Raw genomic sequence first — 70,509 nt, 5'->3', positions numbered from 1 at the left:
TGGTACTGTGTGGACGGATGGTAGGGTGATCTGTGCGCTTATGGAAGGATGTGGGAGGTGGTTTTCTGTTCTTTGCGATGAGTGAGACTGCTACCAGTGTTCATCCTCGGGTGAGCTGAGGTTAATAGCTAGTTGGGAGATTGCTGAGTTACCTGGGAAGCCTTTGTTTGACTTGAGAAGAAACTGCCAGACTGGTTCCTAAAGCGGACGTGCCACCTTGAGTCCCTTCTCGCATGATGGCAGAGCTTCACTTTCAGTAGATATACATGAGATAGGATGGTGGCTCAGACCTGGGAAAGAGTGATCTGAGACCTCTCTTGTATTAATTACTTTCCTTGTGGCTAGGAGAGTTTATTGTGGCTCACAGTTTAAGGGTGCACAGTCGATCACGGTGAGGAAGTCATGGTGTCAAGAGGATGTGGTGGCCGGTCACATCACATCCACAGTCAGGAAGCAGAGAGAGATGAGTGCTGGTGCTCAGCTCGCTTTCTCCCTTTATGTAGGTGGGGATGATGCCACCCAGTCAGGACAGGTCTTCCCTTCTCAGTTCAGTCTCTAGAAATTCCTAGAGATGTATCTCCTAGGTGATTGCAAATCCTGTCAAGTTGATGGTAGGAATCATACTCCCTGAAGTGTGTGTATGTGTGTGTGTGTGTGTGTGTGTGTGTGTGTGTGTTGTGTATGGGGGCATCTATGTGAAGAGACAAGCTTGAGAGATGTTTAATGGAGAAAGGAAGACATATCCTGAATACAAGCCACACCATTCCCAGGGCTGGGGCCAAGAAAGGTGTCTACTTGAAAGTGAGCTCTACCGAGAACCAGCCCCCAGGGAGCCCAGAGCTCAGATCCCCACTTCTTGGTGGTCTACATGAAACCTGAAGCCAATGGTTTATTTATTTATGTACTTTATATAGATGGACTGTTTCTGTATGTACATTTGCACACCAGAAAAGGCCAGTAGATCTCATGGGACTACAGTTATAGATGGTTGTGAGCCACCATGTGGGTGCGGGGAATTGAACTCAGGATCTCTGGAAGAGCAGCCAGTGCTCTTAATCACTGAGCCATCTCTCCTGCCCCAAGCCAATGGTTTATTAAAGGAATCCCTTCCTGTATCCCTTTAACTCCCCGGTCTTTCTATCTGGTCTCAGTACCACAAAAAGGCTCACAAACACACACTTGACAAGTTTGATGAAATGGACTAATTTCTCAACAGACACAATCATGCGCACACACACACACACACACACACACACACTAAAATGTAATAACAAAAGATAAATAAATAAAATTAAAATGGACTTGTCCAGTTCTTGTGAGGGAAATGGCAGTTTATGTGTCTCAATATTTAAAAAATAGAGGGTTCAAAAAACAGAGCAGTACCATCCATAAACCCAGAGAAGCTAAGTAACAAGGAGGGTTCCGGGGCAAATAGACATGCTGGTGGACAGGGGAGGGGGCTGGTTGCAGGAGGGATAGGAACAGGAGGGATCAGGTGCAGGAGGATGGAGGGGGAGAATTCTGGGAAAGACAACTGGATTGGGGGGTGCATCTCTGGGATGAGCTAGAAACCTAGTGCAATGGAAACTCCTGGGAATCTGTGAGGGTGACCCTAGCTAAGACTCCTAGCAATGGGGGATATGGAGCCTGAACCAGCCATCTCCAGTGGAGGGATTGGGACACCAGCCCTGCCACACAGCTTTCCATCTACAATTTGTCCTGCCTACAAGATGCGCTGGGTTAAAGATGCACAGAAATTGTGGGAGTGGCCAACCAATGACTCATCTAGCTTGAGACCCATGCCACGAGAGGGGGTCCACCCCTGACATTGCCTGGAGTGCTAGGACCCAGAGGCTGGATAGCCCAGAGACCTAGATAGAACCAAACACAACTGGAAAAAAAAGTTTATGAAATGACTCCTAACGATATTCTGCTATACTCATAGATTGGTGCCTGGCCCAACTGTCATCAGAGAGGCTTCATCTAGCAACTGATGGAAACAGAAGCAGAGACCCACAGCCAAACATTAGGCCGAGCTCGGGAATCCTGCTGAAGAGAGGGAGAAAGGATTGTAGGAGCCAGAGGGGTCAAGGACACCCCAAGAAAACACCAAGAATCAACTTACCTGGGCTCATAGGGGCTCACAGAGACTGAACCGACAACCAGGGAGCCTGCAATGGACTGACTTAGGCCCTCTGCACACGTGTTACAGTTGATTAGCTTGGTCTTCTTGTGGGACTCCTAACAGTGGGAGCAGGGGCTGTCTCTGACTCTGTTGCCTGCTTTGGGGACCCTTTCCTCCTACCTGGTTGCCTTGTCCAGCCTTAATAGGAGAGGAGGTGCCTAGTCTCACCGCAGCTTGATATACAATGGATATACAAAGGGCAGGGGAGGCCTGCCATTTTCTGAAGAGAAAGGAGGAGTGGATGGGGAGAGGGAAGAGGTTTGGGGGGCGGGGACTGCAGCCTGATGTAAAAACAACAATAAATAAGTAAATACAAAAAAAAAAACCAAACTGAAACAAACAAAACAATACAGTTATCACCGGAAGATTTGATGGACACAGGTAACAAGTCCCACTCAGTCACCATGAGGGGGCTAGGCGTCAGCCATGAGCAGGGCATGGGACAGCCTTGAAAGCCAAAGCAAGTTTCAACAAAACTGAAATAAATCGTGTCATCCTGACCACATCCTCTGATGCATCCACCCGGAAACGTCAAAAGCATGAAATAACTCACTCTTCAAAGAAGACATTAGGACAGAAATTACAGACTGAGCAATGGTAAGGAGACCGCAGGGAAACCACGCACTCAGCGAAACGGTCCTGAGAAGAGAAGGGGGTGTGGATGCTGACCGGAGCAGAGCAGAGTGGCGAGGGCAGGAAGTGATGGGTCCGGAGTCTGGGAAGATAGGAAAACCGTAAGATGAACCCAGAGAAGAGCTGAACAGTTGTCAAATGGAAATGGGGGGTGGGGGGAAGGTTTTGGGGTTTTGTTTGTGTTTGTTTGGTTTATGTTTTCTTTTACAGTCAAATTTTTAGAAAAGATTTGGTGAAATTGGTGAATCTCTAGAATGGATCCCTGGGCAAAAAGAGAAGGTCCAAATAAAGGAACTTAACGAGATAGCGCGTGAGTTGGGATGCAGCTCAGTGGTACAGTGCTTGCCTAGCATGCACAGGCCACGAGTTCAAGCCCTAGCACTGAAGAAAATATAACCAGAGCCTGGAGAGACGGCTCAGCCGTTAGGAGTGCTTGCTGCTGGTGTGTTCATCTAAGTTGTTCTCTTACCAACAAAGACTGGGGAGTTAGATGTTAGGGTGAAAACCTGGTAGACCAAAGAAGCAGTGGAGGAGCAGACAGCTGACGTTCTCTCCACACTTCCCAGACCAGAAGCCCACGAATCTCCAAGTCCCTCCCTCCTCCTTCCTGTGCCTCTCTATCTGTAATCTCCCTATCCTCTATGACTAATCCTTGTCAACTAGTTGCTGGCTCTGCCCCCTGACTCACAGTTGACTTTATTAACACAGTCTCTGGGTATCACAGTGCGATCAAATATCCCGAAACATTTCCTCCTTCTTGTCTACATAAAAAGGAAAGGTTTTAACTCTAACTCAGAGACTGCTGGCTGCCTGGACAGTCACCCAAGGTTCCTCTGTGATGTCGGGGCATCCCTCTTCAGCCTACAGGCCTAGAATATCTGACAGACTTTCCTGTGAAGCAGGAATTTTGAAGGACTGTCCTGCCTTGTCTTTGCAAAGTTTGGCAGTTGCTTTCCTTTATGCCCTGCTTGTCCAATTTGGACAGCATACTGTCAGCTGTCAAGGCAAGGACAGTTTCTTTGCACAGTGACTAACTTTGCTACATTGAAAGCAAACTCCATATGGGGTTCTTTGATGCCCATCATTTTCTCTGAAGTAGATTGGTGCTGCCAGGAGCAGACATGTCTCACTGTCATGAAAATCCTTAGGTTATTAAAACATCTTAAATACCATACTCTGTAGGTCTCTGAAGTATTTGAAGAGACCACCTATCTATCTAAAATACATGAGGCTAAGTAGAGTTTTTTTCTGTCTACATCTAAACTCTAAATAAAAGTTTGATTATTACCTTAATTAGCTTAAACAGTTTGTAATAGTAGCTTACTAGAACTTTACACTACAACTTTAAATGAGTTGCATAGGTACCTTATAGTATGTTGTAACAAAACAACCTTAAATTTGTTTCAATATATAAAAATTCATAACAATGTAAAATATTTGAGACTAGTAGTTGATTTTTAGTCTAAAAGTAGATTCAATAATCTACTCTTTTATCCTCATTCCTATATCCCCGCTTTTCTCTTTTCAGAAAGAAATCCCTAAATCTAACCTCCTTTGCTTAGTTTCCTCCCTGACCGTGACCAATAACAACGTGCAACTAACCCTTCCAAACAATGACAAACATCCATAACCCACCAAATCATCAAAGATCACCCACCCCACCCCTTGGGAATGTGGATGTTGTGTTCTTAAAATTACTTCCTGTTGTCTGGGGATGATGGCATCTTTAGGGGACCCTGAGAAAGTTGGGATATGATCAAGTCCTGGGAAATCTAGCTGTATCATTTGTTGTCCAGTCACTGTGTGAGGAGAAAGTGCAGAGCTTATCTGAAGTTCTGATTGGAGTAGTCTACAAGGCTGGACCATCCTAGCTACCTGTGTTGAAGCTGATCTTTGGGTGTGTTTCTCAGCTTAGTGGTGTTATCACAATCCAGGTGGATTCATCATTGCAGGGCCCCAACATCTTCTTGGAGACCTCAAAGGTCACTACCAGGAATGGTCACAGTTCACTATAGAAAACTTCAACATTTTAAAAGTCATATGCAGCAGATGTCTGAGATGTTAAAGAACCACAATCTGTTAAATTGTACACAAACTTAGTTCCTAGTTACCTACTTCAGACTCAAGCCTGAAATCACATATAGGAGGCTGGATGAAGATTATTTCTAGAATTAGTTAATACTCTACATGATCATTGATACCATGACAGAAAGTATATGTATGTGTGTGTGTATTCTTTTTTTTTTTTTTTTTTGAGACAGGGTTTCTCTGTTTAGCTTTGCACCTTTCCTGGAACTCGCTTTGGAGACCAGGCTGGCCTCGAACTCACCGAAATCCGCCTGCCTCTGCCTCCCGAGTGCTGGGATTAAAGGCGTGCGCCATCACCGCCCGGCTGTGTGTGTGTGTATTCTTATAAATTTTGAAATAATATTTATACCTTAAGAATTTTAAAGAATCAAATAGAAACCAAAGGATGATAAGATTAATGACAATAGAATTGTCCCATACTTTTTTCTTTCTTCTGTCCCATACCAGGTGGGTCTTTTGACATGAGACAGAGATTTTGAATTTCCCTTTAACAAATATACATGGGTTTGGAGAAGGAGAGAGAACCACTGTTGGGGAATATTATTTTAAGGTGTGTTATTTTAACTCTATGAAGCTGTGTTACTGTGCCTGTCTAAAACAACTGATGGACTAATAAAGAGCTGAATGGCCAATAGGGAGGCAGGAGAAAGGATCAGTGGGGCTGGTGGGCAGAGAGAATAGATAGAAGGAGAAATCTGGGAAAGGGAGATCTAGGAGCGAGAGAAGAAGGAAGATGTCATGGGCCAGCCACCCAGCTCTACAGTCAGCAATGGAGTAAGAAAGAAAGATATACAGAAATAGAGAAAGGTAAAAGCCCAGAGGCAAAAGATAGATGGGTTAATTTAGATTAAGAAAAGCTGCCGCTGAGCGGTGGTGGCACATGCCTTTAATCCCAGCACTTGGGAGGCAGAGGCAGGAGGATCTCTGTGAGTTCGAGGCCAGCCTGGTCTACAAAGTGAGTTCCAGGAAAGGCGCAAAAAACTACACAGAGAAAACCTGTCTCAAAAAAAAAGAAGAAGAAAAAAAAAAAGAAAAGAAAAGCTGCCAAGAAACAAGCCAAGCTAAGGCCGGGCATTCATAATTAAATCCTTATGTGATTTATTTGGGAGCTGGATGGCAGGCCCCCCACAAAAGAATAAAAGAAAATCCAACAACAAACCACACTCCAATGCCAAAGCCAGCTTTATATTTTTAATTGAATTGAGACTACAAAAAGGACCATTTACCTTATATGTTCGTAGAGAGCAGCAGAAACAAATATTTGGGAAGATTTATGAAAATCCAACCTGTTGGAGGTGTGCTATACCATTAGGCCAATTTACTCCTTTTCTTGGGACATTTTCTCTGAATTATTTGTCCTTCTTCTTTAGATGTCTCATTTTTCCAATGGCCTTTGGATTCCTTAGTTGGATAGTTTTATTCTCCTGAAAAGTAAAAAACAAAATCCTGTCCCAACCCTAACTCTTTGGAGTTCCTTTTTTGGCAGGTTATATCCTTGTTAAGGCAAAATGTTTTTGGCAACAGAAAAAAATATTATCTTTTAATAATAAAAATTTAATATTTTTTTATACCTGATCAAATGAAAGGCATTTGTTAGTCTTATAAGTTAGTTTAGATTGAATGGTCATGTTGTCTGATGAAGGATTATCACCTCTCCTTATTCAGGAGGTCTTTCCTGTTTGATACCATCAATTTTGATAGTATCCATAGCTTTTCTTCTCCCATGGAAACAAAAGCAAAACCTCTTCCCCAATGTAACACATATCCTGGTTTCCATTCTGAGGTCAGCACATTTTAAAGTATATAGGCTGATTTAACTCAGTTTTTTCTACTATCCAGTGTCTCTCTACAGCTGTCATTCTTTTCTCATTAGCATTTAGAAAATTTAAAGTTAATAAAGCATTGTGTAATCTATCTCTCGGGTGCTGTGATTCTTTTGTCCCATATCAGAAGAGCCCTCTGGTGTGGAACAGAGAAAACCCAATATTTTTATTTAAAACAGGTTGATTATAAATGCAATCTCTTTCTAAAGAAAAAAGGGGATATGATATAGATATGATAAGATGAAAGGGTAGATTAATGAACCTACTTTTAAAGAGCAACAACTTGTTTGAAATGTTTTACATTGTTATAGATTTTAGTTCATTGATACAAATTTAAAGTTAATTTTGTTATACTGTGTGTATATCTCTACTCTTGTTTAAGGTATTATGTTTGTACAGCTCATTTAATACTGTAGTGGATAATTAAGAAATAGATTAATAATTAGTCATCTATGATAATCATACTAGTAGCCATCTAAGTTTAGTTTTCTAGGTCTGTATAGATATATTTCAGACAGATAGGCAGTCTTCAAACACTTCAAAGACCTACAGAATATGGCATTCTCTCTCAGCCTCAGCTGATAATTTTCTTGGACTATTTAAGTTCTTATCACCTTGGTAAGGTTTGAAATAGATTACTTAGTTCTTGTGTTGTTAATCCAATTGTGGCCATAGCCAGTTAATGTCTCCCAGCAATTTTTGAAAATCATTAAGAATTTATAATTGATCTCTCCTGATTTGTACTTTCTGTGGTTGGATTTTCTGTAAACCTATCTTATATTCTAGGCAATTAACAGAATCTCCTCTTTGTATTTTCCAGGAGCAATTTGTAATCCCCAACAAGGCAAGGTTCTCTTTATTTTATCAAACATTTTTTTCCTAAGGTATCTGCATCTGAATCAGCCAGTAAGATATCATCCATATAATGGTAAATTATAGATTGAAGAAACTGTTTACAAATTATCTCTAATGGCTGTTGTACAAAATATTGACACAAGTGGGGCTGTTTAACCAAGACCCTCCACTGGTATCTGCTAACAGGTTGAGAATTGTTATAAGCAGGCACTGTGAAGGCAAGTTTTCCTCTATCCTGTTCTTATAAAGGTATAGTAAAAAGGCAATCTTTTAAATCAATCACTGTAATAGACCATCCCTCAGGTAATAAGGAAGGCAAGGGAATTCCAGGCTGTAAAGAGCCCATTGGCTGGATCTCTTTATTTACAGCTATCAGATTTGTTACCATTCTCCATTTTCCAGATTTCTATTTAATGACAAATATAGGAGAATTCCAAGCACTGGTCGATTCTTCAATATGTTGAGCATTTAGCTGCTCCTGTACCAGCTGTTCTTGTACCTGCAATTTTTCTTATGTGAAAAGCCATTGTTCCACATACACAGGTTAGTCAGTTAAACATTATAAAGGTAGGACTGTTGGTACCTTTAAAAGACCAACTTTGTCGTCTGTTTATGTACACACTGAGCAGTTTGTGACTATTCTTGATAATATCTTTTAATATTTCTCTCAGAAGCATTCTTTATTTTATGGTTTGTTTCTGAGATTGGAGGAGTGTTAATCTGTGTTTTTCATTGTTGTAACAAATCATGTCCCCATAAATTCATTGATATGTTAGCCACATATGGCTTTAATTTTCCTCTCTGTTTTTCTGGCCCTATACATTTGACCCATCTTGTACTTTGTTCTACCTGAGATAAAGTTCCAATCCATAGAAGCTGAATATTTACCTCCTGAAGAGGCCAACCTGGATGCCAAGATTTTTGGTGAAATTATTGGTACATCTGTGCCTGTGTCAATCACAATGCCATTTATTCATATTTTTAGCTTTGGTCTTTGATCATTTATAGAAGTTTGCAAAAATATTTGTTTTATGGTCTCTCCTGAATTTTTTATGTTATCTACTGAAGCTGTTCTGTCCTTGATCATATCCAGAGTAGTATGGTTTTTAACAACAGGCATTAAATCTTTTAATTGCTCTGTGGATGAGTTTCCACAATGCTGACAGGTAATGATTTAACTAAATTTGATATTTGGGCCTGCAGGAGGTCCCCTAAGGTGTTCCCCGATGGCAAATGGTTACCTTACCTGTCCCTTGTTGATCTGTATTCATTAGTTCATTGCTAATCTTTGCCACACTTTCTGCATATTCCAGATGGCTGGGGCCTTCTATTTGGATTAACTCTAGAAAAAACATTGTTTCTAGGAATGCCTTGCCTACAATCCCTTTTCAGATGACCTTGCTTACCAAAATGAAAACATCTGACATTTTGATTTTTCTTAAAATTTTTAGAAATCACTTCTCCTATCCAAGTAGTATCATAAGTGTGAGATCCAATATCAGCTGTATTTCTAATCCATTCATCTATTGGTGCTAATCTTGCCTTTAAAGGCCTAATTACCCTCCTGCATTTTGAATTAACATTTTCAAAGATTCAATTAATATTTGTCTGACTTGTGGATCTGATACTTTCCTATTTACAGCTGAAGTCAATCTTTGAAAAAAAAAGTCAATAAATGCTTCTTTTGGGCCTTGTATAATTTTAGTAAATGATTCAGACCTCTTTCCTGGTTCTTCAACCTTGTCCCAAGCATTAAAGGTTGCTAAACAACATAGAGGCAAGATTTGATCATCAAATTCAAACTGTCTTTGCAATTCAGCATATTGACCTTTGTAGCTTGAGTTTTCCTGCCTGGCCCACAGTCAGGACAAATCTCTCTCACCCGCCAGTCCCACAGCCACTCAGACCCAACCAAGTAAACACAGAGAATTATATTGGTTACAAACTGTATGGCCGTGGCAGGCTTCTTGCTAACTGTTCTTACAGCTTAAATTAATCCATTTCCATTAATCTATGCCTTGCCACATGGCTCGTGGCTTACCGACATCTTCACATGCTGGTTGTCATGGTGGCGGCTGGCAGTGTCTCTCTGACTCAGCCTTCCACTTCCCAGCTTTATTCTTCTCCTTGTCCCGCCTACACTTCCTGCCTAGCCAATGGCCAATCAGTGTTTTATTTATTGACTAATTAGCAACACATTTGCCATACAGAACATCCCACAGCAGACCTTCATCAAGAAACTGGTCTTGGGTAATATCAATACCTCTAGCCCTATTTCATTGTACTATGGCCCTACCTTCCTCTTTGCACCATATTTTCCATTGTAACTGAGGACTAGCTTCCAATATTGCTGTAGCTAAATCTTTCCAGTCTTGAGGGGTAATTCTGTTCTGAGTTGCCCATGAATTTAACATCTGATTCACATAGGATGAATGCATACCCTATGAAATGACCACTTCCTTAAATCTCCTCAAATCTAACAGTTCTACAGGATTCCAGTTAACTTCTGCATAACCTTGGGGATGCATATCATCTGGTGTTCATTCTTGTATGGTAATCAGACAAACTAGGGTTGGTTTTCTAATAACTGTGGGCTGCCTGTCTTGAGTTTTATTATATAGTGGTGCAGTAAGTTCTGGTCTAAATTCCTCTGTCTATGTCTGAGTATTTTTCTTATTTTTATTAGTAGGTCTTGTTAAGGCTTTATCAGTCAATTTTTCATATTTGGCACAGTTATCAAACCACTTTTTTAAGGATAAAATATAAATTACCAAACTGATAGTAATTGTAATTGACATTATGTCAATCCCATCTAAGTCAGTTATCCATTCATTTATTTTTTCCATTTTCAAGCCCTCCATAGTTATATTATACAGAATCCTAACTTCCTGCATTGTGATGTTTCCCATTCTTAACATGGGAAAGATTTTTCTTTGGACTTCCCAGGTGTCTTACCAAACCTGCTGACTTTCCTTTCAGTTTGTCCATGGCAGTGGTGGCTGTGATAGCAAAGATGGGTGATATGGGGGGGGGTCGTGGGGTGTGGCAGGGTGCCCAAGTGACTGGGGGCATGAGCAGCAGGTGCCTAGGGCATGTGGAGGAGCGACCAGCTGACCTTCTCTCCTCGTGTCCCTGACCAAAAGCCTGAGAATCTCCAAGTCCCTCCCTCCTCCTTCCTGTGCCTCTCTAGCTGTATCCTGGGTCCTCCATATCCTCTATGACTAATTCTTGTCAACTAGTCACTGGCTCTGCCTCCTGATCCAAGGTTAATTTTATTAACACAGTCTTGGGGGTGTTACAGTGCCATCAAATATCCCGCAACAGCTGCTCTTTCAGAGGACCTGGGTTCTGTTCCCATGAAACTCCAGTTCCAGGGTATTCAATGCCCTCTTCTGACCTCCTCGGGCACCAGGCATGCAAGTGCAGCATAGACATAAATGCAGGCAAAATACTCTTACACGGAAGATAAAATATATAATCTAAAAAAATTCTAAAAGGAAATAAAAATAACTACAATGAAAATCCCTTGGGACTAGGGGTATGGCTCACTTGGTAGAGTGTATATCTACCATGCATGAAGTTCTCTTCCCAGCATCTTATAAAACTGGGAGTGGGGGCATATGCTTGTCATCCTTGCACTTAGGACTCAGAGATAGGAGGATCAAAGTCACCCTTGGCTACATTGTGAGTGCCATGCCAGACTTGGATATGAGACTGAGAGAAAGGGGAAGGGGTAGGTTCTAAAGACATGAAACTGAGAGATAAAAGAGCTGGTGGTGCCTGTTGGGACCAGAGTCACATCAGTTTTGTGGCTTCTAAGAGACCCGAAGACACATCTGTGAAGGTTTCCAGGGAAGTTTAGCTGGAGAAGACCCACCCTCCCATCCCATGGGCAGCACCATCCCGTAGGCAGCACGATCCCATGGGCTGGGGTCCTGGGCTGAATAAAAAGAAAGTGAGCTGAGGACCAGCATCCATCCTTCTCCTGTCACCACACCTTCCCCACCATGATGGAACCCTCAAACTGTGAGCCAAATAAACACAAGTTGGCACCAGGGACTGGGGTATTGCTTTGATAAGCCTGGCCATGTTTTTATTTGGAGGAATTTGGACTTTGGTACTTTGGGTTAGGAAAGCAGTGGGAAGCTTTAAGCACTGCTTAATGGGCCATACTAGTAGGAACATGGACGACAGTGGTGCTGAGAATGATTTGGACTGTGGAGCTCAAGATGTTTCCAAGGAGAAGAATGTTAGTGTGTGGACTAGAAACCGGTCTGATGATATTTTGGTGAAGAATGTGGCTGCTTTTTGCCCTTGTCTGAAAAATCAGCCCTGAGAATAAAGTGAAGAGTTTTGGATTAATTCCGTTGGCAGAGGAAATCTCATAACAGCCTAGTATAGACTCTGTCATGTGATTATTAGTGGTAACTCTGAAGATTTATAATGAAAAGGAGCAAACTGAGTAAATAAAAATATAAAATGTACAGATTGAGTAAAGGGGCACCAGGACGTGGAAGAGAATTAAATCCTATGTTCAAGGAGATAAACAGATTAAGAAATGGAATAAAGGGAGTGGTGACCTCAGGGCAAAAATCCCACCCAGCTAAGTTTCCTACTTGTGAAAAGGAATTAAGGAAAAGCTTAGAGCCAGGAGTGGTGGTCCATGCCTTTAATCCCAGCACTGGGGTGGGGGTGGGGGCAAAAGCTGGCAGATCTCTGAGTTGAGGCCAGCCTGTTTTACTGAGCAAGTTCAAGAACAGCCAAGTTTAGGCAGTGAAAGAAAACAGAAAACTGGTAAAGATGTAATTAAATAAGGGGGTTAAGTTCTAGCCCCAGAAAGCTGCAGAACCTGACAACTTTGGCCATGTGGTTCTGGAGTTAAGGATGGAAGAAAGGGGCTGTGGAATTTGTCTCTGTGCATAAGGAAAGCTGCATGTATCACCAGGCCCAGTTTATGCAGTGTTTGGGGTTGTTTATGCAGTGTTTGGGGTTCGAACCTAGGGCTTCATGCATGCTAGCCAAGCACTCTACCAGCTGAGCTACATTCCCAGGCCTCCATTCCTGCACCTCCTGAGCTTCCAATGTCTCTTGTCTATCTATAGAAGAGACCCCATCAAGTTATCTTCTACGCTGGGGGAGTGGCTGATGCTGCAGCTGGGGAATGCCACAAGTTTGGCCCAGCTCTCTCTCTCTCTCTGTCTCCTCTTTTCAATTTTTAAAATTTCATTCATTTGTTTGAAAAAATGACAGGGTCTCACTGTGTAGACTAGGCTTCTGTGATCCTCCTGCTTCTGCCTCCCAATGCTGGGATTCAGGGGTGTGCATCTATGCCAAATTTCTTCCCTCTTCTTCACTCCCTGGGCACAGAGAGGGAAGTCTCAGAGAGAGCCAATGACACATCCAAAGTCACATAGCAGGTCATACATGGCAGTGTTCAATAAGCCAAGTGTCTAGCCTGTGCATTCTGGCCCCCAACTCCCTTCTGCTTGCTGCCCTGAGCCTCCCTGGGAACCTCAGCGGCTCAAGCAAACCCCAGGGTCACGTGCACCTCTGCCCGCTCCGTTATTCTCAGGGGGTTCAGGGAGGAGATACAGCTTGGGAAAAGGCCACTTGTGAGAATCTGCCCCTGCAGGACCGGGCCAGTGAGCAGATGACAGGGCACTTGGAGCCCCCTGTGGAGATGCAGGCAGCCCCAAGAGGAGGAGCTAAGGGGGAGATGGAGAAATAAGTGTGGGCTTTGGAAGCAGACCGGAGCGCTCACTTCCCTACCTAGGTGCTGCGCAGCCTCAGATGAAGTGTCTGGGCATCTTTGAACCACCTTGTTCTCTTGTAAAGTTGTGTGGTCTCTCAGCAGCTGCAGATCCCAGCAGTTAGTGGGTGATATATTCCGGTGTCTTACCCTGGCTATGTCCAGAGGGGCTCAGTATGTAGTAGGGTCCTTCTATTTCCAACATATCACAGCTAGACCATCTTAGAGGATCCTGGTGACTGGTTAAAGGAAGGGTGGTTGGTCCTCTGTGTACCCCAAACCCTGACTTGCCAGGATCGTATAGCTGCCTCCTACAGAACCAGGAATTGAGACCCATAAAAGGTAAAGCCCATCATGTCCTCAATACAGATCTTGCTGACATCCTGAGCTGCCCCTACCAGCATGAAGACCTGTGTCCACCTAGATTTGGCACTATGCAAGTCCTGGACAGAGGCCAGGGGAGCAATATCAGGACCAAGGTCTGCTACCGGTGTGCTGTGTGAACTCAGTAAGTTACTACCTACCTCTGGTCCTTCCTGTTCCCTTCATACGCCGACTCATCCCTAATCTTGGCTTTCAGAGAAGCTGAAGTCAGAGTCCAGGTTGCACCTAAGTGGGTACTTTTGTTGGCACATGCCAAAGCTGTGCCCCAGGCTCTCTGGACCAGATCCATAAACCAGGCTCATAAACTCCTGATGAGACAGCAGGCCTCTCTCAAATAAAAAGCGTTTTCCAAACAGGGTTGGGAAAGGCCAGCTCTGGGCAGCCTGAGGCCGGCCATGTAGAGGGCACTGGGGCAGAGGGTGCCTGGCAGCCTTCTGGGCCAAACACATGGGGAACCCAGCTCCCTGAGTCACTGGCTGCTTCTCCTCACCTCCTGGCTGTAGTAAAACTGGGCCCCAGTCTGTGTGGCCTTGGCTTTATGTCTTCTCCTTCGAGGTCTTGTTCCCAGGAAAAGTGGATGTCTGGCTGGCCACACGCATGGGCAGCCAGCAAGTGCAGCTGGAGAGCATGGGCAAATGGCTGTGCAGTGTGGGAGGGGAGTCTCTGTCCCGGAGGTGGCCCCCAGCACATCTCCCATGGAAACTCTGGTTTGTTGACCCTAACCCTGACCACACTTGCCCAGAGGGAGCCTGAAGGCATGGACAGGGACAGCCTAGCAATCAGCCAGGAGGCTTCCAAAGGACCAGGCCTGAGTCCTGTCCATCAGACCAGCTATCTCAAGGGCAATGCGGCTTTGTTACCTCAGAGAGGAGGCTCCTAGGGCTGGACACTCAGCCTGCAATCTCACAGAGGTTCTGCCTCTACCATCAGGCTCCCACCCGCATCCCACCCCACCTGTGAGAATGGCACACAGGAGGCCTGCACTACTCTGTAGGTGGCTGGCACTAGGGACAGCTGCTTGGGTGTCTGGGAGAAGGGAGCCACACATGCGCTGGAGGAAGTAAGACAGGAAGCAATAATTCTTCTGAACCAGATGCTGCCCTGCCCCGCCAGGCCGGCAACCCCAGCTCCAGGGCTAGAGGCCAAGATCAGGTGGAGTGATTCAGGCCTGGGTTGGGCTGTGGGTGCTCAGACCCAGCCCCAGTCTGACTGGCCTCATTCTGGAGAGTGGCGCTGAGGCCGGGGTGTGGCTGGGGGGAGAGTGGGGAAAGTTGTCCCTTGGTCTCATGGAGTCAGAGCTAGACAGACTTCAGAGCTTTAGCTACCCAATGCTTCCTTTCACAGAGTCAAAGAAAGAGAAGGGTGAGGAGAGAGAGCCAGAGGACCCCAGCAATCTGTGCGGTATCACTAATGGGACCCAAGGCTCCCCGTATTCTGCCCAGCTACCTCTTGGAGAGATCCAGTTTGTGCTGAGGAAGCCCCCTCCAGTCTGGGGATACATAGACTCCTTATACCCCTGGTTAGTCAGCTTTCCATTGATGTGATAAACTACCGTTGAGAAAGCAACTTATACGATGACAGGTTTATCTTGGCTCAGGGCTCTGGAGGTTCCACCCCTGGTCACCCTGACCAGGCTGACATCACAGGCAGGGAACACGTGACCAAGCTAGCTGCTCTCTCCAGGCTGGCTGGGAAGCAAAGAGAGAGGATGGCGCCAGGACAAGCGTCCCCATTCAAAGGCACACAGCCATGGCTTACTTCCTCCAGCGGGGCTCCACCTCCTGAAGCTTCCACTGCCTCCCAACAGCCCATTAAGCCGAGTCCATCGATTGATTAATCAATCAACTATGTAAGAGTCTCAGTGATCTATCACTCCAACCGCCCCGCCTCTGAATCCACGCACGCACACAGGAGCAAGGGTCTCAGTGGCCCATCACCCTAGAGGCCAAGCCTCTGAATCCACGCAGGCACGCACGCATGAATCCCCACACGCACGCACGCACGCACGCACGCACGCACGCAGGCACGCACACACGCCGGAGCTTTTAGAGAATGCTTAAGATCCAAGGCACTGAGCCTATGATCCTCTCCCCCGCAGGTGGGCAGGGCTGGTCCTGCTGGGGAAACCGCCCTCTTCCTCTTCTGATGGCAGTCCTCCTTCATCCTTCTCTTCCTCTCACCATCCTCCGGGGTCTACGAGGCTGAGGATGCTTCACACGGTACCTTCTGAAGGAGACTCATGGAGACGTGGCTGGGAGGAGCCCAGGCCTCATAGCTTGGACGCTAGCTGCAAGCTCAGAATCACATTGCTGGCCCCTGCTTAAAGTCCTGCGCACTTTAGCGGGGCAGTGGTGACTCACGCCTTTAATCCCAGCCCTCGGGAGGCAGAGCCAGGCGGATGGATCTCTGTGAGTTCGAGGCCAGCCTGCTCTACAGAGCAAGTTCCAGGACAGCCAGGGTCAGTGAAACCCTGTCTCAAAAGGCAAAACAAACAAACAAAGCCTTGTACACTTTGAATCCCTCCCCACAATGCACCATGTAGGGTGCTCTGAATGGTTGAGCAGGTTGCTTACTGCATACAGGTATTCGAGGTAGAGTTGGGGGTAACCTTCCTGTCTGAACTGCTCTTGCCTCCTGAGCTCAGAGGGTTCACTTGACACCTCCCCCTTAAGGAGATTTCTTTAAAACTCAGGGGAGCTGAGAAGCCAGTATTCCATGCCGTTCCATCTAGTGCGCTGTTTTCCTCAACTTGGGGGACAGAGGCTGGCCCCACGGGGCCTGGGGGAAGCCTTATCTGCAGAACCCGGTGTCTGGGGCTCAGTGGGGCTATCAGAAGAGCTGGGGAAGATGGAGGCTTTGGTGGGGGTGCAGTGAGTGGGGGTGCATGCCCAGCTCAGGTGAAGGCAGGATCTGCTTTGAACCTGTGGTTGCTCCTGCTGAAGAGGACTCAGGAGACTTGGAGCCACGTGGGGCACAGAGGACAGACACATTGGCTGTGTGATGCCAGACAGGATGGCCTGTTTGGGAGCCAGGCTCAGGCCAAGGGAGAAGTCTATGTATGCCCAGTAACTGAGTGGCAAGGATCTTGGCAGATGTGGAGGTTAAGGACAAGTCCAGAGAGCACTGGACCCAGAGCCATGGACCCGTGGGTTCTCATCTGCCCCTTTTCTAATGAACCCATGCCACTAACCCCCTTCTAGATGCCAAATGTCTCCCATCTGGTAGCCTGGGTGTCACTTGAGGACTATAGTTTACTGAAGGGGGAGGCATTATAGACACCCAACCTTGAGTACCCTGAGGGAGGACGGGAGAAAAGGGGCATGCCTGACCTAGGTCATAAACCCTCCCTTGCTCAGGTCACCACCCCAGTGCTACCTCCCACAGAAAGGCCCCGCCCTGAGCAGGATCTGGCACCCCTCTCTCTGCATGCCTGTGGTGAGTGATCTTAGAGCTGTACGTCTGCCACAGATCACCAGACCCTGCTCTTGGGCACTCAGCCCTCCTCCTGGGGTCAGGAGAGTCAGGCGGATCCCAGCACCCTCACCTAGATGACCTCTTCCCCTCCTCCGAAGGGGAAGTGCTGTCCTCCCAAAGGTCTGGCAGCCTGACCCTTGAGGGAGAGAAGGAAAGTCTCTAAACCCAGCAAGGCAAAGGGCAAGGGAGGCTGGTCTGTGACCCTGAGGCCATCGAGGCTTCCCATCTACCTGTGAGATGCAGGCAGGAGAATTGTCATGTCTGAGGAGACATCGCTACAGAGTCCCTGTCCCAGCGCAGTGCACCTCAGGTCTGGCTGTATGTGGAGGGGGGGAGGGCGCTGCAGGTTGGCCACCCATGCCTTATTCCAGGACAAGAATGTGAACAGGACACAGGAAACACAGCTGGGGAGCCCAGGAAGTGGCAGGAGCAGGGGGTTGGAGGGTGACGACTGTCCCATGTCACCCATATGAGCCAGTGGAGGCATCCTGTGTCTTCTGCTCATGTGCACCTACCTATGGGGTGCCAGAGACCCAGTGAACCTGGGCAGATGCCTAAGGCCGATCAGGCCCCTCTCTGCCTCCAGAAGGTAGGAGCTGGGAGCTGAAGACATCCCGCTGTTACAGCCACCTGCCTCTCACGGTCTCTGCATGGTGGCCTAGCTTGGACAGCAGAGTGGGGAGGTGTCCTTGCTGTGAGCTGGGGACCCAGCTCCAGCTTCACACAGATGAGTTTGGGCAGTCCCCAGCTGCCTATTCCAGAAAGTGAGCAGAGGGAGGCGGGAGGCAGGGGAGGAGGAACAGGACAGGAAATGTTGACAGATCTAGGGTGTGGGCCATCGCCCATCTGATAAATGTTGCTGGAGACTTAATGAGATTTTCTTTGTTTTCTCTGGAGTCAGGCATTGCGCCAGGGGAGGTGGTTCTGCAGCTGCCTGCTGTGTGACCCAGAGCCAGTCACCACCTGTCTCTGGGCCTCACTCTTTCTGTCATGACTTCCCAGCTGCGGTCTGCCTCTGCCTGCCTTCCTTATGCTTTCTTCTTTGTTCATCTCCGAGCGTCCCTTATTTCCGCCTTAGCTTGCCTGTCTGTCCGTCCACCTGTCCCCTGTCCTTCCCTCTCCCCACCCACTACCACTAGGATGTGGGGCCAGGAGAGGTGGGGTTATGTTGAGAGTTCTGCTCCCCAAGAGCCACTGCCCAGGGCACTAGGGACCCTGGGGACACTGTCTACCAAGGGTGGTGGCTGCTGCCCAGTGGTTGACTGAAGGCTCAGGACACCTATAAGACTGAAAACTGTGAGGAGGAAGACTGAATCCCTGAATGTCCAATTGAAGCAAGCTTTGTTTTGGGGTGCATTCAGGACTGGCCCATCCAGCTGCTTCTCCCTAAGTTGGGGTTTTAGAGATCAGTCCTTGCTGGCCTCTTGAGGGTCTTTTTACAGGAGAGATAAGGTGTTCCCAGGGGCGGAGACTTGGCTGTTACACGGTTAGAAGGACACAGGGAAAGGGAAAGACAGACAGCATGTGAATGGGATCGTGAGTTTAGTGTAGGTTGAAAAACCTGTGTTTGGGGTTTTTTTGGTTTTTTGAGACAAGGTTTCTCTGTGTAACAGCCCTGGCTGTCCTGGAACTCACTCTGTAGACCAGGCTGGCCTCGAACTCACAGAGATCCGCCTGCCTCTGCCTCCCGAGTGCTGGGATTAAAAGCGTGAGCCACCACCCCACAAGAAAACATCTTTTGCAGTTTACATTAGATATAAGAAACGGGAACATATTCTTAACTGCAAATAGAAACCTTAACTTGCAAGGACTTACACAGGACAAACAAGGACTTATTCTTAACTGTCTTGACCTCAAACAGAACCCTTAACCTGCAAGGTATATTGTTTTGGTCTCACAAGACCTGGAGTTTAAGACTTTCTTCACATGAGCCAGCCTGTCTGAGCTGGCCCTGTGTCTGTCCATCGTCCATCCATCCATCTGTGGAATGTAAATCCTGCTAGAATGACAAGTGAATAGGGCTGAAGTCAAGTTTTCCATAACAGAGACGATGGGTGTGGCTTTAAGAACAGAACACTTCCTGAGAGCCAGGGCCAGCATGCATGTGTGTTCATGGCCAGCTCCCTGGTAGGTGCTGGAAGGGCCTGGTATAAGGCGCTGGTACTTGGATGAGTTATGCAGCTGGTGTTCCTAATAGGCCCATGGACAGATGGGTCCAAAGCACCCCCAGAAGGCTGAGGCAGCCAAGGGCTCAGGCTCTGTCCCCTGCTGGTTCTGCCTGCCCCACTACCAGCCTTCATTCTTCACCCTCTACCTTGGTGCCCTCCTCTCCTCAGGTATGGGAGAAAGAGAATGTGCTGTGTGGCCTTGGATTAACTGCTCACCCTCTCTGGGCACAGCTGTTGCCTGAACACCCTGACATAAGGCCCCTGGGGGTTGGTGCCTGAGTCTTCCTGTTGTAACCAGAAAGACTGGACTCCAGACAAAGCCAATGACATGGGGGATGGTGTGGGTAGAAACAGGAACTATCACTAAGATGCTGTCATGGGAGATGAGGGGTCAAACAGCCTTAGAGGCAGCCATGCCTTCTAACATAAATGTAAGCCCGTTATGCTTCCCTGCCCTGTGTGTGTGTGTGTACACGCGTGCGCGCGCGTGCGTGCACATATATACATACAAACCAAAAACATTTGTTTTAATGTTCTGGTAGAGAGCTGGGGAGATACTCAGTTGACACAGTGGTCACCATACAAGCATGAGGACCTGAGTTCAGGTCTCCAGCACCAGCCACTAGATTGAACATAGAGGCCAGGCAGTGGTGGCACACACCTTTAATCCTAGCACTTGGAAGGCAGACACAGTGGCACACGTCCTGTAATCTGAGCACTGGGAAGCTGACACAGCCCATACTTTGAGCATGATGGCTAATTGATGTTGCATGAATCCTAAATGGTCTTATAATAAAAACCCAGAGCCAGATGTTGGGGTAAATGCTGAAAGATCAGAGAGACAAAGGAACAAGCCACTAGAGAAACTTCTCAGCACTACCCAATCCTCAGGCCGAATGGAAGGCGAGATCCTGTCTCCACGAATCCTCTGACTGAGAGCCTTGGAGTCCTCAGCTGAAAAGGGGCTAGTGTGGTGATGTATTGTGTACCCTAATAAAATTTGCCTAAAGATCAGAGAACAGAACAAGCCACTAGATTAAACATAGAGACCAGGCAGTGGTGGCACACACCTTTAATCTTAGCACTTGGGAGGCAGAGATCTGTCTGGATCTCTGTGAGTTCAAAGCCATCCTGGACTACATGAGATTGACTCAGTCTAGGAGAGAAACAGAGCCAGGCAGTGGTGGCACACACCTTTAATTCCAGTATTTGGGAGTCACACACCTTTAATCCCAGCACGTGAGATCTCATGCCTTTGGTTGGGAAGCACACATGCCTTTAATCCCAGGAAGTGATGACCAGGCAGAGAAAGGTATATAAGGTGTGAGGAGATAGGAACTAGAGGCTTTTTCAGGTAAGAGGTGGTGGCTGTGGCTTGTTTCCTTGTCTCTCTGATCTTTCAGCATTTAACCCAATATCTGGCACTGAGATTTTTATTAAAAGACCATTTAGAATTCATGTTACAGGCTAGTTCCTGTCTTCTCATGCCTTATATGCCTTTCTCTGCCCAGCCATATCACTTCCTTCCTAGTGCTGGGATTAAAGGGGTGTGTGCTTCCCAAACAAAGGCATGAGATCTCAAGTGCTGGGATTAAAGACATGTGATTCCCAAGCACTGGGATTAAAGGTGTGTGCCACCACTGCCTGGCTCTGTTTCTCTCCTAGACTCACGTAGTCCAGGGTGGCTTTGAACTCACAGAGATCCAGATGGATCTCTGCCTCCTGAGTGCTAGGATTAAAGGTGTGTGCCACTACTGCATGATTTCTATGTTTAATCTAGTGGCTGGCTCTGTCCTCTGATCCTCAGGCAAGCTTTCTGTGATGCACAATACATCACCCACCGTAAATTGGCATATCAGTGACTCCAGGTTCAGTGAGAGACTCTGTCTCAAAAAATAAGTCAGGGAGTGATGGGGAAGTCAGCTGACACCAACCCCTGCCCTTCACAGGCGCACACACATGCGCATACTGAAAAGACTTTGCACCCCAATAAGCCTCTTCGCCGACGCAGCAATCCAAATCAGACCAAATTAGAAAAAGCCCAGGTTTAATGGGTAAAGCATTCCAGGGTAATCTTCTAGCACCCCAGAGAGGAGTCAAGAAAGAGAGACTGGAAAAATCACGTGTCTGTTTGGAGGGCGCAGTTTCAATACCCTGTGGGAGTGGTCTTGAGCATCTCTGGGGAAGGAGGGTTTTCTAGAAACAGTAAGTGAAAGACTTGGGCTGGTGAGGGTCCAAGGAGAGAGAGGAGAATGGCCCAGAAGGTCTGAGAGGCGGTGGATGGAGCTTACCGCAGTTGCCTGCAACAGGGTGATCTTGAGAGCCTGCCACGGGAGTTCAGCCGCTGCTGCTAGGACTCGGAAGCGTGGCTGCTGTCCGTGGATGGTGGGGTCCAGTTGTTTGGACAAGAATGTGACAGCCCAGTTCGAAGGCCCCACACACACACAAATGTTCCAGTATTCGTACCCAAGGTCCCCATGCGACACACACACACACACACACACACACACACACACACACCCTGAAGTCAGGCCATCACCAGCTCCCCTTCCTCAACTCTTGGTCTGGATTAAGGCAGGTGCCCAAGAAATGGTTGCTGAATAGAATGTGGGTGGCTCTGGGAAAGGGGAGGAGCCCTCTGTGCAGTGGGGGCTTGGGAGTCACTGTCTTGCTTACGTTGACTTGGGGGAGAGCAATGGGGTACAGGTGAGAACAGTGGGCTGTGCCTGCTCTGGGTTACATCGTGGTGTATATCGTGGTGGCTTTCAGGCCATGCCTGCTCTGGGTTATCATGTTTTACAAAGCAGCGGTTTGTCATGAGTTACTCCATGTTGAGTGCAGGTGCCAAGACAGAAGGACTCCGCCTTGTTTATCTAAGCAAACAGCTGCCAGCATACCTGGAGCCACAAACTGATAAAGGGTTTATCTATGCCAATAAACAATGCCTGTGAGCACACCAAATCACGAAGAAATGCCAGTCACAAGGGCTTATCCATGTACCAGGTGTCACCCCACACTAGGACTACCAAGGAATACCACGAGACTGCCATGTGACCTTGCATGCCAGCCCCTCACTCAGTCACCTCTCAGGAAAAGCATCATCTAAGCAGAGAACCTGCCTGATGATCTCTGTCCCTTGGCAGCTTCAGCTCAGGTGGGATGGATCCTTGAAGGTGACATGTAGGACATGGGGTCCTCTTCAGACTGACAGCTGAAGCTGCCACCTAGTTGGTGCTGACAGCCTTGTGCCCAGGCTGTTATATTTCTCATCTGGAGGAGCTCAGCTGTCTGAACCCTGAAGCTCCTTGAACCCTGCCCTGGTCATTTTGTAGCCTGGATACCATGACATGAGACATGGAATCTGAGAGTATTCGATGTTAGTAATTATGGTGGGGATGGAATAAAAGACACTGTGATCGCTCACGGTTATGATTACCAAGTGCATCAGTTGCTCTCCTTGTGGCTACAACCAAATACTTAACAAGAAGCCACTTAAGAAAGGGAGTCTCAGCCCGGCAGTGGTGGCACACTCCTTTAGTCCCAGCACTCAGGAGGCAGAGACAGGCAGGTCTCTGTGACTTCGAGACCAGCCTGGGCTACAGAGTGAGTTCAAGAACAGCCAAGGATCCACAGAGAAACCCTGTCTCAGAAAACCAAAATACAAAACCAAACCAAACAACAACAAATAGAGAGAGAGGAGAGAGAGAGAGAGAGAGTGAGAGAGAGAGAGAGAGAGAGAGAGAGAGAGAGAGAGAGAGAGAGAGAGAGAGAGAGAGAGAGGAAAGGGAGGTGTTATTTTGGCTCACACTCTGAGGATACAATCCATCATGGCGGGGCAGGCATGTCAGCTGAAAGGTGAGGCTGCTGACCCATTGCATCTGAGCGAGGAAGCTGAGGATTAGGGTACTGACTCAGCTCACGGTCTCCTTTTTTGTTCAGTCTGGGACTCCAGCTCAGGGAACAGTGACAGCTACATTCTGAGTGAATCTTCTGCGTTTAACTAACCTGATCTAGCTGTCCCCTTCCTCCCAGACAGGCTGATAATATTAATCAGCACGACGACGAGCCGAATCAGGAGTAGCCGATGCCATTGGCAAAGCTTGTGGATTTGTTCTGACACTGTAGACAGGAGACTGTCACAGTGTACGAATGACGAGAGCCCAGCCCCCAATGGGAAGTCTCTAGCAGGCAGAGCCACCCCTGTAGAACCTAGGTTATGGGGTGTCAGGAATGGACCCAAGGCTTCATGCGTCCTAGGCAAGTGCTCTGCCAACTGAGCCACACGACCAGTTCCTTTGCTGTGTGGTTCATGGCAAGTCACACAGCCCTCCTGTGTCCATGTGGCCCATGAGGCGGGTGGGGCAAGTTTCATGGAAAGGTCAGATGAGACACGAAACCTTGTGTTGGAGGGATGCCCAGCAGAGGCACTGTGCCTCCTCAAATGATGTCGTGGCTCTGAGAGTCTGTGGAAGGTTCTGGATCTGAGCTAAGGTTTAAGTGGGATGTCCCTGGAGCCTAGGTCTCTGGCCTAGCAGTTTCGAGGAAGATGGTATAGAATCCCTACATACTCTCTTTACCCAAAAGTTTGCTTAAAACAAAGAATTCTCCTAAAAGAGTTTAAGAGAGGCAGAGCATGTTTGTCTACAGATATGGTCCCCCAGATAAGCCTGGGGGTCCAGCCAGATGCAACTGTACGACTCCCATGAGCCACATGGTTCAGGATTCTTCCTTTGAGTCATTTATTAGACTCCACCCAGAGTCAGTCCTCTGGGTCAAGAAGAGCTGGGCTTCTTGACCCAGCTCTTCTTGACCCAGTTTTACTTTGTGAATATCATGATTCATGAAATCCATGCTACTTTCTCTTTTTCCAGGTCTACTCGGGAACTCATAGCTAAATCTACCATACAGATAAATTCCATAACAGGTCCCCCATCCCTCTCTTTTCTTTGACTTAATATCTTCACTTGGGGAGAGAAAAAAAAGCCCTAGGACAGTGGTTCTCAACCTGTAGGTCTCAACTCCTTTGGGGGTGTGTGTGTTACATATTTACAGTACGATTCATAACAGTAGCAAAATTGCAGTTATGATGTAGCAATTTAATAATTGTATGGTTGGGGGGAGTCACCACAACATAAGGAACTGTATTAAGGGTCGCAGCATTAGGAAGGCGTTCTCAAATTGTTTTTCCTAGGATGTGAGTGTGACCCCACCACGGTAATGGATGCTAAGTCTTCTGAGATGTGTGAAGGGGCTAAGAAGTGGAGGTGAGGGAGTGCTGGGGACCAGAAGGCAAGAAACTAGTGGAAATCCCAGGTCAGGGAGAAGGTCCCCAGCAGGAGCAGCGGGAAGGCCCAGATAGATTAGATGAGGTTCCCAGTCAGGAGGTTCATTGAGGGGGTTGGTCTTAAGGGCCTTGAATGCCAAGTCAAGCTTGCATTTCTCGGTTCCTGAGCATCAGTCATAAGCCCACCACTGTTTAATGTATGTCTCTAAACTTGTGCATTGTTGAAGATTTTAAAAATTAAAAGACTGAGAAATTTAGAGGATTAGAAACCATGGAGAAGTCCAGTCACGTGTCCAGAATCCTGGCTTGGCCAAGTCCGGGTTGGAACACAAGGATCAGGCCCCAAAATTTCCTTGCTTCCCACTCAGCCACTTCCTCCATCCTGAGGAATTTTGGATTTTTTTTTTTTTATGTTTGTTCATTTTGTTGCAATAGGGTCTTACGTAGCCCAGGCTAGCCTCCAACTCCCTATGTAGCTGAGGATGACCTCGAACTCCTGTTCCTATTAGCTCTACCACCTGGGTGCTGAGATTACAGATCTGATCACCATACCCTGTATAACTGGTACTGGGGATCGAATTTGGGCTCAGGCATGCTAGGCGAGCATTCTACCAACTGACTCACATCCGAGGCAATACAGAAGGGTTTCAGGAGAGGAGTGACGTGATCGGATTGCAGCAACCCGGGCCTGGGACACCAGGAGCTGTGGAGGTCTCCAAAAAGAGACAGCGGTATCCGGGTCAGGGTGGTGGTGAAGGGAGTGTGAAGGGGAACCTGTGACCAAGAGAAACTGGGAGGCAGAGAAGAAGAGCTGGAGGGTGACCACTTAGAGTCTGAGGTGGAGAAAAACAGAGACTGAAGATGTGGCCGAGGTGTCCCTTAAACACCATTTTTAGAGATGTGGAGGCCAAGCGTGGCCTGGACAGGGCTGATTGATCTGAGGTCACTGAGTCGGCTACCTGTGGGGTGGCACTCTTGAACCTAAGCCCCTGAGGGCAGCATCCTCGTGCCTGCTCAGCTGGTGCCCAAGCCTGACCCAGCCCCAGCAAAGGTATCATTTAGCACTGCTCATACAGTCGCATGGACCTCAGGTGTCCCTCAGCAGAGAGCTGGGCCTGAGCTTTGGGCTCTGTGGGAACAGGGCTGACAGAGTCACGTGGCTTTTGGCCCTCACCCCTTCCTGCCATTACAACCACTGGCCCCAGGGTCCCCTGTGCTCAGGGAATTGGTGGGTACTCAGCTTTCTCATGACGGAAGAGTCAGAGCGTCTGGGGACACTCCCCAGTCACTAGCAAGCTTTGGGTGGCAGTGGTGCTGAGAGGTTGGAGGATATCTAGAAGACCCCAATAAGAGTTGAGAGCACTCCCCTGCTTGCTGTAACTGTGGGTTCTAGGGTGGCACCTGGAAATAACAAGTTCCCTCTAGATATCTGCCGAATGAGTGAGTGAGTGAGTGAGTGAGGAATGAATGAATGAATGAAAACACTGGGTCTCGCTTCCACGTCCTGTGGTTTCTCCCATGTCACCTTGGGTAAGTCATTGCTCCCTTCAAGCTTTGGCTAATCCAACTGGAAAATGAGCCCAGAGACCATGACCCTCTGATGGTGACAGAGGACCCTTCCAGAGCAAAGGTGGAGTCCAGGAAGCAGGTGGGACCAGCCCTGGCATGCCTGCGGGTCCTGGGAAGGGAGGTGAGAACAGGAAAGGGAGGGGGTCTGGAGCTAGGGGCTCTACAGATGCCCCTACCCGCAGAAGCACCGTCAGAGGCGTGACCCTCAGGCTGGAAGAGCCACATCTGGGGTTGGCAGTCACCAGGCAGCCTGGACTGGCCATTCCTATATCTTGCTGGTTGCCAGAGCTCCCCTGGCCCAGGTGCCTAACCTCACAGACATCCAGTCACCTCCCCAAACAGACCCAATCCTACCCTTACCCAGACCCCACACCACAGTGCATCGCATGGGTTTTTTTCCTCAGGGGATAGCAACTTGTGATCAGCCCCCGCAGGCTGTGTCCCTGGACACAGTAGCCACCCAGCCCTGCCATCTCCCTCCTGGCAATTCTTCTCCTTTGAGTAGCCTGCCTGACCCCTGAAAGGTGTCCTGGGTGAGAATTCTGATCTAGTTCCACATACGGGGAGCTGGTGGCCTAGAGGGGGCAGGAATCATAGTCTCTGAACTCAGCAGCACTCTGGAACTTACTAAGATCGTGTGTGTGTGTGTGTGTGTGTGTGTGTGTGGTGTGTGTGTGTGTGTGTGTGTGTATTGTGTGTATGTGTGTGTGCATGTGTGTATGTGTGTGCATGTGTGTATGTGTGTGCATGTGTGTATGTGTGTGCATGTGTGTATGTGTGTGCATGTGTATGTCTGTGTTGTTGTTTTTCCGACTTACTCCCAAGTCATTTGTACAGCCAAGCCTGCCCTGATCACCATTCTCTGTATAATGCTCCCCACCCCTTTTGTCTTCATTCTTGCTTGCTGCCTGGCTGTCACTGTGTGTACAGCTTGTTGCTGTCTGTGCCCCAGGAGGGCAAGGTCTTATTGGTTGGCTTCCTGCTGTACCACGGCACAAAGAAGAATGTTCAGCCTCCACAAAGCTAGTGAAGAAATGGGACGTGGATGTCATAGTCCAGACCTAGACACCTGCCCAGCTGCCGTATCCCTGGCTTGTTCACAGGGCACGCTGGAAACATCTCTCAGTCCCACAGTTCCTGGGCAGCTGTCCCCGGCATGACGTTGTCTTTTCAGCTGCCCAGTGAGGGCAGGAACTCTGAGCTGAATATTCCATCTGTGGAGGGGGTGGTGAGGTCACCCAGCTTCCACCCCCGCTGCTCCCGGGTCTGACCCATCAAACCTGGAGTCTCAAGTTCAAAGAGACCACAGCCTGGATGTGCAGGACGTGACTTTGTGGGGTGTGGGTAGGGCAGGGGCCTGGGCAGGTCATGATGTCTTCCAGGAAATGTTCTCAGGTCGAAGAAAAGGAAGAGGGTGGGAGGGTTCAGAATCCACAGCGGGGCCTGGAGAACAGCCACGTGGGTTTCCTTCAACGAGAGAACAGTGACAGTGCGTGCTATTTCCTAAATCAGTGCACATGGCTGTTCAGATTGCTCAGGAGGCCTATTTGAGCAAAAGGGGAAGTGCACAGAAGGACCTAATGCTCCCCCGGCAGGGACTCGTGGATGCTCAGGAGCCCAGGTAGAGGTGAGGCGGCCTGTGTGCAGAAAGCCGGCCTTGTGAGTTCGTCTCAGCTCAGGCCTCAGTTCCTACCTCTGTACCCCCACCCAATCCTCTTCAGCCCTCCTTGCCTCCCTTCTTTTCCCTCAACCCCAAGAGTGACCCCTTGGAGAAGCCAGGTCCTGCTGCCCCGCCCTCCCCACACTGGCCAAGAGCACAGCCAGGCCATGATCTGTCTGAACTCGGGTCTTCGGGCTTGGTCGGAATTGTCTCCTGGAACTGTTGGGAAGGTTGGATGAGCAAATGTACAGAAGAGTCCTACAAACTGCCTGGTATAGGCAGGCTGGGTCTGGGACGACTGGTGTGGCGGACCTCATCGTCATCAGCCCTGGGACTGTCCCATCGGGTCACCTCCATCGTCTTCTTATACACCACACCTCCCTCCTCACTTTCCTCTTTCTCTTCCATCTGTCCGCTCATCCCCTTGTTCATCTATCCACCGGTCTATCCCTCCACCCCTCCATCCGTCCAGTCTTGCTCAGTGGAAGCCTGTGCACTTTGGGAGAGCTCACGCTGTATGTTTCTACCGCTAGATAGGTTTAGACAAAATGACTGGGGTCCTGGTTCTTCTGGTTTGGGGAAAAGATGGTGGAAAGGCCCACGCCTGCAGGGCTGCTTTGCTGGTTTCTGTAGCCAGGGGGTAAACTGAGGCTTAGCCTTGATGCCTATAGGTAAAATGAACTTTTGTTTTTCAAGACAAGGTTTCTCTGTTTAGGCCTGGCTGTTCTGGAACTCACTCTGCAGACCAGGCTGGCCTCAAATTCAGAGATCCGCCTGCCTCTGCCTCCCGGGTTCTGGGATCAAAGGTGTGTGCCACCACTGCTTGGTACAGAATGAACTTTTAAGGCCAGAAATATCATACTCAGTTATGCTGATGGAAAGGAAGATTATTCCCGAAAGAGGAACCAAATAAAAGTTTATGCCATTTTTCTTCGTTTGTTTCCTGCTTCCTAGCCAGACTGGAGGTTCCTGGGAGCAAGCACCTCCATGGGGCCGTCAGGTAGCCCTCCTGCAGGGAATGTGTCTCTCCTACTTGTCTTTGCTGTCCCCTGCCTGTGGAAAGGATTCTCGGCTGTGTGTTCGCCGCTTGGGAGGCATGTCCTGTGGCCCAGAGAAGTCTCTCATCATGAAGGGGACATGTCATCCACCCTCTCCAGTCAGCAGTCCAGTGGCCTCTTCATGTTTACGACAGAATAGCCAATTCCTAGACCTACACCCAGCCTTCTCCCTCCATTGAACCAAGATGCCATCCCTTTGGTGACTCGGACCCCGAACACTGTGGCCATCCTTACATGCTTCCTCCTACGCCACTTCCAGTTAATCTGAGGACGTCATCAGCTGCCCTGGTGCCAGAATTCAGAGGGCACAAGTCAGTGGGGGAGCACCCTTGACCAGCCACAGGGAAGGGGACTTGAACAGGGCCTCAAAGTGTTGGCCACCATCCCTGGCTTTGCTTCCATGCCTTTCATTCCCACAGTGGCCCCGTGAGGAGGGTCTGAATTGTCCCCGCGTGACTGTGGTGAATGGGGGGTTTTCTCAGCTGCCTTACCCAACCTTCCCATAAGCAAAGCTAGGGCCAGAGACGGTGTCACGTGACTATGGTCTACACAAACCTGCTTGCACACTGTCCCAAATATTGTTTTCTTAAATTACTTCTTTACTTCTTCTTTAAAGTTGAAGACACCCTGAGGGGAAATATGAAGAAAATAAGTTATAGAACATGTTTGTTAATTTTGACATATGTTCTTCTGATCATGTATGTGTATCCATGTGTATGAGAGAGAGAGAGAGACAGACAGACAGACAGACACAAACACAGACACAGCGATGATTGAAATGAAATGGTTTTGGAATTTGACTTCCTTCCTTCCTTCCTTCCTTCCTTCCTTCCTTCCTTCCTTCCTTCCTTCCTTTCTCCTTCCTTCCTTTCTTGCTGAAATGCCAACCTCAAATTCACTCTTCAGCTCAGGATGACCTTGAACTCCCAATCTTCCTGCCGCTGCTGCAGGCATTCACTGCCACGACACCCAGTTTTATGTGGTACTCGGGATCAAACCCAGGGCCGCGTGCAGACTAAGTAAGCACTCTACCAAGCAGGCAACATCTCCATCCTCTGATTTGTTTCTTCATGAAGTACTGTCAGTGTTTAATAAAATTCACTGTTTTCACAGGAAGGGAGGAAGGGAGGAAGGAAGGAAGGAAGGAAGGAAGGAAGGAAGGAAGGAAGGAAGGAAGGGAAAGCATATAGAAAAGCTCTTTTCTGAACTCAGGAGGCAGGTTCTGAACCTGTGGAGTGACGGTTCCTGGGATACTCTGTGCTCACACTGGTGCCTGCTGGGCTCCTATGTGCTCGGCACCCTAGGAGGTGCAGGAGAGACCAGGCTCCTTGCTCCTAGGACTTGATGGTCTGGGAAATAGACCCCTCCCTGAGGCAAGAGGGAGGCAGGCTCTTCATCCTCCGGGCAGAGGTGATGGTGCCTTGGCCCTGGGATGCCAGTGGACAGAGAAGTAGGATTTCGAACCTGTCTTGAAGACAAGAGACCTGAACAGCCACCTGCACATCTTTTAGACCAGGCTAACTCTCTCCCACTGCCTTCACTCTCACCCCATAGGTCCTTCTGTTATAGCAGCTGTTACACACGTGGATAAACAGAGTCGTGCAGAGCTTAAGTGACCTTATCCCCCCAGCGGCTCTGAGTGTCAGGGCTGGGATTTGAACCACACAATGTCCATCCACTGCGCTGACCCTGAAGACTGGATTGCCACACACAGGAGACAGGATCTACAAATTGCTTAGCTGGTGCCTGGCATGGAGCCCTCAGAAGGGCTGTCAGAGTATGGGTTCAGGCACGAGAGCCCATGAGTGGGATGACTAGACCCTCTGAGTTTCCTGTTGGCACCTGAGCCTGGCTGTTCCCAGGGCCCCTTCCCACCTCACAGAGAGCTTCAGACACCTCCCTCCCAGCCTCCTAGATTGACAGCCCATGACTTAGGTGACTGGGCGTGGAGCCAGGAGGTGGGGACCAGGCTCAGGCAGGCTCCCCAGGTTGCAGGGTGAAATTAAAAGGGAGGAGAGAGCACCAACCCATTAGAACGCACGTTCCTACCCGGCAGCCAGGTGTCCCCAAGAAGAGCTGGGGAGCCGAGGAGGCAGCCGGGGCTTGTGGCTACTGGGCACCCGAGCTAGCCCGACCAGAAGGCTGGGAGCTCGGCACATGATGGCCCCACAGAGAGCTGTGCAACTATCTCTGAAGAAGCCCACTCATGCTGTGTGTGTGGTAGGTGTGGAGACGCTGGTGGATGTCTACAGGTAAGAGCTGGGGCACTTTCCTGTGCTTAGGTGGGGGAATCCCTGGACCAAAGAGTATGCAGGAGGGTGTAGGCAGGATGATGTTTGGATACCAGAGAAGGTGGAGTTGGCTTCAGAGCTTGGGAGGGAAGGGAACAGGATCTGCCCAGGTGCTCTGGGGTCAGAACATTGGGTCCAGTGTCTGGATGAGATTACTCTGAGTCCTGGGACCAAGCTCTGTCTGATTTCTACATGCCAGTCTTCAAGTAGAGCGGCAGAAGGAGCTGGGGTTCAATCCGGAGAAGAGGGTTGGACCCCCCTTCCTCTCTTCATGTCTTGCCAGTTTTCCGCCTCTCTGCGGTTAGGGGTGTGCATGTGACATCTTGACCCTTGGAGGGCAGCCAGGGACAACCAGAGTGACTGGGATTAAGAGGGAGTGGCCAAAGGATAACTCAATGACTTAATTTAAGAAGGATCCTGGAGCAAAGCCTGGGACTTGGGCTGGCAAGAGATGATGGTGGTAATGGTAATGGTAATGATGGTGTGGTGATGGTAGGGACGGTGATGATGATGACTGTCGCAGTAGCCTTGATGGTGGCTGTGATAGTGATGGCAATAGAGACCTGTGAACAGGACAGCCGTGACATCAGTTTCCCCCACTGACCCAAGTCTTCCTGTCCTGGCTGTTTAGACAGGGATGCAGGGACCCAGGAAAGCTTCAATTCTTTACCTGGCTGCTAGGGAAGTTGGCTGTGGTGACGTCTAGGGCCTCTGGAGCTCTAGGTGGGTCATCTTTCATAGGGAGCTGAGGGCTGGGGGTTCCCAGGCATCATCTGAACTCAGATCACCCTTGGGGCTCCTGTACTTGCCCAGCCGGGTGGGTAAATACTGTATTTTATGTCTACCTGAATTCCACTGCCCCCTCTCAAGCAGTGGTGGAGGACCCCAGTGACTGAGACGGGGAGGAATAGACAGAAGCCCTAGAGGCCAGACCTTGACTACTTACTTCTGGGGACCAGAGGTCGGGCTGGTCTCATCAGACCTATATGGCTAGTGGGATCATTACCACTCCTGTTGTTTAGCATAGGAGTCTAGATTTAATGAATAAAGGGTCCACTGAGTGGAGCAGGGAGCAGGGAGGAGGGGAAGGAAAGAGAGAGACAGAGATAGAGACAGAGGGATGGACCTTTTTGGTACTTCCCGAGGCCTTACACATGCTGGTCAAGTGCTCTACCCTGGGGCTGGCCCCCACTAATTTTTTTAGCGATGGCATTGGACATCCATATCCTGCAGCCTGCAGCTTAGCTGGAGCTCAGCTGAGACTAGACTTCCTGTACTGCATCTGGCAGGCCTGATTTGACACTGATGCCAGGGAAGAAGAGCCCATGAGTCCCACCTGCCTGATCCCAGGCCCCTGCTCTCACCTGGAGACAAGGTTGTTTCTAGAAGGTTCTTTCAAACCTCAGCCTTGTGTTGTTATTCTACTAAAGCACTTGGCGGGGAGCCAGGTCTGCTTTCCCTCACCAGTTTATCTCTGGCTCCTCTCTGCTGTGTGCGCTGAACCCTGATTGGATGTGCTGGACCCCCTCTGAAGCTCAGCGTGGAGTTTATGTATGCAGCTAGTGCATCCTGGTCCTGTTGGTCCCTGGCTGTGTGACCTTGGGCATGCCACTGCACTTCTGTGAGCCTGCCTCTGCCTCTGCGAGTCAATGGGAATGCAACAGTACCATGGGTTGGGTAAATGAGATGTGTGTATGCAGAACCCTTTCCATGGTAGTTGGCCCGTAGGCTATGCCAGCTGTGGGCACCCCCATGTCTTTTCTTCTCACTGCTCCTCAGAAGTGGGACGGGACAAGGACAAGGTGGGGTGTGTGGTGGGAACACCAAGCCCTTAGCATCCTTCAGTGTTGCGGGCGCAGAGGAAGCTGCCTTGGCTGTGGTGTCTCTTGGCTGGCTCTAGGAGGGACTGAAGTGTCACTCTGCACCCAGAGCGGTGACCAGCATCACAGCTACCCAGAGTTTACGGGGTGGGGGGCACAGGAGTCTGCTCTGTGACACCGAGGAAGGCTCTCCTGCCCAGAAAGCAGTGGCAGTGGGGAAAGGTGCCTTGGATGGGCAAGCCAGCGGGGCTTCCGGGAGCCCGAGGCTCCCCTAGGGGCTGGCTGGGAGCCAGGCCACACTTGACAATGAGAGACGAACTTGGGGCTCCCCCACCCTTTTGCTTGGTGACTAGCTCCTCTGAGTCCAACCACGGGGCTGAGAACTGGTCTTGCTTGCCGATAAGCCTGCGGAAGGCCCCCCAAGTGGTTGGGGTGCCAGTCATCTGAGCTGCCCAGAGTTTGAGCTTCCAGGTGATGGTGCTTAGGGTGACCATCAGAGGAAGTGATGAATTCCCCAGGGGCTGCATGGCCTGGCTATTTGGAATAATGTTTGTGTGTGGGGTTAACTGTGTGCCATGGAGTAACCAGCCTCAGCAGATGCTGTAGACCAACCCCCATTGGGCTAGCTCAGCACCCTTACCCCAATATCCTCATGGGGTATCTCAGCACCTTGATGCCTATGCCCCAGCAGGCTGTGACTCCCATCCACGACAGGCTACTTCAGCACCCTGATCCCCTCACTCCAGTGGGCTACCGCAACACTCTTGCCTCTTTCAGCAAAGCAAAATAGGGTCTTCAGGTCCTATAGCTCTGGGGTTTGGGATGTGTGGAGCACTGTGAGCCTCTCAGATGAGCCACAGGGAGGAAGGACCATGCCTGAGCATCTTCTGGGCTTCCTGAATTCCAAAACCAACCATGTCCTGCAGCGTGTCTGTCTGACTGTTTCCACCACCATGTAGACAAGTGCTCCTAACATTCCCGGGAGCCTGGGGAAGCTGGGCTGAGCTGCCAGGGAAGTAATTATAGGATTGATGGGATCCTAATTCGAAGGACTGACAGGTTGTAGGTGCCACTGGGACCACTGTCCTTGTACCTACAGAAGGGAGAGTGCCCTTAGTTGGAGGTCACGTTCAAATGCTTACGTTTTTTGAGTTCCTGGACTATATGAGGCCACTGAGAGGAGGCCCTGTTTGGGGTTCATGGTCATCTGAGGGCTATCAGATGTGGGACAGTGAGTGGACAGTGGGCATCTTCACAGCATAGAGTGTTGGCATTAGGCAGGATGAGGGAACACACACTTGTCATTATACCACTTAGGAGGCTGAGGCAGGAGGATTGCAAGTCCAAGGCCAGCCTGGGCAACCCTGTCTCAAAACCTAAAAAGAGACCTGGGGGTGTAGCTCAGGGGTAGAGTGCTTGCCTAGTGTGCAGGAGCTCCTGGGTTTAATCCTCAGTACTGTCAAAATGGAAATCCGATATTGGTATTGGCCTCAGAGGTCTCTTCCCTCAGTTCCACAGACACAACTCCTCAGTACTAGTTGCCACTTACCATGCTGAGCTGGCGGGGGATCCCTCCGACACCCTCAGGCCTCTTTTCTCTGTCACTTGGGTTCTGATGTGTGAATTATTCCTTGGGTCCTGTCCTCCTGGGTTCTCAGCAACTTCACATTCAAGCCCTGGTTCTGCTCTCTCGTCCCTGGACCCGAATCCCTCTGCTCACTTGGGGCCAGGGCGGGGAAGCGTTGTGGCCAGCAGGGTCCAGCGCTTGCTGTCCTGAGCAGGGGACCTGGAGAGGGATGTCTGCCTAGGTACAGATGCCTCCCACCATCAGGATGCATCCTTTTGACGGGGGTGCCCTCCTTCACTGTTCCCTCTACCTGAGTTCCTGCTCCCCAGGGAGGTGTGGCCTGGGGGCCTGTCAATCTGGATGAGGACCCTAGACACTTGGCAAGGGCAGGGATGGAACCCAGCTACAAGTGGGAAAGGCCAGGAGGATTCCAAAGCACCCAGGGCTGGCACTGAGAAAGTTGAGACTTGTGAACATGGGCTAACCTGGCCTCATAGAGAAGACAGATCTGTGTTTGGGCCTCCAAGTGCACCCTGGGCCCCAGAGCAGGATCCCGGTCACTCTGTGTTAGCGTTCAAGGCCACTTGAAACACTACTAGCAAGTGCTTCAAACCTGCCCTTGGGGCCGTACATCTGTCCAAACTCCTGGCTGAGGTCTTGGGCATAGTGCTATTTAGGTGGGACAGAAGATAGGTCACAACTCTGCAGGGGACTCGGCAGAGGGGCGGCAGGCATGCTGTGAGCCAGACTGGCCACCAAGGCTCTGGACATGGATGAGTGTGGGCCCAACCTTTGGACTTAGTGAGGAAAGAGGCCTAGATCTTCCCCTCCTACACCCCACCAATACTCACCTGGTTGCACTGTGTAGAAGGAAGAAGCGCTCAGAGGTGGCCAATTTGGTGGCTTCTCAGAGTAGAATAGCTAAGGGATCATACTGGTCCTTGCAGGCTGTGTGATCTTGGGCCAGTCCCTCGGCCCTTCTGAGCTTGCTTTCTCACAAGCTGGCTAAGTGGGGGTGACATCACGTATTGTGTGTCTGTACAGATGGCATCTGTATTCTCCCATTTCACTAATGAGGAATTTCATCACCCACAGGCCTCAGATCTACTTTGGCTAGAGGAACATGACTCACTGCACTGATTTTAAACCAGGGCCCTTTCTCATGGAGGTTTTTGGTCCCAGGCTCTAGTCTTGCTCTGCTTTGAAGACTAGGGAGTGACAGCTGCCACCTGTATCCATTGTGGGGAGGCCTGCCTGTCTGGCCATCCTCCTGGGCTTGCTCGGCAGCCTGTCCTGAGCAATAATAGGGCGTTGTAAGGTGCCCATGAGCCACTGATCACTATCTTTGGAAAGGAGAGGTCACAGACACTCCCAATATGGTGTAGACCTTAAGGAAATGTGTATATATGGTACTGGACCAGCCAACGCCCTCATGACCCCTGCCAGCTGCAGCCAGCTAAAAGAGACAGAAGGAGAAAGTCAAGGCCGGCTGGTGTCTGAGTGACACCTCCCTGCTGAGTGCTCCCCTCCACATGGTTGAAGAGGCCCCTGCTATCTCCCATGCCCCCCTACCCCATCACTCAGCACACGCTCACACCTGCTTTGCTGGGCTCTGCTGAGGGGAACTCACTGAGAGACAGCATTCCAGATGTTTTGTTCTTGCTTTTAAATCTCTCTCTCTCTCTCTCTCTCTCTCTCTCTCTCTCTCTCTCTCTCTCTCTCTCAGTGTGTGTGTGTGTGTGTGTGTGTGTGTGTGTGTGTGTGTGTGTGTGTTGCCGCTGTATGTGCATGTGTGTGTGGAGGTCAGAGGATAATCTGGGTGTATTTCCTCAAGAGCCATCCACCCTGGATTTTTTTAGACAGGGTCCTGTAGCTTGCTTATTAGAATAGACTCTCTGGAAAATGATCTCTAGGGATGGATCCTCCTCTTGAGTCTTCCTGGGTGCATGAGCCACCACACCCAGGTTTTTATTTTATTTTAATTCTTATGAGTGTTTTGTCTGGGTAGATATGAGTGTGTGTGTGTGTGTGTGTGTGTGTGTGTGTGTGTGTGTGTGTGTGTGTATGTGTACACCACATGCATGCAGTGCCCAAGGAGGTCAGAAGAGGGCATCAGATCCCCTGAAAACTGGAGTTACAGGTAGTTGTGAGCTGTCTAGTGGGTGCTAGGAATTGAACCTGGGTCCTCTGAGAGAACAGTAAGCATTCTTAACCACTGAGCCATCACTCCAGCCCACAGCCAGGTTTTTAGGGGTTGTTGTTGTTGTTGTTTTAATGTGGGTTTTGGGCATTGAATTCAGGTCCTTATACTTACAAGGATTTACCAATGGAGCTATTTCCCCAGTCCCTGGTTTTGTTTATTTATTTTAAGATGGTTCTTGCTACATAATCCAGGCTGGCCTTGAACTCCTAATCCTCCTGCCTCTGCCTCCTGTGTGCTGGCATCTTAGATGTCAGTCATTGCTATAGATGCTGGTTTTTGTGGTGGTCCAATCGGTCTGTCTCCTTGGCCTGTTGAGAGAGAAGGGTCACAGCAGCATTCTCATCCATGGGTCCCTTCTCTCTTCCCGTGTGGTGTCCACCCCTCATGCCTCTCAGCCCTCATGTCTCTCTTCCCGTGTGGTGTCCACCCCTCATGCCTCTCAGCCCTCGTGTCTCTCCTCCTGTGTGGTGCCCACCCCTCATACCTCTCAGGCCCTGTTCATAGCAGCATTGGTCATGGCTGCTGGGAGTGCTTCCCACAATACTCCTGTTAATTCTCACAGAAAGCTTGCAAGGCAGAGATCACTATAATCTCCATTTTGCAAAGAAACCAAGACACAGAGAGATTGAGAGACTTTCTGAAGTCATAGAGCTTGCGACTGCTGGGACTGGGATTTGAACCCGCCTGATTCCAGATTCTGTAATCTCTACCTCAGGGGAGCCTGATCTCTGGAAATTAGCTATGCTGCAGGGTCTGTGTGAGAGATGGGGTGAGGACAGGGCAGTGGGCATGCTCTGGGCCAAAATCTCATCTCTGCACAGTATAGCCCTACGTGACTACTCGGGGCTTCCTCTCTCTGCTCTGTACAGCCAGGTTTTACCCCTGTTCTGCAGATGGCTGGCTAGGGATGGAGACAGAGAGCAGAGCAGGGACCATGTGCCTCTTCTGGGTGCCATTCTTCACCGTGTCCTGTGTTGCCCACGCTAAACAATACAACAAGGGTACTCAGGTTGAGCCGAGACCAGTTCTAACAGAAGCACCGCTGACTCTCAGGGCAGAGACTTTGGGGGCCAGGCCAGTCTGTGTCTGACCTGCTATCAGTCCTCAGCTCCCAGGCAGCCACCTGGACCTGTGGCCCCCCTGTTTCAGTCTATGAGACAGCAAGCACCTCCTGCTCCTGCTGGGCCACTGCCCAGCCCGGGCCTCTCACAAGCCCTGCCTACCCAGCTCCTGCCCCAGTTGCTAGTAATGCTCCAGTTGCTGGTGATGCCCAAGTTGGTGTGTGGGGGTGGCACAGAGGTCTTGTTCCTCTTCCTCCTCCAGAGGTGGCAAGCTTCCTAGCTGCAGAGCTACATATGGCCTGAACGGTGGAATGTCTGCAGAATAGCAGGAAATGTAACTGAAGAGAAAGGTGTGGGAGCTGCCTGTCCTGGGAAGCGCTAAGGCTGTGTTCTGTTGGGATGGGGGTTGGCCAAGATGAGCTCCGGGCCCCTGTGACCCCAGAGGACACATAAAGTGTGTGCTCACTGTTCTCAGAACCAGAAAGTCACAGACACCATGTTCTGGCCTGCACTAACCTTGAGAGGGTCAGGTGGATAGGTGGGGACAGAGACAGGGATGGTGGCTTTCCTGCTTGACACTCCAGGCTTGCTCACAAGGAAACCGTCTATGAGGAGTTTGTCCTTCCTACAACCTCCCATGTGACCTCCTCCCTCCCCTCAGCAGGACATGCCCCGGCCACATGCTCCTTATAGTATCAGCCCACGCAGGAGATGGGAGATAACTGCAGCTCCTTGCTGTGCGATCCGGAGAGTTACCTCAGCTCTCTGAGAAGATGTCTTCATCTGTTAAACAGAGACAGAACCGCCCGCCCAAGAGGGTTGGGGTGCAGCGGAGATGAGGTCAGGAGTATCACAAACTAAGTGAAATGAGATGTGTGGAGCTCCCCCACTCCCGCAGTCCAGACAGGTGCCCCCGGCAGGCAGGCAGGTACACCTTGACTGAGTGAGGGGCAGTCTGAGGAGGGCAGGGTTCAGCTCCATCTCACACTCCTTCACACCCTCTTGGTCCTCTAAGGACTCGCTAGACTCTGGCGGCCTCCACCGCTGCTGGTCTGGCTGGCCCTCCTCCAGACAGAAGACCCTACAGGACGACTCAGGCTGGCACCCCTGCTCTCCAGCATACAGGCAGACCTGGAGGGACCCCAGCCTTGCAGGCTGTAGAGGAAGAGGGGGGCCGTGGTGCTGGGCCAGTGCAGGTGGCACGGGCCGAGAAGGGTGACAGTCCCAGTCACCAAACACAGCACACTTTTTTTACAGCATTTCCAGAATCCTCGCCAGACCGGGAGGTGGCTCTGTAGACGTGCCCACTTTATGGAGAAAACCCAAGGCTGAGTGGGCTGTTTTCTGAATTGAAGTTCCCTCTGCCCAAATAGCCCTCGCTTGTGTCAAGTTGACAGAAAACTGACCAGTACAGCCCCCTTTGGTTCCTCTCTATTGATTTTGAAAATGGTTTCACTTTGCAAGCCCAGCTGGCCTGGAGGTGGCTATGTAGACCAGGCTGGCCTTGAACTCACAGAGATCTGCCTGCCTCTGTCTCTCTAGTGCTGGGATTAGGGGAATGCACTACCATACCAGTCTTGTCCCTTCATTTTAGAGAGAAGATTTTCTTTGACTGTGAGTCTGGGGACGTGCCAGAATGTCACACTGTCAGGAGCTTCCCAGCAAGATACCTCCTCACGGAGAGGGGCATGGGGAGGCATCGGGTGGCATGGCAATGTATGCCGGAAGCAGATCCAACTGTGGATTTCCTGGACTTACCCCAGCTCCCACACATGCCTGTCACTTAATTCATGGCCCACCCACAGACCTGTAGTGCCAGTCCGGTGCCTGAGGCTCTAGGGGTAGGGCCAGGATGCCAGGGGAATGAGAACCCAAGGACACACAGCACCCTCCCGGCAAAAGCCGTCTCTCTCGGGCACCACAAGAAATAGCCATGACTCCACTGCCACCCTGGGACCTTGCTGAGCACCTGCTTCTGACAGGGATAGGGTGAGGATGGCCAGAGCCTTGAAGGCAGCAGGATTGGGCGGGACAGGCCCCTCCATGCCCCCAGGGAAGGGCCCGGCAGGCCTGTTCTGACTATAGCTGCCTCTCAAGGGAAGCCACAACTGGTCCCTACCTGTGAGGGTGGTGAGACAGGGATGTGGCACCTTAATACCTGTGACAAAGCACCATGATCAAGGCAACTTACACAAGAAAGCATTTCATCCGGGACTCATGGGTTCAGAGGGTTGGAGTCCACGGCTGTTAGGGCAGGGAGCATGGCCAAGCAGGCTGGCTTGGTGCTGGAACAGTAGCTGAGAGCTCACATCTGCTCCACTGGCAGGAGACAGAGGGAGAGAGCACCAACAAGCAATGGTCCGCATCTTTGAAACCTCCAAGCTCCACCAAGGCCATGCCTCCTAATCCCTCCACCAACTGGGGATCAAGCATTCAAATACACAGCCCTGTGGGGGCATTATCATTCAAACCACCACATCTTCCTACATTGACTTTGCAAAGTTGCTGACCCAAGGGGAGACACTGGGTACACACACACACACACACACACACACACACACACACACACGCACACGCACGCGCACGCGCACGCACACACATGCACACATGTGTATACACACACACACACATGCACACGCGCGCGCACACACATGCACACGCACACGCACACGCACACACACCCCTCAAGCCACCATCAAGTTGCCCATCAGATTCAATGACAGCAGCATTATTGGTGAAATAATGATCAGTCTGGGACAGACACTACTGCCTTGTCCAATTATGGTATGAGCTGCCGCCACAGCCCGCTACAGTGAGGAGAAATGGGTTCTGTGGACTTTACTAGGCACTCGCCGATGAGGAGTAACATACAGTATTAGGATCATAGGAGATACCTTGTTTATGTTAAAAGGTTTTACAGTGTTCGCATGTATGTGCCCCCAGGAAGCTGTTAAACTTTTGCTGCTGGGATGGGGCAGCAAAGGACGCGTTAGCAAAAGAGGCTGGGTGGAGGGAGAGAAAGCAGAGCCTGGGAGCTTGCAGCCAGTTGGGGACAAGTTTCCAGCAAGAGGGGGAAAAGTGCTGGGTCCGGGGATGGAGTAACTCTGGTGTCCCGGGTAGGGGAGGAAGGCTGAGGGCTAGGTGGAGATGTGTCCCAGGAACCATGGGAGTAGTGGGGCAAGGGCTGTCTTAGAGAGGGTGCCCAACAGCCTGGTGACAGTGCCGGGAGCCGTGATGGTCAAATGGTGACATTTGCAGTGTCCATGAGTTGGGTGTGAGGGAGAAGGGAAGGTGGGGGTGTAGAGGACACCCCTGGTCCAAGTCAGGGACAGGCTTGGGTGCAGCTAAGAGACAGATGTGATAGGGTGTAGGTGATGTGCAGAGAGAGAGAGAGAGAGAGAGAGAGAGAGAACGCTCAACAGTCAGGCAGTGTCAAAGGTCATATTCAAGGTCAGCAGCCACAGACCCAGACAATCCATTGTGTCTAGCACAGCTCAGAAACTGAGTGGTGAGCTGGCCTTGGCAGCTGCTGGAACTAAGCCAGACAGATGACAGAGGGAAATCTGAGAGGGTCAGGTGCAGAAGGCCCAGAGGGTTCAGCCCTGGAGATTCAGATGTGGTCCCGTGGGTGCTGACAGGGCAGTTCACAGCCATTTGGTCCTTAGTAATGACAGTGTGTGGGACCTACCCCAGAGAGATGCCTGATGGCAATGGAGGCAGCTGCATTGGAAGCTTGGGGTGGGGCCAAGGAGATGTCAGGAGCTGGTGCCACTGACAATAAAACCTGGGGACCACAGCATGCTGGGAGCTGGGAGCTGGTACCCTCCAGGGGCAGGGGCAGAGTGACAGCCAGCAGGGAGGGAGGGGGCCTTGCACATGCTGACGTCTGAACAATTAACTTCAAGAGCTGGAGGATCAGGAATTCAAGGTCATCCTTGGTTATATAGTGAGTTCAAGGCCACAAGTTCTGGGACCGTGAGGAGCAAGGAACAGCTGGAGCCTCAAGCCATGTGGGTAGAATGGTGGTAGCCATGGGGATAAGGCTTTAGGAGGGCATGGCCACTGTGGGGCAAGTCAGTCCCTGGTGCTCAGTGGGACACTAAATCAAAATGATCACGGCACCTGGAAGAAGTAGAGGGAGTGGGAGGTGTGAGGTTTCCATGGCAACAGGAGCGCAGAGTGAAGGATGCTCTGAGGGTGGGCCAGGGGAGGCCTGTGGTGCTCCAGGGACCCCTCCCCTCTGCTTCTGCCTCATCAGTAGAGTGGGGCTGTGGTGGGCCACAGGGTGGGACTGAAGGAACTGTGGCCATTGTTGGTTTTATGTGGCACAACAAACCCCACTGTGAGAGTTTATTAGGAAAGGGAGGGACAGGAGAGGGTGTGCTCAGGCCTGTTGGAGAGACATGTGCGGAGAGGGAGGAAGGAGGAGAAGGGGGAAGAAAAAGGGGGGAGGAGTCTGTGACCCGCTTTTTATGGATTGTCCCTGCACATGCACATATGGGCTCACATAGCTACGCCACGCATGCACATAGATTGCGCGATCACGCTGTGCACTAATTACATGACCACACAGCACACGGATTATGTAGGACATAAGTCCCCGTGCTTGTCTATTGAACAGTGAATGTGCTCTCATGTAGCAACAGCCATCATCACTATTGTCAATGAAGACAGTTACTTGATGGGGACAGGGTGCCTATGAAGGGGGCTGGGGAAGGACTTTTTTCAGAGGTGTGCTTGGATGGATTCTTAGGGGCCCAGGGAAGAGTAGAGGCAGGAGGATGTGAGAAAAGACCTCCCACCTTGTCTATGTAGTCAGGGGATCTCTGTAAGTGGTCATGAGTGGTCAGTGACCTCATCAGCTGTGAGATGCTGTGGTAGAGAGCTCTGAGCACTAATGGGCAGGGGAGAGAGCCACGCATGTGTGGCCCCCTCTTCTGATGTCTCCTCAGGGCAGCGGCTCCTCAGGGAGGAGGACTCTGTGAGGCCTGAGACCAGGCTAGAGCCTGACACAGAGGTAGGCAGCTTATATCCATCAGTCAAAGGACAATACATCTCCCCAGGACCCATTCTGAAGCTGTGGCTACAGAAGGATCCCAAGCAGGTGGTCCAGAAGCTGAGGGGCTGAGCAGATTGATGGTTCCCTGTCTCTCCAGAGCCAAGAGCTCTGGAGCTTCAGTTGGGTACCAGGCGTCAGGTGGACAGGGAGAAGCTGCTGTATGGTGGGGTCCACGTCAGTGGGTACTGTTGCCACACTCCGGTGCAGATGTGCCGGAGGGAGCCCTGAGGTTGGCAGAAAGTGGGAATCCATTTTTTCCTTTCCACGTGACTGCTGAGTGTCCCTACACTCTCTGAGGATCCAGCAGCAAGCTAGGCAAACTGGCTGCCCTCCGGAACTAAGCTAGCAGGACAGCAGGACAGCAGGACAGCAGGACAGCGATGCGCACTGTTGATAAAGCAGGAAAGGACAGGTGTGCAGGAGGATGATGCAGCCTTAGCTGGAGGGATGAGGCGGGTGTCTTAGTTTCTCTTCCCGTTGCTGTGGTAAAATAACACAATGAAACAGCTAACGGAGGAGGGGCTTATTCTGGTCCAGGGTTCAGGGTGCAGCCCATCACAGTGGGCAGTCAAGGCAGCAGGAGCCAGAAGCAGCTGTCCAGAGTCGGAAGGGAGCCATGAGAGAAGCTGTACTTCTGCTCAGCCCTCTCTCTGCCCTTGTACAGTCTGGGATCATCTGCCCAGGGAATGGCCCCACCCATAATTAAAATGGGTATTCCCACACCAATTAACAAATTATGTTTTAAAGAAATCTATGTGTGTGCACGTACACAAGTGGAGGTCAGAGAGAGTTGGTTCTTTCATTCTGCCATTAGGGCCTGGGGGATCGAACTCAGATTATCAGGCTTGGCAGCAAGCCCCTTACCTGCTGAACCATCTTACCACCCCATTTACATCGATTAATACAATCAAGACAATCCCTCATAGGCAGGTTCTAAGGCCCAGACCCCCAGATAGTTCCAGGTGCTGTCAATTAACCCTAACCATCTCAGGAGGGTAGTTGAAAAGGAGACATTTAAACAAAGCCCTAAAGTCTGAGGGTATGAGTCTTGTGGATGTTGGGGGAGTGCGTTCAGCTATGTGAAGGTCCTGAGGCAGGAAAGCTTGGTATCTTCATGAACCAGCAGGGAGGACCATGTGGTTAGAGCAGAGAGACTTGGAGGCAGGGGCCCCAGCCCCACCGGTAAGGGGTACCTCCTCCTAAACAGTGACATTCCAGCCTCGGCCTCCCATGGCCACTCTCTGAGCCCCTCAGTCTCTCTCTCTCCGCCCCACCTTTCCTTAGCGATGTGCCCAAGGGTGCCAACACCTTTGGGGTGTCTGGGAGCTCTGAGGTGAAGATCTACATGGTCTATGATCCTGCACGGGTGGCGGAGCCCACAGGCCGGGCCCACTGGCCCCTGGATGCCAACGTGGATGTGGTGGTGGCGGCGGACACAGTTAGTAAGGACTTAAATGACCTCAAGGTAAGTATCCCTCGGGCTGGCTTATATCCCATCCTGAGTCACCTTGGACACATCTCCACAGAGACCCGGAACAACCAGGTCACCCCCAAGATCCACACAGAGATCCAGACCCACAGCCCACCTCATGTACCCCAACATCACACAGCATACAGGAACTCCCTGATCACCACCAAGATCCACAGAGAGACCCAGATCCACATTTCACCTCATGTTCCTCAACATCATACAGCACATGGGAATACCCCAGTCACCCCTCAGATCCACACAGAGACCCAGACCCACAGCCCGCCTCATGTACCCCAACATCACACAGCACTCAGGAACGACCTGGTCATCCCTCAGATTCACACAGCTCTGTTACTTCCTCCAGTTGTCCACAAACCTCTGTGCTCCCCAGGCAGGATCCCATGGCTGCACTCACATGTTCTCACACAGGGCCTCAGCACGCCACTCAAGCCTCCACATGGACCCAGCGAGCCACCTCTGGCTGGACCCTTCCCTCTGGTCCTAGCGTCTCTCATACCCAACGTTCCCTCAACTTCTGGCGCAGTGCCTTCTCCGGGATGGGACAAGCTAGGACCTGTGTGTAACTCTGTTCATGACAGGGTCTGTGGCAACCTTCCCTGGAAGGAATCCTGTCACGTGGGTCAAGTGGGGCAGGGGACGGGAGTCTGGACTGTGGCAAAAGTCCTGACACTCATTGTGATCGTGGACCAGGGTGGTCATTCCCTCAGTACAGAGAATGAACGATCCCAAAGGAGGTCAAGTTGCCTAGGCCGGTAGGGACAGTGGCCCCTCTCTGTCTGTCCCTTTCACGTCCCAGAAGGTCTTGGAATCACCATATCCCTCTTTGTAGCCCTTGTTTCTCCTCAAATTGCTTGGCACCCTGGAACAGCACCCCAGGTCATAATTGCCAAAGAGCTTTGCCTCTGCCTCAAAACAGGGCTGTAGGTGTGGCCCACATGTCCTCTGCCTTCTCTTAGGTGAAGGTGTCATACTTCGGGTCGCAGGAAGCTGGTGCTCTGGGTCACAGCGTGCTCTACCTCACTAGTGTTGGTGAGTCCTGCTTTTGCCTGGCTGTGGACATGGTAGCTATCGGAATATGGTGAAGGTGACCGAAGGTTGTGGAGCCTTGGAGGGGAAGGACTCAGCCAGCCACCTCTCTCCTTCTGCTTCCTGGGAACACCAAACATCTCCAGGACCACAGGAATTGAGACCCAGCCATGCTTAGGGCCAATAGGATCTAGAAACGTCCCTGCTACCAGCTTGAGTCACAGTGGCTTCCTCATGGGAGTCCCGCACGTCTCTGGATCCCTGAGACCCAACCTAGAACCACAAAGAGCCACGTGCCTCTTTCACCCAGAGCCCATGGCAGCCTCCTCTGAGGACAACAGACCCTGGCCGTGGGTCCCCAGTGGCTACTGTTAAGGGCCCCCTGCGTGTGGCATAGAAACCCAGGGCCACCGAGACATAGTCACCCAACACACATGGCCAAGCCAGCAACTTGTGTCCCTCCAACACCAGAACCGCCAGTGTCACCCTAGCCAGAGTCCCAGGGCCAGCACATGGGCTCCCAGATGTCAAGTCTCTTGAGCTAGGATGCTGGGTCCTCATCAGTTGGGGTGGGAGCCAAGATGGCTGGGCCTGCCATCACAGGTGCAGAGGCAGGTGACCTGTCTGCTCTTTGCAGATGTGTCCCTGGATGTCGACACAGGCCGCACAGGCAAGGTGAAGAAAGGCTCAGGTGACAAGGTGAGACCCTGGGTACCCCCGAGTGTGGAGCTGACGGGCAGACCTGGGTGATCTTAGCAACAGAAGAGCGGCCAATTCCAGTCCAGGATGAGTGCCATTTATGGAAGTGTGGCCACATTGGCTAAGTGCTGTGTGACTGTTGGGAAAACACCCTTTCTGGCCTGTCTTAGTCTGCTCACTGCAGTTTCTACTCAGGAGGTTGTGTCTGGACCTCTCAACATGGCCGGTGCTTCGCGAAAGGTTCCTATTTTCCGATAGAGGGGACTATGGTATTCAGCTACAGCTAGGCCACAAAGAATGAAGGAGAATGGAGCTGTCCCATGGGGAGCATGCAGCTCACGTAGGGGTAGGAGGTACAGCTTGCAGGGAAAGACCCAGAAAGGCAGTCTGGATCTCAAGCTTTGCGGGCAAGGTGGGGCAGGACTCCTGAATGGCTGCATAGGTTATTCACTGCACGAGGTTGCTCCAGGAGGTTGCAGGCTGGGGCTACAGTGAAAACCATGGTGTGGGGCCTGGCACAGGGTGGCGTCTACTCAGAAGGGTGGGCAAGAGTTCAATGAGTGCCATGGAGGCAAGCAGTGGACCTGTGCCATCTCAGAGACCTGGGTTTGAAGATTAACTGTGCAACCTGTATGTGGTGATGTCACCCTGCTCCTCCACTGTGAGTGCTGGGCAGAGCCACGACATATGATCGCACAGGTTGTTCACTGCACAAGGATGGCTGTCTCTGGGTCTGAGCTTTACTAAAGAGTTCTGCTCCTCATGTCCACGGTCCCTCTTGAAAACTTTAAGCAAACCCAGAATATGAAAGTTTCTGAGCTAACCACTGAGCCAACCCAGGCCATGTCTCATCCCAGAACCCCCAGGCTTGACTAACCCAAACCTTCCTGTGTGCCACAGGAAACCTGGCGCTGGGGCTCCGGGGGCTCTGGGGCCATCCTGTTGGTAAACTGTGACAGAGACGCCCGTGGGTCCAGGGAAGATCTGCATGACAGACATTTGAGGTCACTGGAGGGTGAGTGACCTCAGGCATGGGAGGTGAGGAGGGAGGGAAAGAGGGGGTCTTGTGTCCCAGGCTTTCTTTTGGACCAGCAAACAGCTCCCAAGTCATGACACGGAGACTTATTAGTTATGAATGCTCAGCCTTAGCTTAGGCTCGTTTCTTGCTAGCTCTTATAACTTAACCTGTTTCTCTTCATCTTCGTTTTGCCTCGGGGCTTTTTACTTTTCTTTCCTTCTGTACATCTTACTTTCACTGCTTCTCACATCTGGCTGGCTTCTGGCCTCAGGCATGTCCCTCTTTTTCTCCTTCATTCTCTCCTCTTTTTCTGTCTAGCTTTCTCCTCCTACTTATTCCCTCTGCCTGCCAGGCTTGCCTATCCCTCTACTGCCTAGCTATTGGCCGTTCAGCTTTTTATTAGACCAATCAGATGCCTCAGGCAGGCAAGGTGAAGCAAATGCAATACATCTTTACATAATTAAACACACATCCTTACATGTTAAACAAATGCAGCATAAGCAAATGTAGCACACCTTTACACAGTTAAAGTAATTTCATAGCATAAACAAATGTAACACATCTTTGCCTAATTAAAATAATATTCTGCCTGGCGGTAGTGGTGCACACCTTTAATCCCAGCACTTGGGAGGCAGAGGCAGGTGGATCTCTGTGAGTTCGAGGCCAGCCTGGTCTACAAAGCGAGTTCCAGGACAGCCAGGACTGTTACACAGAGAAACCCTGTCTCCAAAACACCAAAAAAATAAATAATGTTCCACAGCAGTCTTGGGGGGATGCGTTTGTCTCAGAAATCACTCTCTCAGACCTGCAGGACATGTCCCCAATGGTCCTGAGCTGCGGTGGCCCTGATGAGCTCTTTGAAAGCCACAAGCTGGTCTTGAAGGCGTCTTTGCCTGATTCCAGAAGGCTGAGGGTCTTCTGTGCCCGAGGTGAGTGGCGGTGGCCCATCTCATCCCCTTCTTCTTTCAGTCATTCTCTGCCACTGTCACCTTTTTGTAACTCGTCGTGACTTGTGTGACTGCGCCATTGGGGAACGGTATGACAGCCAAGGATGGGGCCAACTGCTGGTCCCATCGCAGACGGAGAGGCTGAAGTCCAGACACACAGAGTCACTGTCGCACAGCCCGGTGGATGAAACGATTGGCTTCTTGGCCACCAAGGCCCCTCCCTGACCCCACAGGACTTGTTGGCGCCTCTGTCAGCTCCGAACTCTTGCTGTCTGGTGGCCTTGGGCCCTTGACCCAAGCAGGCACAGAGGGGCAAGAGACCTTAGAGCCTGGGGCCCAGGGCCTGGCTAAATCGCTAGATTTTTCTAATCAGGATCTGCAGCTTTAGGGGACTGGGCTGCAGTTCAGTGGTGATATATTTAATTACCCCAAATAAAAATCCAACCACATCAGAAGCCACTCCCTTCCTCCGTCACCACAAATGAGATTCATCCGTTGTGTGGCCCGCACAATCACTTCATTGCTCTCTGTGGGTGTGTCATAGCCCGTCTGTGGACGTACTTCATTTGGCATAATTTGTTTATGAACACTATGGACAGACATTTCAGTCATCGTCACCTTTTGGGTGATGCTTTTCTCTAGTCATCTGCTATACAGTTCACCTGAGGTTCAGAGAGGTTGAGTCACTGAGCCAAGGTCACAAAGCTTGTGCATTGTAAAGCTGGAAGGGAACTCAAGGAGTGCTCCCCAGAGGTGGCTCAGACCCAGACTCCAGCCACACATTTCCTGTCTTCCTGTCCTACCAGCCCCAACCCTGTCCCCACATTGGCCTGACCCTGTTCTCCTTAGGTGGGACCTCCCTCTCCGACTACAAGCAGGTGCTAGGACCCAATCATCAGGACTATGAGGTGGAGCGGCATCCCGGGGAGAGCGATATCCAGTTCTATGTGGAGGGACTTGCCTTCCCCGACACCAATTTCTCAGGGTTGGTCTCTCTCAGCATCAGCCTGGTAGGCACCGAGGTAAATACTAGATGAGGGCTGTGCCAAGGGCAGGGTGTGGAGTCAGAGGCCAGTCTGGAGCCCACAAAGCCACTGAGCTCTCCTCTCCCCCAGGGCCTCTTCGAGGTGTTACTGTTCACAGACAGTGTGAGCTTCCGAGTGGCCCCCTGGATCATGACCCCCAACACCCAGCCTCCTCTGGAGCTGTATGTGTGCAGGTGAGCCGCCAACCCCCTTAGCTCCACCTTGCCAAAAGCAGGAGAGTAAGCAATAATACTGGCCAGTCCTCATTCATGGTGTCACAGCCCTGAGCTGCCACAGGACCACAGTAGATCCTGCCACGCTGACCAGCACCAGCTCAAGTCTGCTGGCTCGCTCCCTGTTAGACACCTTGAATTCAGTCTGGGTAGTGGGGTCAGGTGTGGTGGTACGAGCCTGTAATCCCTCATTTGGGAGGCTGAAGGAGAGGACTGGCGGTTCAAATCCAGCCTCCGCTACGTGAGACCCTGTTTCAAAACACAACAAAATCAGGATGGTGGGGCAGAGCCCTGCATGTGTGCCAGGGACTACAGAGACCTGGCCTCACTCTCCTGAGGCCACTCCTGCATCTTCTGAGGTCCTAGGACCCAGCCACAGGCCCCATTGTGAATCTTGCCCATTCTGGGTGTCCTGGTCCTTTGGCTATGCCCTGGTATCTAGTGGCCTCTGCTGGTCAACCCTTGAGATACCACAGGTAGGGGTGGAAGACAAGTCCTGCTGAGCCAGAGGCAAATTCATAGAGGATGTGGCCACTCGGGGTTATCTGTCCACCTGGAGCCAGGAGTGTCCCAGCCTCCTGAATGTCAGAGACCTCACCTTCACTCTCTGCTCTGAGAAGACAGGGCTAGCCCACTTACTGCAGTCTCCATCAGTGGCATCAGCCCCAGGTCACCTCCATAGCTACCCTGGACTGCCTGGGCTGGTTCAGGCACTGTGCCTCTGGGCTCCACAGCCTGGCCTTGCCCTGCTCATGCACTGGTCATCTGATGTGATCTAGGGACGTGACCCCTATCCCCCCACCCCCCCCATCTCCAGCCTCTCCAGGGTAGGGATGGATCTGAAGCTCAGCACCCAGGGACCCAGGGCCTGGCACAGCTGGAATCTGGTCCCAGCTGCAGTCTCTGTCCTTGCAGTGTGACAGATGTCCATGGCCGCAATGACAAGTTCCTGGACGCCATGGCCCACCTGGCCCTGAAGGCCAACTGCAAACTAGTGGTCTGTCCCCGGGTGGAGAATAACAATGATCGCTGGATCCAGGTGGGTGCAAGGCCAAGCCAAAGAACTGGGTGGATGGTGGATGATTGGGAGTATAGGAGCCCAATCACATCCACCTGCCAAGCCTGGGGACATGGGCCTGCCTGGCCCAAGTGAGAGCAGCCAGGCACAGGACTGAGGGCCACCCTCCAACAGGGGCAATCTCTCCTGTCTCCTCCTGACTCTGGGCTGGGTCTTCCGGATGGAGCCCCGGAGGCCTCCCCCATGTCCTCTTCAGGTCTTGGGTGATGTCATTGTCTGGGGTCATCTTTCCTGAAACCCCCTGAGGAGGCTTGCTGTAGATCTTTCTTCCTCACACAGGATGAGATGGAGTTTGGCTACATTGACGCCCCTCACAAATCCTTCCCTGTGGTCTTTGACTCCCCTCGAAACAGAGGCCTGAGGGATTTCGCCCTTAAGAAGATCCTGGTGTGTGGTCAAGTACACGGGGGTGGGGAGGGGGTGGGGGGGTGGGGGGGGTGGGGAGGGGGAGTGGGGAGGGGCTTTGGTGGCTCCTCTCCTGGGAGCTCTGGTAGAGCCTCATCTGGTCTTTTAGGGTCCAGAGACTGGTGGGGTGGTGACAGCAACCTGGAGAGTGGGTGGAAGGTTCCAGCTAAGAATGCAAATGATATGCAAATCGCATGCAAATAGACACCCACTCCCATTACACCTCCTCCATCCTGGGAAAGACAGAACAGCAAGGTTCTTGGTCAGAGGTCATTCTCAGTGGTCAGGGGTCATTCTCAGTGGTCAGGGGTCATTCTCAGTGGTCAGGGGTCATTCTCAATGGGGAGTCAACAGAAATGGTACCGTTGGAGACCAGACTGCCTTTGAGGGGCAGTGTACCCTTAGCAAGCATGCCAGGGACTGTGGTACTCCCTATGCACAGGATGGTGGCAGCAGCTACTGCCACCACTGAGTTCTGGACACTGCCCCTAGTTTTTTATGGCTTCCCGTGTTCAGTCCACAAGACACTCTGCCCTATTTTTAATAATTGTTATTTATAAAGATTTCTTTTCACTACCAAGGAAACTGAGGCCTGGGGAGGTTAAGCAACTTGCCCAAGGCAGGGAGCCCGTGGGGCACCCATGCACAAACCCCAACTGGGACCTGCAAGGCCCCCGTACCTGACAGCTGGCTGCACCTTCTCCCGAGGTGGCCCCGTTTCTGTGGGTTTGTGGGCTCCAAGTCCCTTCCTGCTGGGACAGAAGGGCTTTTGGGAATAGGGTGTCTCAAACCAATATCTAGCATACCTGGATGGGGAGTAGGGATGGGGTGTAACAAGTCTTTCTCAGTTCTACTAGTCAGCTCCCAAATAACTACATGGAGACTTATTAATTATGAAAGCTCAGCTTTGTTTAAGCTTGTCCCACTAACTCTTATAACCTAAATTAACCCATTTCTATTCATCTATGTGCTGCCACGTGGCTTGTGGCTGTTACCTCTCCTCCTGCATGTCCTGTGTCTGGCTGACAGCTCCACCTTTTTCCTCTCTAAGTCTTCTTTATCCCCAGAAATCCCGCCTAACCTCTTCCTGCCCAGCTATTGACCATTTAGCTCTTTATTAAACTAATCACAGTTCCACATCTTCACACAGTGTAAAGGAATATTATGCAATGGGGGGGGGGGGCACGTGAATCCTTCTGAGTATGTGTGGAGACCGGAGTGCCCTGGCTCTTGGCTCTGTGACCCCTCGGCCTCTGCTCCCTTTGGGTTCATGGTGCTCCTGTCTTCTTGGCTTACTATGCAGGCTGAGGCTGCTGAACGCCCTCTCCTCCTGACTGGCATGTCAGGAGTCCTAAGCCCTCTGTCTCCCCAGCAGCTCACAAGTTTTAATGTGTGGGGTATCTGCGCGTGCGCATACATGTGGAGACCAGAGGTCATGTCTCAAAAGTTGTCCACCTCATTTTTTTTTTTTTTAGATAGTGTCTCCTATTGACTAGGACTTGCCAATTAGGCTTGACTAGCTAATTAGTGAGCCCCAGGATTCCACCTCTGTCTGCTCTGCCTCCCAGCGCTGGAATGGCAAGTGTATGCTACCACACCTGGCTTTTATGTGGGTGCTGGGTCCCCAAACTCGGGTCTTCATGCTTGCGTAACAAGTGCTTTCTTAACCTCCTGAGCCATCTGCCCAGCCCTGATGTGCTCCATCCTTGCTTCTTTTCCTACCCACGGTCACTTTTCCACGTCTGTCCATCCACAAGTCCTTTAGATATACGCTGCTTGATCAAGGGCCTGGGAGACCCTCTGCTCACCTCTGGGCACTGACTTGATCACGAACTGCTCAGTGTATAGAGAGAGGGGCTTGTTAGGTGTGGATGGAGGCAGGCATCCAATGTCCTCCTCTCCTCTTAGCATGACTCTTCCTCCCCCCCCCCCACCTTCCTGCCCATGCATGCTCTGATGATGCCTCTCTAGGGTCCTGACTTCGGATATGTGACCCGGGAGATCCAGTTCGCAGGCGCCTCTGGCCTGGATTCCTTCGGCAACCTGGATGTGAGCCCACCAGTGAGGGTGGGCAGCAAAGAGTACCCACTCGGCAGAATCCTTATCGGTGGCAGCTTCCCCAAGTGAGTGGCCTGGGAGGGTGGCGGGTGCAGGAGGATGCAATCACCTCCTCCATGTGGCTCTCCAGACTGGGAGGTGCTTACCAGAGCCCATGACTGTCCCAGACTCTGGACTAGAGGGTGCTTTCCAGAGCCCATGGGGAATGACTGTCACGGAGTCCAGTCTGGGAGGTGTGCTCCAGAGCTCATGGAATAATAGTCACAGAGATCGTAAGGTCTCAGGGTTAAATTAGTGGTCCAGAGTCTGATTAAGATCATCACCACATTAAACCAGCCTGTCAGAGGCAGGGAATGAGCTTGGTTGATAGGGACTTGCCTACCATGCATGGGTCCCTCTTTGGGTTTGATCTCTAGCTTGGCGTAAGTAAGCCAAGAGTGGTGGATCATAGTTGTGATCCCAGCACTTGGCTGAGTGGAAGCAGGAGGATCAGAAGTTCAAGGCCATCCTCAGCTATATGGAGAGCTCAAGGCCATCCTGGGCTAATGAGACCCTGTCTGAAGTCAGCCAAGCTGGGAGGTGACATGTCCTCTGCCACATAAGCAGGGGCAGGCTCTTTGCATGGGGAAGCCAAAGTCGCTGCTGTCCTGTCTTGGAAAGGACCCAAAGGCGGAACAGGCAGCTGGAACTCTTACGAGAGCGATTCAGTGACCCCACGCTGGCCAGCTGTGACGGTGCAAAGAACAAGATGTTTAAGGCTCAGTTAAGGGCAGATGCTGACTCATCAGTCAGTGAGTCCCTCCTGCCCCCGGCAGCCAGACAAGGGTGTGCCCCTTGAAGCCCACAGGGGTTTCACTTTGTCACAAACCCTGGAGGCCCCTTCCGTTTGTGGAGCTTGGTGTGGAGTCTAGGTGTGCCCCAAATTGTCCTCTGAGCCCCAGCTGGCCACACAGCCTGGAGCTGCTGAATCAGACAAGGTGGGTTTTGCTGGTACCAAGTGAGGCACGAAGTTGGGTGCCCGGACCTGCTGCACTGGCTGGGGCTGGCCAGGCGATGGACAGAGGCCCGGCTGGCCACCCACCTCACATAGTACACTGCAGCTGGGCTTCAGGCCTGGAGGTCCCCAGGGAGCGGCCTGTGGGTCTCAGGATCCGATGCCCATTGATGTGGGCTGTGCCACTCAGCCAGTGTTCACCATGGTGTCTGGCAAATAGTTGGTGCTCAATTTGTTCATTTAAACGAGGGTCAAGTGCCAGGCATGAGTGAAAGTACTGTGGGTGCTAAACATGGTGGTACAACCCGATATCCCCAGGAGGCTGAAGCAGGAGGATCATGAGTTCAAGGCCAGCTTTGGCTACAGAGTGAGGCTCCGTCTCCAAAACGAAAAACCAAACAAATAAAACAAAACCAACAAACTAAAAGGGCAGGGAGACTAAGCAAAATAAATAAAAACCAACAAACAGAAAAGGAAGTTCTAGGGAAACAGGGTGAGCAATGGTGTTTCATTTTAAATAATTTCTTTTCTATTCCATGCTTCGTTTTCTTCAACTGTAAAATAGGTTTGATAAAAAGCCCTCTCCTGCCAAGCAATGATGGTGCATACCTTTAATCCCAGCACTCAGGAGACAGAAGCAGATCGAGCTCTGTGAGCTTGGGACCAGCCTGGTCTACACAGTGAGTCCAGGACAGCCAGGGCTGCACAGAGAAACCCTGTCTCAAACTGCTCCCCCCCCCCCCCCCCCCGCTGCAAGAGAAACTCTCCTCTAGGATTAAATGCGGTGGTGGCGCAGGCCTTTAATCATAGCACTCAGACTCAGGAGGCAAGAGAGTTCAAGACCAGCCTGGTCTACAGAGTGAGTTCCAGGACACTCAGGGCTACACAGGGAAACCCTATTTTGAAAAACAAACCAACAAAAAGCCTCTCCCTTGGGGCTGACTAGATGGCTTAGTGGGTAAGGTGCAAGCTTCCTAATCGTGAAGGCCTGAGTCTGGATCCTCAGCACCAGTGTCAAAAGCCGGGCATAGCCCACACGTTTGTAATGCCAGCTCTGGGGGCAGAGACAAGAGGATCCCCGAGGCTCGCTGGGTAGCCGGCCCACCTGAAGCAGTCCCAAGTTTAGTGAGAGACCCTGTCCCCAAAACTAAAGTGGAGGGCACTAGAGGAGGACACCGGATGTCAACACACACACACACACACACACACACACACACACACACACACACACAGGGTTGGGGTGGGGGCAGAAGAGGCAGGCCTGTCCCAACCAAGAGCCTTTTCCACACACAAGCGGCAGAGACTCCCTTCTGAAGTCTCTAAATTCATCTCAAGAACCTGTAAGGAAGGCAGGGTCTCCAGGCGCCCATTGGCTGTGGCCCACGGAGGAGCTGTACATCAGCCTTTGGGCTGCTAAAACCCAGGAATGAGGCCCTTAGTGAAAGATGAGACCTTGGTGCCCAGAGAGGGACAGCCACCCATCTAGAGCCACACAGGATTAATGATGCTGTCCAGGTGTCCTCTCTGGATCCCAGTGTAGAATTTGCCAAGTTGGGCTGCTGCTGTCCTGCATCCTCTCTGACATCTGTTCTCTGAGGTGAACAGAGCAGGCAACCTTCAAGATCCCAGCAGGTGGCGCACACCTTTAATCCCAGCACTCAGGGGGCAAAGGCAGGCAGATCTCTGTGAGTTCCAGCCTAGCCTGGTCTACATAGCCAGTTCCAGGCTAGCTGGGGTTATGCAGTGAGACCCTGTCAGTAAAAACAAAATAAATCCCAGTAATTTTTCAGAGCCACAGCATTCATGTCTACAAAAAGGGGACAGCGCCAGCCCCAGCCTCATGGGGCTGCTGTGTCATTAGACACGGCCCTGGTAGAGGACTCCATGCACGGCACACAGTTGATGGATAACACCTGTCCCCTCAGTCTGAGCAAGAATCTGACTATGAGATGATGTCTTGAAGGAAGAGAGTTACAAGCCTGAGTGTTCAGAAGGAGAATGTTCCGAGGAAAGACAAGAGCATTTGTAAAGGTCCTGAGGCAGGAGCATGCCCGAGGCTTTGGAAGGCTGGGAGGAGGCCAGTGGGCAGGGGCTGAAGCTGAGGGAGAAAGGAGAAGCTCATGAGACACAAGATGAGGGAGGAGGCAGTGTGACCCCCCAGATGGTGACATTGCTAATATGTATGCATCCGAGATGATCTTTTTAGGTGGGTTGGTTGGTTTCCGAGACAAGGTTGCTTTGTGTAGCCCTGGCTGTCCTGGAACTCTCTCCGTAGATCAGGCTGGCGTCCAACTCAGAGATCGCCTGCCTCTGCCTCCCGAGGGCTGGGATTAAGGTGTGCGCCACCACCATCCAGCTCAGGATGATCTTAAGGACTAAAGGAGGCACTAAGTGTAAGAGCCTAAGCCAAGCGCACAGTAGGTACCCAACAAACCGGATCTTTCAAGGCTACCTTGGGTTCGCCACTCCTGTGCTCCAATCATTGAACAATTCTGCCCCCTGGTGGTGGTTTTGGGGATGATGCGGAGACAATCTGCCCTCTCCTGGGGCTGGGACCACTTTTTCCAGCCTCCAGAAAAGAGAGTGAGAGGGAGTCCCAAGGAGGGGCTTCACGCTGCACCTTCTGAACTGTTTGTTTTCCCTCCATTTCAATGTTTTTAAAGATGCCCTTCCAAACGGCCAGTGCTGCATTAACTAACAGACGGAAGAATGTGCTCCCACCTCCCACCCACAATTCCTGCTCCCACCTCCCACCCACAATTCCTGCTCCCGCCTCCCACCCACAATTCCAGCCAGGAGCTTCACTTGAGTCTTTGTCAAGCTTGTTTGTGGCAGGCTCCAGTTTCTATAAATTATGGACTTCTTTTTTCCCGGCTGAATTCAAACTCAAAGTACAGCCAAGGCTCCTCCTGCCTCCGCCTCCCGGGGGCTGTAATGACTGGTGTGTGCCACCACACCCCGTTTATGCAGAACCAGGGATTGAACTCAGGACCTCATGCATGGCAGGCAAGCACTGTACTAACTGACCTGCCTCTGGAGCCTCTAGGTCCTATTTGTTACACAGCTGCTCCAAAGCGTTTGCGTTACTCACCAGTGTTTCTGAATCGGAGAGGGGCAGGGACTTCAGCAGAGAACAGCTTAGACTTACCCTGCCCTGGTAGAGTGTGCATCCCAGCAGGGAGTGAGACCCAGATGGGTCCAGTTGGATAACCAGTGCCATGGAGAAAAATGAAACTATGAAGGAGATTGGGACATGGTTGCCATTTGTCAAAAACCTCAGAGAAAGAAGTCAAGATTTGAATTACACTCAAAAGAGGAAAAAGGGGAGCCATGGGACCATAGGGAGAGAGCTGTGACTCCAGCGGGAGGAGGGCAGAGTAGGTGCAAAGGTCCTGAGGCAGGATTGTGTCTGATAAGTTCAAGGGACAAGAAGAGATCAGAATGAGTGGAGAGGAGAGGGTCAGGGCCAGGGTGGAGGTTAGGTGGACTGTGGGCCATGGGGAGGTCCAGAGGAGGTCAGCAGGGGCTGTGCAGTTTCTGGAGGTAAGATGGGAGTGACCCCAAGGTTTCAAGCAGAAGAGGTACAGAGTGTGACTTTTCAAATCCTCCTCTGGATAGATAATAAGGGATCAAGGAAAAGGACAGGTCACTGGCCACCCAGAGAGAAAGGCTTCCACTGGCCAGAGAAGGGTTGACATCACTCCTTGTTCGGGGCAGTCTCCACACAGAAAGCAGGTCTGAGAGCTTGTGGGTGGTGTGGTCTTAAGATGGATGGTTGGTTGGGAACAGGATCTTTTTATACAAAATAACCCTCTGAGTGGGTCCTCTTTCCCAGAAGGTAGACTAAGGCTTGGAGAGCCGAGAAGACAGCCTGGGCCACACAGCCGAGAAAGGTCAGGGCCAGACCTTAGTGATCCCAAGCCCCGAGATTGAGAAGCCCAAGCTGAGACCAGGGCCTGGAGATGTAGTCCAGTTGGTGACGTGCATGAGCCCTAGGTTCAACCCGCAGCACCGTATAAATCATTGAGGTCTTGCACTTGTGATCTCAGCACTTGGGAGGTAGAAGCAGGAGGACCAGGGGTTTGAAGTCATCCTCAGCTATATGGGAGGTAGTAGAGGAAATATCCTGCTGTATTCTCCCCGGGTAAGGGGTGCTTAGGAAATGCTAGGTTTCATCTCAGGAACTTCTGGGGGTTAGAGAGTGGGGAACCCCAAATCCCCGAGGCACTCTGGCACAAGTAAGACGCAACCTCTCTTCAACATGGAGTAATTGGCTGGACTCCGAAGGCCTCATTCAAACAAGTTCCGCCCCCTTGCCAAACCTGACCCCTGACCTTGGCCTGCATCTGTCATGCCCATGCCCATCTGTCCCCTGACCTATGGTGTCTGCGTCTCTCCTTCTGGGACATCCTCTCCCACTGTCCCCAGTGGCTTCAGCTTGGCCTTCAAATCTCTGGGCCTGGTAAGCAGTGGAGTCTGGCCCTGACCTTTCTCAGCAGCATGGCCCAGGCTACGTCACCTTAGCTCACTGAGCCTCAGTTTCCCCTCTGATAAAGAGGACGCACTCAGAGTGTTGTGAGGGCATAGGAGATGCCCTGGGTGGGCGGGGGAGGGTGCATAAGGTGACTGACCGAGTCTCTCTCCCCACCAGCTCCAGCGGGCGGCGGATGGCCAGGGTGGTGCGTGACTTCCTGCGGGCCCAGCAGGTGCAGGCTCCCATAGAACTCTACTCCGACTGGCTTTCTGTGGGCCACATAGATGAGTTTCTGAGCTTTGTGCCTACCTCTGACCAAAAGGTGTGTCTCCGGCTTCACCATCCCACAGCTTTCCAACTGAGACATCTCTGCCCCCACCTGGCCTGATGGAATGGCTGGGGGTGTGGGCACTGCAATCAGCTCAGTCCTATGGGTCTTAGGCTGTGTTAATCAGGGAGGGCTTCCTGGAGGAGTAAAAAGCCTCAGGCCAGGAGACTGCGTGCTTCCTGCTGGCCTTTTCAGACCCAGAACACTCCAAGTCAGGAATGACACCTGGTAAGAGCTGAGAAAATTTCTCGGGCACCTACTATGTGCCAGACTCACACCCACTTTTAGCCAGGTAACCCTCCAACAAGCCCATGCTTGCCTCCATTTTACAGGTAAAGAAACCGAGGCTCGGGAGGGTTCTGCACTCTCTCAGGTCCATACAACCTAGGGGTGGCTGGGGAGGATTTTAATCAGGATGTTGACCACAGAGTCCCACTATCTTGTGGAGAGGGCCAGGAAGAAAGTGACCCCCAGCCTCAGGGAGAAAACCATCTAGGGGGAAGGGCTTCCTAGTGGCCAGAGATTCTGGTCCAGCGTGGTGAGGGCCCTGATGGAGGCAGTGAGCAGCCGCAGCAGGACACACCTGGGTTATGTGGAAGGCAGGAATCCAGTTCCCGGTAGGCAAAGTGAGCAGGTAGGAAGATAGGTGGGAAAGGGTCTGCAGTTGGGACCCACTTGGGTGGAGGGTGGGGTGGTCAGGGAGGGGGAGAAAGGAGCCCAGCGCACACCTGGCTCCTGAACTCAGTCCTTGAGGGCCTCTGGCGTCTAACGGAGCCATGCCTTGAGCCATTGCTCCCCTCTGTGGCAGGGCTTCCGGCTGCTCCTGGCCAGCCCCAGTGCCTGTCTCCAGCTGTTCCAGGAGAAGAAGGAGGAGGGCTATGGGGAGGCAGCACAGTTTGATGGTGAGTGTCACCCTCTGTCACCTCACGGGGATTCTGTCATCACCATCCCTGGGGATGTTCCTACTGCTGCCCTGGGGCAAGGAGGGAAATTAAGGGGCCAGGGAGTCATCCCAGATACTTGGATGGTGGTGTGGCTCCTAGGCTGGAGCTTGGGAGAGATGAAAGGGTACTGCCCGGGTTCAAATCCTAGCCTTGACACTTGCTGGAGGTGGAGCCAACCGAGGCTGTGCTCTGTCTCTTAGAACCTCCATTCCCTTTCTCTGAGTTGGAAATGATAATCACCCTCCCTGGAACATCTCAAAGATCAACAAAAATTAGGCTGGCTCCAGCAGGTGTGGGAGGTCAGCGCTGGGGAGAGGAGCCTTGCGGCCTTTCCCAGCATCTCTGATTCTCCTCCAGGTCTTCGCTGCAGCTGGGACCAGCCTTCCAGCGTCTGGTCTCTCTCTGTCACCATCTGCTTTTGACAATGTCACTGGCCTGCACTGTGCTGCTTCAGGCCTGGGGACTTCCTGAACTCACACACTGTCTGTCTGTCCCTGAACTCACACACTGTCTGTCTGTCCCTGAACTCATACAATCTGTCTGTCCCTGAACTCACACACAATCTGTCTGTCCCTGAACTCACACACTGTCTGTCTGTCCCTGAACTCACACACTGTCTGTCTGTCCCTGAACTCACACACTGTCTGTCTGACCCTGAACTCACACACTGTCTGTCTGTCCCTGAACTCACACACAGTCTATCTGTCCCTGAACTCACACACTGTCTGTCTGTGTCCCTGAACTCACACACTGTCTGTCTGTCCCTGAACGCACACAGTCTGTCTGTCCCTGAACTCACACAATCTGTCTGTCCCTGAACTCACACACAGTCTGTCTGTCCCTGAACTCACACAATCTGTCTGTCCCTGAACTCACACACTGTCTGTCTGTCCTTGAACTCACACAATCTGTCTGTCCCTGAACTCACACAGTCTGTCTGTCCCTGAACTCACACAGTCTGTCTGTCTGTCCCTAAATTCACACAGTCTGTCTGTCCCTGAACTCATGCACTGTCTATCTGTCCCTGAACAGGCCTCAAGCATAAGGCAAAGAGAAGCATCAACGACATGTTAGCCGACAGACACCTCAGGAGGGACAGTATGCACGTGCAGGTGAGGGCAGGACAGTGGCTGGGTCCAGAGAGGGGGACATGGCCCAGCCTCGGTTTGTCCTGTAGGTTTCTGAAGGTGTGAGGGTGAGTTTTACCCTCAGGGGCTGGCAGACTGGGGGGACAGGCTGGCTGCCCTTAGGCCATGGCAGGGACCTGGAGTTGCCTGGCTCTGGGGGTGCAGTCCCCTTCCACGGAAGTGAATCCAAGGCCTCACCCTGGGAATGGGAATGGGAGATGCAGTGACGTGGAGTCCTTAGGGGCCCTGAGCAGAGAGCAGGTGGGACAGTTTTGGGAAGGGATAGGGCTCACCAAAGATGGTGGCTGCCATGTGTGTGGTGCTGGGCTCAGAAAAGGGAAGAGTGCTAAGGGCCGTAGAGATATACAGCAGGTGACAACTGATATTCATAAGGTCAACCCACCAGATGAATAAAAAGTCCTAAGTTTCGCTATGCTGCAGCTTTTTCTTTGAGCCCTGTTCTGCAGCCCTTGGAGCTGGTCTCTTGGCCCCTTGGCCCCTCTGCACCAAACCAGGGACTTTACCAAGACGGCTGGGGTCTTAGCCATGCAGTGGTTGGGACAGTATGTTAAAGTGACAAGGGGTCGTCATCAAAGTGATTCAGCAGGTAGAGGCTCCTGCTGCCTGGGGAGCTGAGTTCGATCCTGGAATTCATAGTGGAAGGAAAGAATTATTGACTGATCTCCACATGTGCCTGTGTTACACACACACACACACACACACACACACCCCACACAATTAAAAATGTAATAAGGGGACTAAAGAGAGGACTCAGCATTTAAGAGCACTGACTGCTCTTCCAGAGGACCCAGGTTCGATTCACAGCACCCACAGGACAGCTCACAACCGTCTGTAACTCCAGTTCCAGGCGATCTGATGCCCTCTTTTGGCCTCCACTGACGCCAGGCATGCACATAGCACACAGGCATATATGCAGGCAAAACATCCGTATACATAAAATAAAAATAACTTTTAAAAATTGTAATCAAGTGACAGGATCCTTTGGAACCAAACCTGAACTATTCCTAGCTCTGTGTGGTTGGGTAAGCTGCCCCGAGCCTCAGTTTCCCCCACTTCAGACAGCTGTGAATCCTTTTGCACAAAGCCATTGAGAGGCTCCGAGGCGCCCACAGGTGCTCAGGGCTGCACTCAAGCACAGTGCATTCAGATTCTCCTGTCCGGGGGCACGGCTTCCCTTCTCCCCAGAAATGTATCGACTGGAACCGGGAGGTACTGAAGCAGGAGCTGGGCCTATCCGAGAGCGACATCGTGGACATCCCACAGCTCTTCTTCCTGAAGGGAGCCTATGCTGAAGCCTTCTTCCCCGACATGGTGAGAGCCCCTGGGGGTGGGAGGACAGGTGGATACAGAGGCTGAACGGAGAGGGGACAGCTTGGTCAGCAGTTCCTAGACGGGGCAGGCGCATGCCCTGGGGCTTATCTGATGGCCACAGTAAGTTGATGGGCAACAGCGGGGAGTGTAGCTGGAGAATTTTTCTCCAGCTCCCGCCACCAAGTCCCGCCAGTCCCAGAGCCCATTTATAAAATAAACACACAAACTCTTATATTATTTAAACTGCTTGGCCATTAGCTCAGGCCTGTCATTGTCTAGCTCTTACTCTTATATTTAGCCCATTTCTATTAATCTTTACTTTGCCACATGGCTCATGGCTTACTGGTACCTTACATCTTCCTTGTCCTGGCGGCGGCTCCAGGCAGTCTCTCTCTTCCCTTCCTGTTCCCTCAATTCTCTTCTTTGTTAGTCCCGCCTATACTTCCTGTCTGGCTATTGGCCAATTAGAGTTTATTTACATATAGCGATATCCACAGCAGGGGAGGGTTGCTAGACACCCCACAGTGGAGAGGTCAGCCCCACCCCAAGGAGCTTTCATTTTCTAAACGGGAAGGCAGACATGGATGTTTCTGCCTTCTGTCTGGAGGCTCGCTTGCCCTGTTCCCACATTAGCCTTCACTTGAAGCTCCCCCAAGGGGCTTCTTTGTAAAAGGCCTTCCTGGCAGGCAGAACAAGAGTGGCCACTAGGCAGCTGACATGCAGATGAGGCCTAGAGTCCTCAGTCGGGAGGGGCCTGAGTGATGCTCTCAAATCAGCTGGCCCATAAGCCCATTTCCTACCAGGAAAGGCCTCAATGAGAGGTGAGCTCTGGAGGAGGAAGTGACCCTCCTTTTCTGTGGAGCCTTTAGCTTGGGTACTTCTCCTGGGACAAGACCAGAGTAGTACCGAGTTAGGGGAAGGGGTGTAAAAGCTGGAGCGAGCAAGTGCCTAGTTCCTGGCTATCCCCAAGGTCTCGCCTCCAAGCTGGCAGGGCACTGTTCCCCAAAGATGGTAGTTTTCCACCTGAGCCTGCTGCCGCTGGGCATAGCAGGGTGTTTAACGGCATCTCTGGCCTCCTATAACAACCAATACCAGACAGGTAAATCCTTCCTCACTGAACAGCACTGTTTGAAGCTGTGCCTCTGCCTCCTGTTAGTGCCCTTCCCTGCTGGGGTGAGCACTCAGGCGCTCTGCAGTGAAACGCAGCATCCTCTGAGCCATTGGGATGACATGGTGTGCCACATGTGGCCCGTAGAAACAACCAGGGACAGGAAGTGATTTAACCTACACAGCTGTATGTGGCTAATGGCTGCTGGCATCTGGACACTGGGCTCTGGCTCCCATGGCAGGTGGAGAGTGGCTGAGGTTAAACCCCATGGCCTTGGGTTGTGACTCTTGACTCCAGGAGCAGAGGCCTGGCCATGGCAATAGCCATGGCTTCTTATTCCTCTCTCTGTCCTTTGACCCCCCAGCATTCCTCACCTCCCCAGCATGCACATTCCAGCCCATCAGTGGGCATCAAGGCTTTGTGACCTCGGTAATATCATTTAACCTGTCTGAACCACAGTCTCAGAGGGGGCTGTGAAGGGGTATCCGGAGTCCACACATTCTCAGAAATTGCTGAGGACTAAAGCCTGCTGTGAACAGCTGAGCAAGCTGTGTACTACACAGGCATTACCACACTGGTGAGGACCATCACCGGACAGGCCCCTAGATCTGTAAATTTAATCTCTGGCTGTAACAAACTTGTTACAATGTGACAATTGTCTGGGAGATGGAAGAAAGCATGGGAGGGAGGGGTGACTGCCATCGGCCATTGGTACGGAATTAACTAGTGCCTGCTATCCACTAAGGAACCACTCTACCCCTGAGCACCCCCAGCACCCCTCCCCCACCCCGCCTTTTTTTTAAATGTTGAGATGTGTTTTAGTTATGGAGCCCAGGCTGGCCTCAAAGTCTCCATCTTCCTGTTTATGATTCCCGAATTATAATGGGCTCATACCCCACCCCCTATCTCAGACGCTAGTTCCTGACCCATTCCCAGAAGGAGCCGAGGGTGTGGTACATTCACCGCCAAAGGGGCTCTTCCTCTCTCTTGCAGGTCAACATGGTAGTCCTCGGCAAGTACCTGGGCATCCCCAAGCCCTTCGGGCCCCTCATCAATGGCCGCTGCTGCCTGGAGGAGAAGGTGCGCTCCCTGCTGGAGCCGCTGGGCTTACGCTGTGTCTTCATCGATGACTTCCTGTCTTACCACCAGTTGCTGGGGGAGATTCATTGTGGCACTAACGTGCGGAGGAAACCTTTCACCTTTCGCTGGTGGAACTCAGTGCCCTGAGCCTGCCCGGCCACCACCCTTGCTGCCCTTTTAATGGGAGTGCCAGGGCAAGGGTGAGGGACATGGACCAGCCTCCATCCTGCTGGGGCCTGAAAGCAGGCTGGCTACTGCGGTCAGCTGGACTCCAGGGGGACACCGCACTTCTTCGTCTCTGGAGCAGTCTGTCTTGCCCAGGGAGACTATTGTAACTCTTCCCTCTCCCGTTCCCAGCCACAGCTCCCAGAGGGTCAAGGTCGGCCGCTGAGCCTGTTAAAGGCATGGCTTCCACAGGCACACCCCATTTTGCTCCCTTGTCTTTGGACACTTCTCTGGAGCCGGAGGAAAAAATGGCTTTGGGGCTATTTCAGAAATGCCCACCATGCCTGGACCCTGGGGTGAGAGAGCACCATGGTTCCATATGACTCCTGGATTGTGTAAGATGAAAAGGAATATTTGGGGCATCCTTTTTCCTAAGGAGACCTCAGGCCATGGCCTGCAAGCACCCTTCGGCTCTATGTAAGCAAGCAAAGACAGGCAATCTGGGTGGCTGGGGGGCCTCTTTCAAATAGGAAAGCGAGCAGGCAGGAATGCCCCTTTAATGCCCTACTCTATCCACTCCTTCTCCTCAGGATGCTTGTTAGTTGTTGGGACAGCCTTTAATTATGAGACCTGGTGCTTCCGGTTCGAAGATGCTGGGGGGCAAGGGAGGCCTTCAGAAGTCTGCAAGCAGGGGTGAGGGGTAGGGAAGGGCAAGCAGGAAGGTCCAAACAGGAAGTCAAATAAGTTGCCCACCTTGGGGCGGGGAACCTGGAAGCCTGGGACTCCTGGCTAGGCGTTTGGGGCCCCTGAATCTGAAGGCTGCTGGCTGTTCCAGATACGAAGTGGGTGGGGCCCAAGGTGTTAGGAGAGGGTGAGGCAGGCCATTAAGTTACATCTGGAGGTGGGCCTTAATTTCCTCTAATAGTCTCTAATTACTCCCCAACCTGCTGCAGGCAGTGGGAGGGGAGAGGCCACACTCCCCCAGCAGCCTGGGACCCTACATAACACTTGCACTGCCCTAGTAAACCCCGTGGCATGCCTGTGTCCCCCTCCCACGGTAGGACAGACAGATGCCCTACAGGCTAATGGGACTGGGTGAGGTCACAGAGGCATGTGTAGGCAAGCAGGCAGGCAGACCCGGCTGCAGGGCATGGCTGGCAGAGGGAACTGCCTGCTCCCTTGCTCCTCTGGTCAAGGAGCCACGCCGAGCTGCCAGCCCCCGGATTCTGTCTTTGCGTTTTTCAGTAGTTTCTGGTATGATCCCAGACTTGAGGTAGCTGCTGTCCCTTTGTAACCATAGGACATTCAGGTAGCAAAGGCTTCCCTGGAACTGTTAGGATGGACATGGCCAGGTAGGGATTGGCTCCTCCTCCCCTCTAGAAGGTTCTATGGAATTGGAACCCCATTTGTATGCTCCCGACACCAACACCCTCCTCTATGATCATGACCCAGCTGAGGCTGAGCCATGGAGAAGGAGAAGAAAATGGAAGAGGAAGAGAAGGGTTGGGGGCAGGGCCTGGCCTCTGAAGAGGAGACCACAGAGCCCTGGCGAGCATGGGAGTGAGTCTGCAGAACCTCATGAGGGGTACTCTGGAGTTGCCGCCCAGGCTGTCTGAGGCTCTGGGTGCCTGGCCACCCTCTTGCTGATCAATAAAAACATCGTCGTGCATTCTTTAAGTGGCTGCTTCCTTTGTCCCTGGGCTGACGGAGAGGAAAGTGAGGGCCCCCCGCTTCCCTGTTCTACACACCCTGCCACAAGTCCGTGGGCTCAGCCTCAGCAGGCCACAGGCGGCCCCTGTCAGGTGAACAGCTTCCTGGGCTAAGGCAGGTGAGTGCCAGGCAGCAGCTGATTCAACAGAATGCTTGGCACATGCCATTTCCACCCTGCGATCTGCTTGAGATACTATCTGAGAGAAGAGACGTGCCTCTTCCTCTCTCCCCATTCCTTGGCTTTATCTTCATCTGTCAGGGAGGATGAAAAGAGGCAGAGAGGCCCTGGGTTCTGCTAGCAGAGGGGAAGATGCTCCAGATGATGCTCCCCTGGGCCCAGGACATAGGCCAAGGCGGCTCTGTAGCCCCAGTTCTCAATGCTGAGGTACCAGCCTTGGAGGTCTGATCTCAGGAGCCTGGAACTACCACTGCCTTCTCATCTTACACGCTTGCTATGACCTCAACCTGTGCCCTTTGACACAGAGTTAGCTTTCTTTTATGGACTAGGAAGCTGTCCACCAGTCATTGACATCTAAAAGCCTGAATCAACCCTGGGGCTGTTTCTGAAAGTTGGTACTGGGCTAGCAAGATGGCTCCGTGGGTAAAGGTACTTGGTGCCAGTCCTGATGGCCTGAGTTCAATCCCCAGGACCCACATGGTGGAAGGAGAGAACTGACTCCCACAAATTGGGCTCTGACCTCCATATATGCACCACAGCACACATATGTCCATACACACAAAATAAGTGAATACATGTACTATAATAAAATGCAATTTAAAAACTGGTACCAGCTGGGTGGGTTTGACAGCAGGGATCTACTTCCAGAGGGAGATAGAGACTCCGGGCGTGAGACTCATCATGTCCCCAGCACAATGTGTCCGCATCCTTGGAGGGGAGTTCCCCATCGTTTCCACCCCCCCCCCCCACAGTTATGGAGGCTGTCGGGGACTTTCTCCAGAACTCTGGTGAAGCTGTCCTTGGGTCCTCGCTACTTTAGGGAGTGCTCTTCCCAGACACTGAACTACCACAGAAGCACAGTCATGGGCTCCAAATGTCATCCTCTGACTGGTGCAAATGGAGGACTCTGGGAAATGGATGCTGGCCCCTGCCCTGCCCTGCCCTGGAGGGAAGCAGCCACAGGGAGGAGGGAAGGACCTCTACTCAGCACTTCCCAGCCTCCACAGCCATTATCTCTGCCAGCGCAGGTGACTGGCCACATTTTCTACACATGAGGAAATGGAGGCCCCGGAAGAAGAGATGCAGCCTCATCAGTACATGGCACAGCCTGAACCGAACGAACCCAAGACTCCTCTTCCCAGAGTCCTTGTTCTTGATATTCCAGACACCTCTCGGCCTCAATTTCCCTACCTACAAGTTGTGCTCCTAACCTGACATTTTTGGATCCTAATGACTAGGGATGACCGAATTCACTTCTGCATCATTTACCCCCTTGAGAGGTTTTGACCTCCAACAGCGCCAGGAGGATGAGTGCAGGTCCATGTTAGACCCGCCCACCATTGATTCCTTCAGCCCTCACAGGTGGGGGGGACGACGATGGGGGGGGGGCAGCTCTGCCAGGAAGCCCTGAGGCAGGGAGGAAGCCCAGTCCTGTCTTACAACTCAAGCTTTTAATTAAGAAAGGCAGGGAACCAACAAGATGGCCCAGTGGGTAAAGGTGCTTACCACTCACTAAGCCTGACGACCCGAGTTCTGCTCTGGAATGCCCACAGTGGAAGGAGAGAGCCAGCTCCTCAGGCCTCCACACATGTACCATGACACACCTGTGCACTGTCTCCTCCAAAATACATCAGTGTAAAACATCATATATATACATATAGTTGCAATATATTTAAAGAAAGAAAAAAAAAAAACAGGCCAGTGGGAGCTGGAGATACGGCTCAGTTGGTAGAGTGCCTGCCTAGCATGCGCCAATCTGTCATTGGGATCCTTAGTACCAGATAAAACTGAGTAGGGCATGCACGACTGTAATCCCAGCACTTGAGAGGCAGAAGGATCAGAAGTTCGAGACCATCCTCAGCCTCATAGTGACTTTGAGGTATTAGAGACCTTGTCTCAAAAAAAAACCAAAAAAACAAAAATAAAAACAAAAACCTGAGTGGCAGTGGTGCATGCTTTAATCCCAGCATTTGAAAGGCAGAGGCAGATGGATCTCTGTGAGTCTGAAGTCAGCCTGGTCTACAGAGAGAGTTCCAGGACAGCCAAGGCTGTTACACAGAGAAACCCTGTCTCAATAATAATAATAATAATAATAATAATAATAATAATAATAATAATAAATTAATTAATTAAAAATTTTCTCAAAAAAGTAAAGACAAAGAAGGGTGGGGAGGTGGATGGGGAGAAGAGGAGAAGGGGGAAAGGGAGGTGGAAAAGGAGACAAGGCCCGTATTTCTCTCAGGCTTGCATGAAGAATCCGGTTGCCTGCACCAGATTGGATCAGGCCTGGGACCCTGCATTCTCAGCAGTCCCTTCCAGCAGTGTAGAGAGGAGCCCCAAGAGGACAGTGAAGGGCCAGGGCAAAGCCCTACCTGCCCTCCCCCTGCCCCCATCGACCCAGATGTGCTGCCCAAGTGCCCGTGGGGACTTGCGTTCTTTCCAGCTAGAAATTAACTCTCTGGGTGCCCTGGGGTGGGAGTCACAGGTTCGTATGCAAATGTCAGAGCCTTTCCAGCCAATCCTGAAGAGGGGGTTAGCCGTTTGGCCTCTAAGAAGAGTCTGGGCATCTAGGACTGGAGCCAATGAGCTTGCACCCTGGGCTGGAGGGGTGGGGCTGGGTACTTTTAAACCACATCCCGGGGGACTTCTGGCTAGTGCTGGGTTTGGTGGCCAAAGCCCCCATCCTAGGCCAGTATGTCTCTGCAGAGGATTGTGCGTGTGTCCCTGGAACACCCTACCAGCGCTGTGTGTGTGGCAGGTGTTGAGACCATCGTGGACATTTATGGGTAAGAGCTGGCCTTGGAGGGTCTGGGTTCTTCATGCCGCGTCCCTAGGAGCTGTGTGGGTGTTCCTCGGGGCACAGGCTGGACCTGGCTGCCTAGTCCCTAGCCTTAACCTTAGAACACGGGGAAGCTTGGGTCCCTGCTGATGTCAGCTAGGTTCCAAGCAGAGTTCTTGAACCAGGGAGGTGAGACATGCAGAGCTGAGCTTAGAGGGTTCGGGGGCCGTGGGCTCATGTCTCTCTTCAGGGATGCTCAGGAGAGGCTGGGCAGTCTGTCTACGGCCCACAAGGCAAGGAAGGGATGTGTCCCCTTGTCCTACAGCCCCTGGGCTTACGGCCATGGGGAGAATTAAGTCATTTCTTAAACGGCCACATCTGCTCAAGGTGCCACGCTCTGTCCCCAGAGCTGGTCAGACTTCTCAAATGCCACCCTGACAAGAGCCCTGAGATTTAACGCCATCTCACACGATGTTGGCCACAGTGTGCAAGTGCAGGCACAGAGATGGGGAGCCACTAGCCCAGGTCACACAGTCCCCGGGAGGCAAAGCTGGACTTTAAGCCCACTGCAGACTCACCGAGGATGTCACGTCCAGCTGCTCAGCCGCTGGATCACCGGGGCTTCAGATCTACCATCACCAGCTCTTTGCCACCCACATGCTGTGCCTGCTGCGTGCCAGGCTGAGCCTCTACACTCCAGGGTGGTTTGGGTAGAGGGTGTAGGAGCAAGTCTGGCTTTTTAGGCTTTTGAGTCCCATCTCTGAGGCTGAACTGGGGACAGATTCCAAGGGTGCTGGGATCAGAGTGCCACCTCTCAGACCTCCCTACCCCCTTCTTGGACTTAGCTTCAGCACTGGGACACCAGAAGTCCTTGTGGGACAACGCCACACTGTAACACCGTGAGGGTCAACCTTGGCCTCCACTTACCAGGGGCCAATGATGCTTCCACCCCTCCTGGGTCAGCCAAAAATGTCTCTAGATATTGTCAGATATGCCAAAGTTTCACACCCTTTGAGAACAAGTGTCTAGAACTACGAATTTAAAGAGGCGGGGGTGAACTCAGTTGGAAGCAAAGAGGTCCCAGGTGTGGAAGAGAGGGAGTGAGTTGCCTCTCACAGGAAATAACCAAGTCTGGATGCACTGCATCCCAGGAGCTAAAGCCTGGCTGAGGGTAGGTGGGCTGTGAGATGTGCAGAGGGGAGTCTGTGGCCTCCAACAAATCAGGCAGGACAGGAGGGGGGTGGATGCTCCCTGGCGCCACAGCGTGCTCCAGGGCTGCGTGCCCATGGGGGTGACTCACTGCCGGGCTGCCTTGTGCCCGTTGGGTGGATATGTCTCCGGTTTGACCCGTCCAGGGAGCTGGGGAGGCTTCTTCTCC

The 70,509-nt window shown here is 51.5% G+C and overlaps 2 protein-coding genes across 2 annotated transcripts in view; both read left to right on the top strand.

Annotated features, from left to right (window-relative positions):
* The first annotated feature begins 31,090 nt into the window (after nt 1–31,090).
* On the top strand, nt 31,091–64,446 carry Padi1 (peptidyl arginine deiminase 1). Its single transcript, XM_059256239.1, has 16 exons — nt 31,091–31,182; nt 44,216–44,396; nt 45,380–45,452; nt 46,087–46,148; nt 47,049–47,163; nt 47,970–48,095; nt 48,963–49,135; nt 49,229–49,332; nt 50,287–50,410; nt 50,729–50,836; nt 52,826–52,977; nt 58,558–58,702; nt 59,517–59,610; nt 60,685–60,764; nt 61,986–62,111; nt 64,213–64,446. Exons 1-16 carry the CDS (start codon nt 31,091–31,093, stop codon nt 64,444–64,446), a joined length of 1,989 nt encoding a protein of 662 aa, XP_059112222.1.
* Nucleotides 64,447–69,046: 4,600 nt separating this feature from the next.
* Nucleotides 69,047–70,509, top strand: part of Padi3 (peptidyl arginine deiminase 3) — a 24,833-nt gene continuing 23,370 nt past the window's right edge. Inside the window, exon 1 of the mRNA XM_059256238.1 lies at nt 69,047–69,138. Coding sequence (XP_059112221.1) covers nt 69,047–69,138 — 92 coding nt within the window. The remainder of the gene's footprint in view (nt 69,139–70,509) is intronic.

Source organism: Peromyscus eremicus, chromosome 2 (assembly GCF_949786415.1).
Source record: "Peromyscus eremicus chromosome 2, PerEre_H2_v1, whole genome shotgun sequence".
In the NCBI taxonomy this organism is placed as follows: domain Eukaryota; kingdom Metazoa; phylum Chordata; class Mammalia; order Rodentia; family Cricetidae; genus Peromyscus; species Peromyscus eremicus.
Note: the sequence above shows the minus strand (reverse complement) of the source record. Positions and strands in the feature narration are given on the sequence as shown.

What these genes read in the sequence shown, in the direction of transcription:
- Padi1 (XM_059256239.1), top strand. Translation starts at nt 31,091, where the DNA reads ATGGCCCCACAGAGAGCTGTGCAACTATCTCTGAAGAAGCCCACTCAT. An exon ending in GCTCTACCTCACTAGTGTTG is followed by an intron (nt 45,453 to 46,086) that starts GTGAGTCCTGCT and finishes TGCTCTTTGCAG; the next exon opens with ATGTGTCCCTGGATGTCGAC. An exon ending in TCAGCCTGGTAGGCACCGAG is followed by an intron (nt 49,136 to 49,228) that starts GTAAATACTAGA and finishes CCTCTCCCCCAG; the next exon opens with GGCCTCTTCGAGGTGTTACT.